At 31.9% G+C, this 71,960-nt stretch overlaps 1 protein-coding gene across 2 annotated transcripts; it reads right to left on the reverse strand.

Annotated features, from left to right (window-relative positions):
* Positions 1-10,508: 10,508 nt before the first annotated feature.
* Positions 10,509-58,720, reverse strand: MS3_00002031 (uncharacterized protein; the record flags this gene model as incomplete). 2 transcript variants are annotated; one of them, XM_035732845.2, is made up of 3 exons in its annotated part: positions 58,118-58,720; positions 16,616-18,113; positions 10,509-11,245 (listed from the first exon to the last, which is right to left on the reverse strand). In XM_035732845.2, the coding sequence occupies exons 1-3, from the start codon at positions 58,499-58,501 to the stop codon at positions 10,509-10,511; spliced, it is 2,619 nt and encodes an 872-aa protein (XP_035585710.1). In that variant the 5' UTR covers positions 58,502-58,720. The 2 variants fall into 2 exon arrangements, with proteins under 2 accessions (XP_035585710.1, XP_051075043.1); XM_051209586.1 differs by lacking the exons at positions 10,509-11,245; positions 16,616-18,113 and adding an exon at positions 56,516-56,644.
* Between the last annotated feature and the right edge of the window lie 13,240 nt (positions 58,721-71,960).

Consider the following 71,960-nt stretch of genomic DNA (forward strand, 5'->3'; position numbering starts at 1 on the left):
GGTTAAGGAAAGTATATAAGAGTTCATATAATTTGTTCCCCGTTCCCCCGATAATTTCGAAAAAAAGGTTCGCTCACTTTCAAGTCAACTATTTGTCCGAATAATTCATAAATGATGAGTAGTTAAGGACGTTGAAACAGCTCAGGTTAGTACCTTTTATGCTAGTATAGAGAACTTGAGTACTGACACAACAATCAGTGGTTTTAATAAAATAGATTATATTTTGTTAATGCTAAAGATGTTTGCTTAATTTTTACAGTAATCTAATATGTTTCGCAGTTGGTAACCTGTCCTTTTACACTACAAATTAATCCTACTGAACAGAATTATTAATGTTTCTCTGAATCTCTTTTCTTAAAGACTGTTCGCATTGTTTCAAGCCTCATCACTATAAATATAGTTGTTCCAGGTTAATACGTTTTGGACTTCTTACGGATTTTAATCCCAACATTACAGTTAATACGGTCACTGGTAAGAGTCAATGAGCATCGGATGTTCGATATTTGTTCTGCTACTTGTAGTCACCAGGAGCTCATCACAATTTTATCTAACAACAGTCAATACATCTTTTTTTGAATTACTTGATAAATAACTGTCTAAAATAGAAAGATAAAATTATAGTTTTTACGATCAGTGATCTGCTTTGAGATGATAATAAAACTATTTGTTAACTATGGGGTATTGAATGACATGAATTTTTTCGCATTTACAGTGGGTTTTCTGCCAATATTCAATGTTTTTGTCGAAAAACCATCCGAGAAATTTTTATTATCACCAATGTAAGTCAATTATGAAGTTATTAAAAAAACTCAGAAGAAAGCCCTCAAGAAGTACGTGATAAAGACTCGATGAAACAGAATACACTTCTATTTTTACTTACAATACCAGTAACAACGGTGAAAATAAAGCTTTGCGTCATTTATGATAGTAGTAATCGTGAAAAATGGAAATATTCTTAATTCAGTGGGATGATTTATGAAAGTACAATTGTTTTTTGTTTAGAAACGAAACACTACGGTATTATTCCTATTCTCTCCAGTAAAACTGACAGTTTCCTGGCGAAAATTCATTCAACATATAACGATATAAATGAATATATAATATAATGTAATCCATAGAAAAATGTATTAGAATACAAAATTAGGATTAAGAAAACAACAGTAGTAAACGTAACAACTGTTTTCTTCTCTTTTGAATGCAAATAAATAAATCACCTAGAACAAAGAAAACAGAGGAAATGTTGGAGCTTTTGTTTATTTAACACAAATATCCAAATAATCATCTAATCAATGAGTCAACAAGAAAAAAATCACTTCCTAATTTACACTGTCAATGTTATAGGTAACAATATTCAATTTTAAGGTTGTAGTTTCTAATTAAGGGATGATTTACTCGTGTATCTTTATGTCACAGCTTAAACTGACAAATTCCTTATTTATGAGGGATGAATTATCAATATAGAGACCTGATATGAGCTACCAGTCTCTGATCTGCCAAATCAGTCACAAAGATTAACCGTTACATTTCAATTCTATACTGTTGAATAGCTATCTAGAAACATTGAAATTATCAAAATAAATCACATTATGTTAACGGTCGTAATTCGAAATGATTTGAACTATTTGACAGTCCTTATTAACAAAATGAGAGAATTATTATCCTGTGCAAAAAACGACGTTATCTATACGTCTCCTACAGACACTTTCAACTTGGAATCAACTTCTGTTAGATCAAATACCTAGACTTTGAACACAGACATATGCTTCACCCAAGCTTATGGTCAAATTATTAAGCACGATGCTGTTTACTAGCAGGTTGTTTACGAATATATATTTCGTTTTAAAAATATAAATACATATAATTGGTGATTTTCTCATATTATCAACCAGAAAATAGCAAGCATCACCCAGATAAAAACCAGTATTTAACCATCAAATTTGCCCGTTATTTTCCTTTCTTATATTTTAATAAAAACTATTCAGCTTATACTAACTTATAACATGAAACAGTTTGTCTTCGGTTTTTTATCATTTCACTATAATTATTACACAATATCTCTTTTTGTTCCGGGAGAAAATGCTATCCGTTTCTTATTGTTTGAAAATCAAATTCATTTTATAGAGTGATTTGTACAGATCAGAAGATTTTTTATAGATGGTACGGTACCTGGAGATTTTTTCTAACTGTATTTATAAGGTTATTGTAAAATATGTGTTACTAGGAGGAACACACACAAACCAATATATATATTCATATATACACTGTAATTTTAAAAAAATATAGGATATTTGTCACTCTATCTTTTCATTTAGTTGCTCTTCATCACTGTCACTATTATTATTAGTAGTAGTAATAGTAGTTTTATCATTTCTATGTTTTGTTCAATGTAGACATTGAATTATTATCAAATTTCCTTTTCATTTTGTCATACCTTTTATAAATTTAATCAGATTCGTTGAAATCACAAAAGTATTGTAGACTTTATGATTAATGATACACTAATCATAACAACAAGGATCAACATGAATTTAATTTATTCATCTATTTCATACATGCACACAAGCACACATTTATTTATACATTTCATAATATTGTAATTCCTTAAGTCTAATTGTTTGATTTTATCTATATACATCATTATTTATCTTATAGTTAGTTCAATATTGTATTTTAACTGATTCATCAAATATATTTTGTATAGAAGGAAAACAAACTTAAATGTTTTTTATTGATATAATGCTATTGACAATGAAGAATGAATAGTATGATATTGGTTTATTTAGATTAATTTGTGACTGTACTTAGTTTGGACTTGCATCCACTCATATACCACCTGATTATTACGGTGGAAATTTCTACAATGCAGGAGTAGAGTAACATAAATCTATATTCTTGTAAAAAGAGAGTTCTTTTTTTAAGTTGCAAATGTATCTCGACTGATGAACATCAACTAAGATACAAAACTTCAGTTTCAGCCTGTTGTTCAACAGCCTAAAACCATTAAAATGGGTTAAACAAACAACGAATAGCTATAATAAATACTGAGACAAAGGTATTAATATCTTTATATGCGTTGAAGTAAAGTGAGAAGAGATATTTTTGTTTTATTCAAAATAAAAATATACCCTCATAATTTCTTTTTTTTTTCGTGTTCTATATTGTCTACTCCACATTATTTCACTATATGTACTCGATCCAGTGTACTACTGATTAGGTCAAAGGACATGATAATCTAATTGGAAAAATTTTCTACTTGGTACAAAAATGGAAACACTCCAATTTCTCAACATTCGCATTAAACATAAATGGATAGTCAACAAAAACCTTTAGGGAATAATTATAAAAAGAAGCTCAAGATTAAACAATAATTGATAAACATGAGTACAAAAATCAATTTTCCGATGAATATTTAAAATTAACTACAAATTGCAATCCCGTGAAATAGTACCTGAGACAATCGCACATTGTAAATAGGATGAGAATAAACGGAGAAAGGTACCTTAAAACTAACCATCCATGGTATGTATTGCATTGTCGAAACTACAAATTCTGTATAAGCTTATCAAGATACTTAGTGACTAGATTACACTAAACATAACTTGCAGTATCAGTACTATAATTCACTAGCGACATTTCGTAGTTAAACATAACGAGAAAACCAACGATCAGAACCACAATGACATGATAGAAAAAGATACTAGTGACTATATCAACAAACCTTCCATTGTATAAAGTTAGTTTAAGTATGAATCCATCTATATCACGGCCATTATTTATCATTACTATCAAGTGGTTTTAGCAATAGACTTGTTGAAGTGATTTTACAAGACATGCGACAGTTTCATGTTTATGCAAACATATGATTTTTTCACTTAAATCTTTAACAGATAAACGTTAAACCATCATTAAAAATCTCAAACCACTGGTTGACTATTTCTTTGGAGTATGAAACCATTTAATCGTGTGTATCCACCACTCCACACTCAGGAATCGAACCCACAACATTTGGTCTCGCACGTGAACGCTTGATCTCTAGACTGATGGATTTCTTATCAAGACGACAACAGTCAAGAAAATTTTGAAACACAAGGATCATAATCGATTCACCTACTGAAAGGCAGACGATGGAAGTGAAATTCAATGTATTACTTAGTCTTTTCACCATACTTCCTCATAATTGTTGCTTTAAGTATCAAGATAAATTAGTCGATCTTGTTACAATTCTATTATCAACAACAACTACACCCACAGATAGGATGTTAGAATATGGTTTAGTTTTCACAGAAATTTAATTAAACGAAAAAATCATATTTTATTAATTATACTTCGACAAAGCGAAAGTTTATTCTCTAATCTACACGAAATGCTGATTAAAGGTGGAGCGGTAGGCAGTAAAAAAAAGAGTGAGGGCATTGGTTAATCCCAGGTAAAACTGTTTTTTTCATTTCAGTATTTTTAAATTGTTTTTCTGAGCTTTCATATTCTCATATATGATAATTTAATTCGGTTTTATATTTATTCTGCCGATAGGCACGAAGATTCTAGATTCATTACTGAAAGCGAACACTAGAACTTTCTATTTCTTCTTCATTTTCTTTAATTATTCTAATGTATGTTTGAAAAAAGATTTACTTTTACAATACACAAAGAATGATCAGATAAAACTTAAGAATGATCGGAAAATTTTTTTTCAAAATAAACTCTTATTATCTAAAAGATGATTTATAAGAATACTTTAAAATATAAGATAGTGTGCCTAGATACTTAACAGTTAGGTGACAAAGTGTTATTTTTTTACTTGCTCATATTAATATTCTTAAAATAAACGATAATCCAATTGGATATTACAGTATTCTAACAGATTAGAATGTTTTTGATGGAGTTTTGTTCTCTGAGCTGGATGGTTTGGTCGTGGAGCTTCCATCGTTCTTCTGAACGACATCATCGGCACAAACTTCAAGACAAAACTCCATCAAAATCATCCACCTAAGCTACAAATCTTCTTCACCATCTCAAGATTAGAATGTCTTACCAATTTTTGTGTATTTTCTTTAACTGCATCATGTAGTTCATAAAACTAGAAATTTCTAGAAATAATTTTTCTAATTTAGAAATTGTAATATTTAATCAAATATAATAAACAATACTTATATAAATATTTAACAAATAATCAATCCCATATTTGTCTATTTCTTAGTACTAATTATATTCCATTAACTAGATTTTCAATGTGGTCACTATGTTAAAGATTAAGATCATGATGACTGTAACCAATTGGTTGATACTTTGATTCACAGAATACGATCATTGCTCAGAAACTAATATGATACTATTATATTGCCGATTAAACCAAATATTTAAGTTACATATCAACTCAGCTGAGGCCTGATTAACTGGATAGAAGTAATGTAAAAGTGATTCTCAACACATTATGTTAATGAGTACTAACCAGAAAGTAATCGCTGTCCGAGACTATCTGATTACATTCTACAATAACCTAATCGGTAATTTCGTCTAATTAATAACTAAAATTGTTTCATTTTAATTAAATATTGAGTTCTCGTTTGATTTATCAACTTTTACATTTGCGTTAATAACCGTTTGAATAAATCAGCTTGAATCAGTTAGGTTTCATAAAATCCTTACTTCATTATGATAGATAATTTCTGTTAACATAATAGAGTTATTTCTGTAATATTATATATGACAATATCCTTTTATATTTAAACAAGTCTAGCTTCGATTGACTCATGATTTCAACTATTGAAACTACTAAAATCTCCACAAAGCCCCTTATGATAATAATCATCTGCTCACTAGTGACTGACTTCAAGAGATACTCCTGGAGTTCTAGTGAGAAGCCGTTACGAGTGGAGTTCAACCAGGTCGGTTGTGAGATATCAACTCATTGGAGACAATGGTGTACGGTGGCGCGAATTCGTGGATTGGTTGAAGTTAGACATTAACACCGTTGGATGCCGGCTTAGTGATCTAGTGGTTAAGTGATCGCGCGCGAAACCAGTAGGTTCTGGGTTCGAATTCTGTATAAATTGTACCGTTCTAACTTATATTTCACAAGTCCCTGAATTACTTTGTCTAAATGAAAAAATCAATTTAACAAGGTTGTTTAATGATAAATGAATTAACTGTCAAGAGTAAATGTATCAACCATAGCAAATATAATGATTCTAAAGATTTACATTCAAACATTACAGTAATCCAATCGCTTAAATATTATAAATACAGAAATATAAAAGATTAGAGAAATTAATGTAAAATCAATGTTCATATGATATAAAACATGGTTTCATACAAATACATCAGTTATATATGACTATTTTCCATACAATTTTTTTCTTTACAAACGACTACCTAGAAATAATACATAATGTCCTACTTATAAATATAAAATATGTAAAATTCATGTAGTCCGGGGTAGTATTTTCTAGGTATGGTCTGATGATTCACACTTTTTTTCTAAAAAAAATAATAATAAATTAAGTCTTCAAAATAAATTCGCTAAGTACTAAGACAAACTGTCGGCAATTATTTAGTTATGGAATATGATACTGTCACCGTTTGTTTTTCAATGTGTTGATATAAACAAAGTAAATACTTGTATGTTTACATTTGAATAATAAAAAATAAATTTGTAAACGTTCTGGCGGTCTTTTTCGTTACTAACGCATATTTACTGAAATATATATTTTGCTATAACTTTGGTAACTTTAAATAAAGAGTAGTTCCTAAAGCAAAGTATAATAAGATGTTTTGGATTTTAATATGGGGCATTTCCACTTGTGAAAAGTACGAAAACGTGTTACAGTAAATGACAACGATATTTTCTATTTCTAGAACACGTGTTTTAACTGTTCACTCTCGTGGATCAGATTTATATATGATGCCGGTTTATAAAAATATGGATTATCAGAAGCTAAGCATTTAGTGAAGGATACACTTGAATAAATCTATGTTGTCATTTGCGGAAGTTATGGGGTATCATAAAGGTAGTACATAAAGAAGGCATCCAAGCGTGCCCTGACATATAAATAGGCACTCATATAGTCAGTTGACAGTTGAGACGTCCATGTTAAGGTAATACAAAATATTTTCCCATCGATGTCTTTGGTGATTAATATCATTAAAAATCTATTTATAAGCGATTTTAATCCGTTGGTGATCGATTGACTTAAAAATATGAAAGTACGATTGTTTAAACAGTACGATGTCACAGTCATTTGAGGTTAGTGAAGTCTCACTCGATAAAGCCGATTGACTTATCTGGATTAAAATCCGCTTTCCGAGGTTCACAAACCCACCTCGTAGACGTGATTTCGTGGGAAAATCGTTGGAATCCCTGCGTATTGGCGTGCAGGCGTCGAACCAGGGGCAAGTATAATCTACATGGATACTGGAAACATAGTTTTTCACCTATGCATCACTTTATATACACATAGGCATACTCACCCACCTGGGATGGTAAATGGTCACTGTTCCCTTCAAATGTACTTACTACCGCTGACTATCTTTTACGCATTGCATGCATATCACTGGTAAAAACTTTCGTTCATGCAATTCATGGCATGAACATATGTATAAGCACTCTGACAGGGAGTATTGATAGTCACCTCTAGCCCGTATTTCCTACCATATCTTTGGCCTGAAAGGTTAGGCCACTGATTTTTTTAGACATAAGGTAGACATTTTTTCAGCTTATGTTTCTTATGCTAACCCACGCGCATACCCTTTACATATCCATACACATATAAACCATACTATTAACCGGTACACTGTATATGCACTTATTGTCTTTACGAAGTTCATAAACCTTCAAGTGACAAAATGAGATTAACTATAAATAATCAGTAGCTATCAGTTGAATACTACAATCAATTTTTTCAACATTTTAAATGCCTTACAGCCAAGATAGGATGGTTGATGTATTACAAAGAGATTCTAAATTAATCATGATCAGTGACTAATTTAGCTCATATAAATTTTCATTATGGAAAAAGTGCCACTCATTTTTTATATTCTAATTGAAAGAAATAACTATGAGTACTCTATAGATTCCACAGATGTAGTGTTTTTTTTCGTAATTTCACTTTAGGTCTTGCTTACGTTACTTTTTTCATATAAAATTCTGTCTCAGCATTAAATAGAGTTTACTGGAGAATTCCAATGCTATTTTTATACTCACCTTTCCATCTCAGTTATATAATCCCACTTACTAGATATTTATGACTTGAATAAATATTTCATAATACATACTCAAGCAGATATATGGTGAAATCGTCCAAAAATCAAAGTATCTGTACAATGATTCTGGAGTACTAATTCTATTTAAACAAAGGAGAATTCACTTATAGAAACAAAACAATGAATTAGTTAGGATCATTTAATCTATGTAATGCAATTCGCTAAAATATGCTTACTAATCACAAGATTGTTATCTTCATACTGTTCATATCTACTGAATAATCGCTAAATAACTGCTTTACTATAGAACTTAAGTTTAAGACATCAGTTTGTAGAACCAACTAGAGTATTTCAGAAGTTAAAAAATTTGTTTTAACGTATTAGATTCACAACCGAAAGATTCACTAATGACTATTGTTATACTGACAAAAATAGTAGTCATTTTATTGAGAATATTTCATCACTACTAAATATCTTAACTTTCATTAGTAATGAAGACAACTATTCAAAATTATCAGTAATTACTAATATGTTAATAGTTGAATTCATGAGTCAATCTAAGCTAAACCACTATTAAAAATATGGAAGCATCGGACTGCCGTTTCGTCCCAGCATGAAACTCCTCAGCAGTGCGCGTCCACAATCCCGCATACAGGACTCGAACTCAGGAGCTTCGGTCTCCTGTGCAAACGCCCAACCTCCAGACACTAAGCCGGCATCCAAAGGTGTTAATGCATAACTTCAATTGAATCATGATCATGCACAATCTCCACAAACCACCATTCTGATAATAATTACTGATATGACTGAACATTAAAATTCATCAATTCAATTTTTCATTAATTATTTTCTTGTAAGAACGAAATCCTGATCAATACCATTAATAAATAACGGCCAAGAAAAGTGAATAAAACAAGAAAAATTAAAGCCAATTATTGTTTATCTAAATTAAGTCATTCATATACGTACTCAAATGTTGTTATTATTTTGGATATATATATATGTATATATAGATAGATAGATATTTGAAAAATTGAAAATGTAGCCAGTGCTAAATGTATAAACACATAAGTCTGCACATACACAAACACTCGTATGTGAACAAACTTTCACTGTTCTTCATAAGTAAACCTAACAAACGCAAAATAGTTTATTCTAACCACACAAAAAAAACTCGCTAATTCGTTTCATAAAAGATACTTTAAATAAACAAATCAATGAAACAAGTAAACAAAATGATCATAACTAAAACTGAACAATCAAACAAGGATAATTTTAAAAGAAAAAGTGATTTTCTAATATTTCCTTGTTTTTTGCTTCCTCTTTTTTAACTAATGAAAAGTGATCTTAAATTGAATTTTCTAGTTATTTATGACATTGACTATATTCATCAATGTACAGGTTAGTTTTCTTCTCAATTTTACGTATATTCAATAAGTAATTGAATAGGACAATGTGTGAATAAAATGATGAAATAATAGTTCAGAAATTGATTTATCTTTCACCTTCAACAAAAAGAAGCATAGCAAAAAAGAAAACACTAAACATTCATAAATGCAAAAGAGTTCATTAAATGAATACTCTAAATGTATTCAAAGTACATATATTTAATATATTGTTAATCTAAATAAACGTTTAGAAATGAAATATTCCTGTATAGGATAATACATGTATATATATATATCAATATAAATCATTTACTCATGTACATAATTATAAAGAGACATATAAAGAGGAAACAAATTGTAAGAACACCATTTAACTCAATAAATATTTTATAAACACGAACTGTACAATCGTATGAAGTTCATTTAGTATTAATAATATCTAGCGTTAGTATTATATATGCATATAGAAAGAGAATATCGCATAGATTCAAAGAACCGAAAAAAAAAACTAAAAATTTATCCAAATATCTTACTTATCCATCAAAATCATCGCTAATACAACTGTTTTAAGAAAAAAGAAACCGAATCATGATAAACATTATCAATTGGTTGGAGAAGAACAAAAGAACAGAATTTTTTCTTATAGGGTTTAAACCTACTACTGAATAGGATTCCTTTGTTTGTTTGTTTATTTTTTGCAACAATTTAAAAGTGTTCAATATTTAAGTATGAAAATGATAACCAATATTGTGTACAAAAAAAAATGACTGCCTTTTATTTCGGATGTAATGAAAAGCACATTTGTTTTACAAAACAAACAAAATACACTTTTAAATAAAAGATTATCACTGGAAAACAACCGAAGTCCTAATAATCAGTTGGGTTTTTTTTTAAAAAAACACACATCTAAAAGTGTTCCATTTACAACATACGTTCTGATGTAAGTGTAGTAAATATATGATCAATTTTCGGTGGTGATAATATTCCATTAGGAGTTGTAGCATCATTTGAATTATGCAAAGATCTATTATTGATTGTCATAGAATTACTTTCATTTGCATATGAATTTTGATGATAGTTAACTCCAGAATGTAAAGAATCTGAGAACTGGGGACGTGAAACTAACGGTCTTGTTCCACTGCCACCATTACTATTATTATAATTAGGTGTAATATATTTGCGCATTCTAGATGCAGTTCCTGTATTACTAACTTCTGTTGAATAACCATTGACATATTCATCATCCAGACTACCGATCATTTCACCATTTTGTAAATTAAACTTGTTAAGTGATAAAGTAGTATTATGCCATTCTGCCTGACTGGATGGATATAAAGAAGATGTAGTTGTAATACTGTCATTGATACAAGAAGAATTAATAAATGACTGTGACGGTGGTACTACAATTGATGGAGATAGTTGATTGAATAATTGTCGTCCAAAACTATTTGGACTAGTTATCAAACGATTTTGATGAAAAGTCTGTGATTGCTGACGAGATGAATTTCCCAAATAACCAGAATCAGAATTTACAATTACATCGTTACTATTATTATTGGTATTGTTATTAAAATCATAAAATCCTGATGGTGGTGTGATATTTACAAAATCCCCTTCAGAATCACGATTTAAATGATGCATTGCTATGTTGTGAGGATCTGAATATATATTTAAAAAAGGTTATGACATAATATGAAAGTATACTTAATAGTAAATAAACAGGAATGATTTAACGATGAAATCATTACTCTATAAAACCACTGAGCTACAAGTTTGAACCCTGCTCTGTCTGTGTTTGTTTGAATAGAGATACTGGATCATCAGCTTCTGGCTGAAACTCGTGACTCAAAGATAGATAGACAAACGTATGTTCCTGGTTATCGAGTCACATTGTCGATAATATATACTTATAATATTGTCAAAAATCTCAGCTGTATGACGACCACATGTTTTACTTGTTAAACAAATTAGACAATAATAAATACCAGAGAATTTATGAGCTTATTTGTACGTTGTGTTGATGTCACTATCTGGTTAAAATGGTTTATTCATGAACTCTTTTATTTGCCTTACTAACATAAAATGAAGATCCAAACAAAATGTCGAGAAGAGAACCTGATATGTAATATGACTTACAGCTATGGATTATTTTGCTTCTGATGGGGCTATTTTTATTGAAACAATCAAAAAACCATCTTTCATAATCATTATAATATTATAATTATCTGACTTTATCTAGCAAACAACTTACCAAGTCTTCAGTATCAACTAGATTTTACCTATCAAAGTCGGCGTTCGATCTACTATGAACTCGTCGTTGTGAATTGTTCAGAATGATTAATGCTGAATCAGATATCTGTTCAGCTCTCCCTAACTCTAAATGGTTTTCGAAATGAGATCAGTATATCATGAAAGGCATTCTTTAACTGAATAAATTTTTCTAAAATATAACTTACCTACCTCCATTTAACCAATTCAACTGTATGCACTACATAAATAGTCATTAATAAAACTATTTAAAGTATTCCTAGTCAATTCAAACTAACAAGTATGATTTCGTATTTGTTTCATAATTTTTAGATATTACAAAACGAAATTAAAGTTTCACAAATCACTAGAAATCATTTAATACTTCTTTTATTCGTCTTTTAAAGTAAGGGCTTGATAGAATAATACTGATAAGTGCATATATATGTTTAAGAGTTTTCATTTTTCGGCCAATGAAGATAATGTAAGTAGACTGTTTTCTGTAATCTCGTGAAGTTAAAGTGGAACGCTAATAGTAGTAAGAAATTTAATTACATTTAATCGATTGTTTCAACAGTTGAGATCATGAGTCCATTGAAGCAAAACCACCATGGAAAACCTGAAAGAACTGGATGGACGTTTCGTCCCATTGTGGAACTCCTCAGCAGTGCGCATCCACGACTCCGCCTCGCGAGATTCGAACCCAGGTCCTATCAGTTTCGCGCCAGGTGCTTAACCAACTAGACCACTGAGCTGGCCGGCGTCCAACGATGTTAATGTCTAACTTCAACCAATCCACGAAATTGAGTGACACATTCGCCATTGTCTTCAGTGAGTTACTATCTCACAACTGACCCAGTTGACGTCCACTGGTCACTGCTTGTCACTAGAACTCCAGGATATACCTCTTGAAGCCTGTCATTAGTGAGCATATGTTGATTGGTATCAGATGGGGTTTTTGTGGAGATTGTAGTAACTTCAATAGTTGAGATCGTGAGTCAATTGGAGTTAAACCACGATGGAAAATCTGGAAGCACTGAACGGCCGTTTTGTCCTATTGTGAAACAATGGTGGATGTGTCGCTCAATTTCGTGGATAAGTTGAAGTTAGACATTAGCACCGTTGGATGCCGGCCAGCTCAGTGGTCTAGTTGGTTAAGCACCTGGCACGAGACCGATATGTCCTGGGTTCGAATCTCGCGAGGCGGAGTCGTGGGTGTGCACTGCTGAGGAGTTCCACAATGGGACGAAACGGCTATCGAGTGCTTCCAGGTTTCCTATGGTGGTCTAGCTTCAACTGACTCATCTCAACTGTTGAAATTACTACCGTCTCCACAAAAACCCCTTCTGATATTAATCGAATGTTGTTTAATGTATTTTAATTTGCATTTTTGAATAGTATATGATAAAGATTAGGGTCAAGTTAATTTGAGATAATTCAAAATGTCATGATATATGTATAAATAATCAATAAATTATTACTGAGGCAGAAGAATCTAAACTGATCCAACAACATCAAACATCAAGGTTTCCATAAATTAATAAACCCGTTTCCATAGTTTTGAACTCTCAAATGAAAAATATAACTAAGAATAATGAGTTCATAATAATAATACTATTCATTAATTCTCCTTATTCATTCAAAATAAGTACTATTCGTGCAAGAAGTAAGTGATAAAGTTTCTTTCTTATTATAAAAGACTGTTCAGAGAAAAACAATTCCACTGATCACTTTTTTTAAGTTTTAACAGTTCTTTATTTTAATGTCTCTAATTATTCAACTGGACGTTCTTTAGCATGAAGATTTTAATGTTCATTGGCTTAGGATGTAACAGTGGTTTTATTGTTAACCTAACAATGTCTTACAATATTCCACTGCTTATAAATCAGGTTTTTCTACGGTTTGTAATGAAGTTTAATTACAGATATTGCATAAACACCATTGACCAGTGGTTTGACTCTATATCTAGTTATGTAATTAAATAAGCCCACTCTTGAAACCAGTAGCGTGGGAAATATTAAGACTAAAATTAGTGGATTTATATTCAGTTTCAAAAGGAACTCCCTTTATATAGTACCAGCCTAAATTCACGAAAAATAGTTGACAACTAGATTTTAAAGACATCGTGATCATATTTATTAACCTAGATAAGCCGGAAAGCTTCCCCAATTAATTGCAATTTAATTAGGTTATCTCAGTTATGAGATTGTTTTCGTTACTAAATGAATTCAGATGAAGAACACACAAAAACCAAAGAGTACTGAAGAAGTGTTTCATTACAGTTTACAGCTACTGATAAATTTCCACTCACAATCCTACATAGATTGAAATCAACATCTCTCAGGTCACGAGGTGGGTGCATTACCTTCGTACCACCGAGTTATAATTTATTGGTCTACACTTCTAACTTCTTCAGATTAGTGATATGGAAAAGCAACAAACTATTCTTGATCTGAGGTCAATCCACAGCGAAAAATAACATGATACCTGTGATGTACGGCCAGTTAATGAAAGTCGGAAAAGTGAAACCTATGGTTACAAACCGGTAGTTAGTGTCTTGATAACATGTTTATCAAAAACGTTCACAGTTACACGGTTCGATTTGTTAAGATACCAATAGTTTTCGTTGTTTAGAAGCCATAAACTTAAAAGAGATGAATGTTTAATACTATCTGGGTTTTAATAGTTTCCATTAATCAATGACTTACTAACATAGTTTATACTGATGACTAGTTCTAATCATAAATGTCGGGGTTTTTTGTTTCAAACTATTCTAATTTCATTCTTGGAAATAAACTTTTTAACTTCATTTTTTCCAGTAAGCTCTTTTCAATTTAAAAATATTGACAGTTTTTTCAAAACGTATATAATATATACATATATATATATATATATATATATATATATATACATTAAGTTAGGATATTAGGTTTCCGTAAGCTATAAGGAAGAAATTTCGGATCTAGGCTTTATTCTGCCTGACACTAATCAATAAGACATATTTACAGTTTCGTGGAAACTAATGATTCTCGGATGATTCGAATTTGTGTCACCCAGCAGTCGAGTCAGATGTATCACCGTTAAGTCATTCGGATAATAGTTGAATTCCTGTAAGACCGATATATTCACAGTTGATTGGTCGATAAAAAATAACTAGTGTCACATTTGTTTAATATATAATGTACTAGTCAAATATGATACTTTACATCCCTAATCAATATAGCTGAAGTCAACTTTGAAGTTCTAGTTTAGAATGGAGTGCTGGTACTCAAAGCAATAAATCACAACGAGTGTATTCATGTAACAAATATTCATTCCACCCGCTTTATTAAAAAAACACAATTGCATATGTATATATTCATGGTACCCCTTATTCGATTTTCTTCAAGATTCTTGATAAACAACATCACTAGCATTTAAGTGGTTTCATATATTGATAAGAAAAACTGAATACAACTCAGTGACCAGACAGATATATTCGTGGATTGGCTGAAGTTAGACATTAATACCATTGGATGCCGGACGGCTCAGTGGTCTAGATGTTAAGTGTTCGCGCGCAAGATCGGAGGTCCTGGGTTCGAATACCACGAGCGGGATCGTGGATACGCACCGGTGAGGAATTACATAATAGGATGAAACGCCGTCCAGTGCTTCCAGGTTTTCCATGGTGGTCTAGCTTCAATTGACTCATTAATTCAACTATTAAAATATATATTTGTACAAACGTGCAGTCCATCGACAGCTTTTAATTCTAATCGTCATCTTTTTATGTAATAAATATGTTTGATAGTTAAAGCTATATCATGTAATCTAATTATTAATGGGAAGAAAATTTTTTATGACTAAAAACCTTATCACTTTCACTATCTATGGATAAATGAACACGAGACTATACTTGAACGCTTAAACCGGGAATAATAAATAAATCATTATTGCTTATCGCTACAGGTTAACAATGTAACTAATATGATCTTTGTCTTAGATAATATACATAGTGAACTAATCATAAGCTAATAGGCATATGTACATACGATCACACGAACACATGTGTACAATAATCTACATAAGCCACAACAACAAAATATCTCCATTTTCAAATGGACGACAGAATTAAATTGATTCATGCAACTTTTATCCAGAAAGTAAAGTGTCTACAATGGGAATTTGTAAGTTCCTATGTTAAATATGTTTATTTTTTTTTATATTTATAGATATGGGAAAATAATTAGATGTGAAAAAGTCTATATTATAAGCATATATCTATTTACTCCCTCTAAATGTTATATGTTCCCTCAGTTATGATGTGTGTCAATACTTAGTAAGTGAAGTAGTTTAGTAAGTTAATTACGAAAGTTACAAATGCTCTAACAAAAGAGTTTGATAACAGCTTTGTATTTACATTCGGTAACTGAAAACTTCTGGGTTGATATAATATTACTGAGTGCCCATTTGATGTCGATAAATTTACAATAATTCATAACTAAAACACGCAGTCTAAGAAGCCTCAAAAAGGATAACTTTTGCAATGGATAAAAGTGGAGTTGTAAGTGTAGTAGAAAACAACTGTGAAACATGGAGCATGAGTATTAATGGGACCAATCCAAAGCTATAGTATATCTAGAATGAATGAATACACTTAAAGTAGGTCCTCTTCAAGTTATATTAATCTTTAGACAGAATATATGAAACCGCACAACATAACAAGTGCAAATATGATTATATATATATATATATATATATATATATATATATATATATATATCAGATAAATTTAAAAGTACCTGAACTAAAACCATTGAAATTCGTACAATGATCCGATTGTAAACTGGATAAAATTTTAATTGCTTGATTGCCTAAATAATTCATATCACATCTGCTTTCAACATCATCCATATTTATTGGACTATTGGAATTAACGAAACCATTTTGAATATTGTTTTGATTATTATTATTGGCGTTAGTAACATTATTATTGTTACTGTTATTGAAATATGTTCCATCGTTAGCTTTTCGATTATTCACATGTGTCGGTGAATGTGAATAGCCTGGACTGATACCACTGCCTCTACCACTATCTGAATAATTATATCCATTTGGACAAGTTTGAAGATAGACAGTTGTTGCTGATTCAGTTCCATGTTGACCTGCATTAGTATTACTTACAACCATAGCAGGTATAATATTTGAAATTGTTGCTTCGGAAAAACTAACCACCGGTCCAGGACGATAAACAAAATTACCTTGTTCTATTCCTGTAGTATTATTATTAGCACCTACGGTACCAGTAACACCTGAAACACTAGAACCTTCACTTGTACTTCGTCTTAAAGCGTCCTGTGTTGAGCGTTTTGGTCGAAGACGAGGATTTCGAAATTTTCCATTTGTTTGATTCCAAGTTCCACTACTTCCATCTACTGTGTTAGTTAGTTGTAAACCTCCAGACATCTCAAGCATGCAGTTAGGTGTATTACATCCAGCACTTAATAAGGTCGCTTTATCAACCCCAGAACTTAAAGCCACATAAAGTGGGGAACCAATCTTGTTGCCATTTGAACCCCATCCACCTGAATTCAATGTTCCACCTGTATATAATGTATTCCCATACCCACTTCCGCTTTTGACAGAACCATTTCCATGTGGTGACATTGTATTTATAAATGGCTGGTGCGTCTGTAGCCCTAAAGGGCCACATACCGCTGCCTCTGCGGCCATTTGACGAACAACCTCCGGTGGACAACGACATCCAAAACGACATGTACCTTGGCAACGCCTTCGACTATACAGCCTACGGATGCGACATATATACAACCATGTTACAATAAGTACGATTATGAGTATCAGACATAGACAAGCCAAAGAAACGGTTGCAAGAAACCAATCTTTCGGTTCAGTTCCAGATAAAAGTGCATCCCAAAATGCAGAACCACTACGTTCATTATTTCTATTGCCAAATAAATTGTTAGTAGCACGACTCTGTGAATTAGATGATGATAAGATAGATAGATTATCTGAATTGTTTAAAACTGTTGATATTGTTGTTATTGTCGTCAATGGCGTGGTTGTTGTAATAGGTTCTGTGGTAGTTGTCATGATTGGTGCTGGACATTTAATTGATTGAACGCACAGTACATATTTTGTTTCAAATCCAGCTTCAATCATTAAACCAGGTTCATTTTCTCTAGAGGCTAAATACAAAATTGTAGTTCTAAAAGTGAATCTTGAAAATTTATCTGCTAAAGGGAATTCAATTGTTCCATTTAACCGTCTGCTTTTCACTAACTGTATAATAAATAAATAAATAAAAAACAGTAAAATAGAGTTTAAATTAATAAAGTCAACAAATATTATAAAAAGTGCATATCACTTACTTGATTTGACCACTTTTTACAGTAAACTGATAATAGAGGAATAGTATATAATAAAGAGGAGTAATGATGAATTGTAGCATTTTGTTTCGGCACTATACAAATCCTATGAACTAAACACTTATTTACCAATAGAATTTAAGATCATCATACTCTAGAGAAAATATGTTTGTTTGAAAGTCAATAGATCTGTTTATGAATCCGATCAAATGAATGTAACCAATAATGACAATTATTATCATTTATTTAATAATTCTTCATGTATGTTTTATAAAAATATACTAGATAGTCCTAAATATCGTTAAGTGTTTGAATTCAAATAATAATAAGTGTATATTGTGATTAAAGGAAACTATGATCAAGTCAAAATGTAACATAATTAGCATAAATCTAAGTTGTAATTTAGGTAGGATTAATCAAAATGGTTTATGCTGCAGAGATATCAGTTCCAGTTCTAGCCCTGTATGCCCAAGCAACATGTGGAATCTCTTATTCTTTCATGGTCTTAACATACCCTTCAAGTCTATTTTTTGTAAATACTAGTTGTTTTTGTCTCGATTATTTATCAAGTTTAATTATTGACTCCTTGGATTTCTCCAAAGATAAATGAGATTATTTTTTTAAAATATCCTTTATTTCTGTCTTTCATTTCCTCCATCCATCTGAAAGTTTACAGCGGTTTATTGTATTTTTTGTATATAGACCATACATATATTTGAAATTTAGCATGTGACGTAATGTTTATGTTTATATGATGCGGTAAGATATGAATACTAATGAAGAAAGATAAACAGTAGGACTGGAGGAGATATATTAATTCAGATTAAATGTTATATACAGCATCAAATAAACGTTTTTGGTTTTTAGTAGTTTGTGTTTACATAAATAACTCTCTAAACATGACAAATATATAAAAAGGGAATGATGAGGTTAGGATATTTTAAAGTTTATTTCATTAAGTAATTTTATATATACTATCTTCAGTATGGGTTTGTGGAGATGGTTGAATTTCATTGGGATTATGAATCGATCAATGCTAGATCACCATTGAGAACCTGGAAGCACTAGACAGCCGTGGTGAAAGTTATCATGGGCCCATTAGTGACTAGCTTCGATAGGTAGTTCACAGAGTTTCAGCAGGAAGCCGTGGCTAGTGAAGTTCAACCGTGTCAAGCGTGAGGCAGTTATCCACCAAGGACAATGCAAGATAGTCGTGTAATATCGTGGATTGATTGAAGTTAGATGTTAACACTGTCGAATCACGGCTCAATGATCTAGAGGTTAGTCGTTCGCGCGAGACTGAAGCTCTTGGGTCCAATTCCAGCGTGAGAGATCTCGGGTGAGCACCGTTGAGGGGTCTAATATTGATCGTTTCATAATTTCGCTTAAATATATGCTATCATTAAATTACTACATGGATGTACTTCAATATTAAAATGCTCCAACATTTCTATTAAAACCCATACTCGTTAGTTATTGTATCAAATTATCAAAGTTTCAGTGAATAGAAAACAAGTATGTAGAGTAATAGATAGTTCAAAAATGTGTCTTAAGTAAAATTACCCTGTTGTGCTTTCTAACTGCAAGATTATCTAAACAGTTAAAGTTAATAAAAGATGGATAGTGCCTAAATGTGGAATCCAGAACGCACTTTTACTCCTATGTGGGACTTGCATCTCAGAGTTGATGTTCACTCTGGGACTCGAACCCAATACTGTTCGCTTCAAACGCCACAGCATTGTCTAGTTAGCTACTGAGTGTTGATAGCCACTGGTATATATATATATATATATATATATATATATATATATATATATATATATATACTGTTCTTGTAATAGTTTGTCCCACCCATTTCTTTTCGTTTTATTATGGTTCACGTAAAAACCGTAAATTAAAATATATGAGTGGGATTTATTTTATGTCCCATTAATTATCATAGTGAAATGTTATTTCTCACATGCAATTCCATAACCCTTATAGGTATAAATAATATAAAACAATGAGAATTTAAACGCAGTCGATTCTGCTGAAAAAGGTATCAGCAAATCAAGAGCGATGATGTTTGCAGATTACATATGTTGATTGTATTTCAATGCTTTCCCATAGACGTATACACTAAATTCAAATTCCTTTACAATTATGTTTTCCATACAACCTGTTACTCACTAATGAACAGTTAACACTGCAATTGCTAAATACATTAATATTTGATGAAATTTCGTTCTTGTCAGATTTATAAAATTGTGTATAGCCAATGAAAAAGCAAACAAACAATGAATTTGTTTTAATCTGCGACCATTGCTGTTCTCGTAAGCTACTAGTATTTGACCACAGATATCTTAGATACATTGCTCGCATCTACTGGGATCATCGGGTAAGTAATAGTGAGGTTAGACGCAAGGTATTAGGAAGTGATGGCAAATCAGTTGATGAGGTTGTAAATCTTCATCGATTGAGATGGTTGAGCCACGTATGAAGCATGCCAAACCACCGACTACCACGACGCGCAGTGCTGACTAGTGTTGGAGACGGATGGAAGAATGTTAGGGGCGGCCAAACCAAAACATGACATCAATCCATAAAGTCACTAATTTTCGGTCTGAGTCATTTTGGTAGATGCAGACCACTTGGTTGGTGTCCGTGTGACTATCTTAACCAATGGTTGAAGACTCTGAGTGAAATGGCTGAGAATCGATCACAATGGTGTAGGTGTATACACTCTTTGTCTTCCCTTAAATCGTGAGATTAAAATTACTCTATACCTTTCTTTCTAATTCTTTGTTCCTGAACTATATCCTTATACACAATCTTTTATATATTATTACCATTGAAGTAACTACTTCTATGAATTTGGTGTTCATTTTGCTGTGCTGATGTGGTATGGCAACATGAACCGATACATATATGTGCCTGGTCCCACGTTATAGCTGATTGACTAATTGATTTCTGTACTCCTATTGGTTGAATGTTGTGTTTTACTCAGTGTGATGTTTTGTATTTTCTTGGTGCTGGTTAAGTTCTATCGAAGTGGACACAAGCTTAAGTTACTTGACATTTCATATACTATGTTTCGATGCTAAGCTTCTTGAGGATCGCCTCCAATCATTCAAGAATATTGTTCTCAGTTGGTTTGAATTAAAAATCATTTAAAAATTTGAAGTTTGGTTTATTTGTTCTATGAAATAAAAATACTAATGATTAAACAGTCTTTTCTGTCATTTGCAAATCTTTTCGGTTTCAGATCTGATTAAACAGGACAATATTCAAAGGCCATATGCTCATGAAACAAATTATTTAGTGAGAAAATTTAATAATACTCGTCGTTAGAATGATGTAATTAAAGGATGAGAGAAGCTAAATAAGCAAAAGCTAATAAATCTTAAAGTAGAAAAGTATCTGCTAGCAGTAATACAAACTAAATCGTCGTAGCATTAGGGTTTAAAATGTAAGGGGTACTTAAGACCTATTCGAATATAACTATTGAGACTTTCATGTAACCAAACGAGAGACAATAATGATTGGGAATCACAGTATATAATATTTCACCATCTGTCTAATATTTTATAATACAAAACAATTAATATGAGCATATGTCAAATTTATCTAAATACTTTACGTGTTTAATGTAATGACTGAGTTGCATGATCAATTATCTAAGATTCCATATATAGATATTATCATTCATATTTATACAAGTTATTCTGCTAAATCCGTAAGAAAAGACAAATAATGAGTCGCAGAATATTTTTCTTAACTTAATATCTTATTAACACAGCAGTCTGTATATCTACATTAATGAATGACACTCACAATTGACTGTTCACTGAGCAGGGATATATGTCATGTACGTAAAGTCCATCTTACTGCTGATCGAATTCTATTGATCATGGTAATGTCTCTGACTGTGAAGCTGGACGACACGGAATCAGATCCTCCAGGTAACATCAGATACCTCAAGATTACAAGTACACTTTGTTGACGAGCACCAAGTAACACGAAACCTAGGTCTAGAGTTTCCTGTCAACTACTTCTAACCACCACCTTACATCTCGAATGATACTCATAGATAAATCAGTAATCTATTCAAGTACTACAGTAATGTTAGTACAGAATTCAGATTTCAATGTTGTTCAATACTCTGAGCTAGATGGTCTAATTGTGGAGTTTCCATTTTTCTTCTGGACAACATTAACAGCTCTCACTTCAGTTAGAAGTTATCTTTTTAGTTATATCACTAGCCCTAAAACAGTCTACTCTAGATGGAAAAATATATTTTATTAAAGGAATACCAAGTGGAATGAATTTTTCTTATGGTTAGATGATAAGTTTTGAACAGTATTCACCTGTAGAAATATCCTGTAGACAAGCACATTGATTTCTTATAGTTAGGTATATAATAAATATCAGACTGATAATTTCCAAAAATTATGTTTATTATATGATACTCAAAATACTAGAAATTTCAATGGTATAAGTTAGATGATGTTATATTTATAGTTTAGCTTTCAAGTTTATCTTCATTAGACCCGTTTTTAACATACAATCATATTTATGCACATATATAAAATACGGCGAACTAAAAAATGGGAAAAATAATACAAATGTATACCATTTAATATTCCCTAGTGAGTTGGAATTCATTAATACCCAAAATAGTAACTAAGATTTAGAACATCAAGACTAGTTATGATGAAATTTTGTCAAAGATGTTTTACAATTGATGTATAATATTTATGAACTTTCAGTAACTAGTATATAAATTCAGGTCATAACTGTTGACCTCCAATTACCAGAAACTGTCATGACCTCCAAAAATGTAAACAATGAATGATTTAAATTCACTTGATATTGTTTTACTTGAATCTTCCTATTGATGTTTTAGGACTGAAATTGATCAGTCTCTTATTGGCATATGTGCATACTGTGCGTATCAGGACTCAGTAGCTAAGTGGATAACGCGATGCCACTTGAAGCGAAAAGTACTAGGTTCGAGTCCCTGAGTGAACATCAACTCTAAGATACAGGTACATCCGGCTGACGAGTCCCGAATAGGACGAAACGCGCGTCCAGGATTCCACTGCTAGCCACTATCCATCTTTGCTTATAATGAATTATTTAAAGTTATTCAGATACAATATAAATATAATTTTCTAATTTGCTTATTATCCTACAGTTCAATTATCCATTACAAAACACCTAGGATTACAATTTGATCAGTCTTTTGGTATCCACTTTTAATTTAACATCTATAAAATGCTCAAACTTTTATTTCATTATTATTTAAACGAAACAACTATGGTCGTCTTAAGATGTGAATCTTACATACACCTAGGCATTAGTTTCTCATTCATCAAAAAAGCGAATAAATACTAATAATAATACGAACACTAACAGTATCATTATCACAATTTCTATTACTACCATTACACTGACTAGTAAGCGATGTATTATAAGTATAAGAGAAAACGCAGGTTATGAAATATCAGTCTCGAAGAAGGTAAAGGGAGAGGTATTGGAACCGATTGGAAGAATTAGTTTCCAAATATTTTATGACAGGTTACAGCTTGAAAAAAAGATTTTATGAAACTTCTAACATATATATATGTATTTCTACATCTTTCCTAAATAATTGTTTATGACCATATTTATGACTGTAGAAATTACATTTGTGTGCATGTTTTTTTTCTCTCGCTGTAAACTATTTCCAGCAATGCATATATTTGTATTAATTAGGAAATAAATACATTTTTGGCGGTAATCATGTCCATCAATAGATTGCATAATTGTTTTATGGTTCTGTGTATAGTTTACTAAAGTAAATTTCTAAATCTCAGTTGACTACACAGTAATCTCATAACTGAATTGAATAGAATCTACTGATTCAAAATAGAATTTACACACTAATTTAACTCATTCATCTGTAAGAACTCGACAACAGATAATTGTTTCATATGATTAAATCACTATCCAATAAACTTAGTGTATAGATGCATCGCAGTGAAGCATTAAACGAAGTAGATTGCAAATACTGAACTTGTGAGTTCCCTTAATGCTTGGAATAAGGTTTTATCATTTACATTACAAAGCTACTTTAACAACTTAAATCCGTACTTGTAAAATTTACATATATTTTATATACCAGAATAAATTAATAAACCAAAAACTCAGTCTCTTATTTCCCACCCCTCAACTAAAAACTAAATGACATAACAATGAATTCTCACTCAATACTTACTATCAATCTATCTTATCCATGATCTATTAACTAAACAGTAGTACAATTAATTAACATTAAACAAGCAAATCATATAAACTGTAGTGAACAATTTATACCTGGTATGATTATTAAATAATGTAATATGTTGAAAGGTTGAAAAACAAACATTTAAAAGTACATTTTTTTGAGATCAAAATAGTGACAATTATTTACAAAATCACTGTTTATCACATTAATTATGAATAAACTAAATGTGTCTGATTTAGAAAAGAAAAAAGAACTTGACATTATTTACAGTTATTATGCTTTTTTTATAAAGAAGTTAATAAGTTAACGAAGTAAATAGCCATATTATTTATAAGAACTGACAAGGTTTTTTTTCTCGAATAATATTGAATATTTAAATGTAGACTAATCCCTCAATAGTGATTATGTATAAATGTTATCTATAAATTAATTGGAAATTGAATTATTTTTAAAAAAATAATCAAATCGAACTGAGTAAATCCCTAATTTCAATAGTTGAGATCATGAGTCGATTGAAGCTAGATCACTATGGAAAACCTGGAAGAACTGGATGGCCGTTTCGTCCTATTGTGAAACTCCTCAGCATTACGCAACCAAGGATATATCAGTCTCGCACGCGGAAGCTTAACATCTAGACCACTGAGCTGACTGGCATCCAACGGTGTTAATGTCTAACTTCAACCAATCCACGAAATGGAGCGACACATCCACCATTGTCATCAGTGAGTTTCTACCTCACAACCGACCCGGGTGAACTCCACTGGTCACTGCTTCTCACTTAACTCATGATCTCAACTATTGAAACTAAGACAATCTCCACAAAACCCTTACTGATACAAATCCCTAATTCTCAATGACTACTTCAACTGAATTCAATTCACGATGTAAATTACTTTCAAAAAAAATAATAGATTAAAGTTACATGATCACTCCTATGTAACTTCGAAATGGATTTCTTAAAATTAATCTATGAAGCAAGGTATATAGGGTCAGTCAAGTTGTAAACGATACAATAACTCACTAATCAAAAGTAGCCCACTAAACTGGTAATTCATAGTGATCCACAAAATTGCAAATTTGATTCCATATAGAATCTTTGGTATATAACTAAAAGTCTTCTAAGTGGGACGAAATAATTGTTCTATGTTTCTTGTTTTTCAGTGGTTCACATCAGTCAATGATGAAAATTACTTTTGTAAATTAAAATAACTTAAGTTTACAAAAAACCATAACAGTTAAAAATTCTAAAATATTTAGACAAACATTTTGTGATTTAAATATTCACCAATGATACGTGTTATTAGTAGTAAGTACTACATGATTTTTCTTTTAAATTACTGTGAAGCACCAACAATCATCTTGTAGTTTGCTTTACACGTATATAACATTAATAATTATTATTATATTCTCATGGCTTTCATTTCCATATTCTATAATATGTCTATTTCATTTCATACATTTAATTTACTTGTCTTCGTATACATTTAAATATGAATATGTATGCATAGATTGTGCATAGCAAAACCATCCTGTTCTAATATTCTGTTCATGAGTATGACTGGTTTTTTGGTGAACAGGAGATTTACATGCAATAACAACAAAGAAATCACTGAATGTAAATGTTAGGTCTAACATTTCAAGGTCAAAAAGGGAGTACTGTAAAACTTTAACAAACAACTATGTAAACTATTTTAAAACTATATACAATTAATTAGATTTTGAAGCACTATAATTTCTAGTGATGATAATGATAAGAATAACAATAATAATAACACAAATAATAAATACATGGAAGAAGAACAAGTCAGACTGTTGAAGAAATGAAACATATATGGTGTGACTAGTTTAAACAAATAAGTTTAACACAATTACTCACTTAAAGACTAAAACAGTATAGATCCCGTCCTTTTTTAAGAAAGAAATGTATTAGTAAATTGTACAGTATAAAGCTAGCTACGATACCAGTAACTAAAATATTGGATATCAATCAAATATTTTAGAATGTTAATAGTTGAGATCATGAGTCAATTGAGGCTAGACCACCATGGAAAACCGGGAGGCACTAAACGGCCACCTCGCGAGATTCGAACCCAGGTCCTATCGGTCTCGCGCGCTAGCGCTTGTCCTCTAGACCACTGAGCTGGCCGACATCCAGCGATGTTAATGTCTAACTTCAACTAATCCACGAAATCGAGCGATACACTCACAGTCAATTGACTCATGACTTCAAGTACTAAAATTACCATAATATCCATAAAAAACCCCTGCCGACATGAATCAACATACGCTCACTAGTGAATAGCTTCAAGAGGTATTTTCTGAAGTTCTAGTAAGAAGCAGTAACCAGTGGAGTTCAACAGGGTCAGTTGTGAGATAGTAACTCACTGATGACACTGGTGAATGTGTTGCTCAATTTCGTGGATTGGTCGAAGTTAGACATAAACACCGTCGCATGACGGTCGGATCAGTGGTTTAGAGGTTAAGCTTTCGCATGCGAGACTGATAGGTCGTGGGTTCGAATCCCTCAAGGTGGGATCGTGGATGCGTAATGCTGAGGAGTTTCACAGTATGACGAAACGGCCATCCAGTTCTTTCAGGTTTTCCATGGTGGTCTAGCTTCAATCGACTCATGATCTTAACTATTAAAATTACTATAATATCCACAAAACGCCTTCTGATATTTTAGAATAGTTAAGAATTCATATCCTAACATTTCAAGTTGCATTACCATCATTTTTAAAAAGTTGAACAGTGAAATTACACTAGAGTGTTGTGGAAATTGCTGAGTTTAGTGTTAAAGATCATGGGCTGACTATGGCTAGACAATCACTGAAAACCAGGAAAATCTTAACTTTTAACTCATACAAGTATCGATATAGATCCACAACCCTACTAAAGGTCAAACCAAGGATCTCTACCCCCTATGTTAAACACTTAACGATCAAAACAGTGATTTGGCATCTATTTATATTCTTAACTTCAGTCATTTCGCTATATTGTGGGGCCGCCATTTATGGTCACTGTCTCACCCCTGATATAGTTGTAACCCATTGGACACAACTCACAAGAGATCGGGAAATTAACTTTTGAAGTCAGTAATCAGTAAGTACATAAAGGTTTTTATTAGCAGGTGTGGTGTGAATTATCGAACTAGAAGTCTTAACCTGTCAGGATCGTTTATATACTTGATGGCCTTTCCAAGCTTCCGCAACTTGTGACATAGGTGAAATGTTCACCTTCCAACCAAAGAGCGTATATACTGCATAGCAATCTACTCAGTTCTACTTTTCGGTAGTGAAACATGGTCTAAGAAATTAGAAGGCACTTGTAGACTACAAGTTTTTGATCATAGGTGTCTTCAAAAACATTGTTTGCGCAGCATGGAACGATGAAATGGGTAGTGTTGAGGTTAGATATGGGATACTACACAAAGGTGGCAAATCAGTTGACGAAGTTGTAAATCTTCATCAACTAAGGTAGTTGGAACACATAGTGTGTATATCTAACCACCTTCTGCCTCAAAGAGAAATGCTTGCTGGTGCAGAAGTATTAAGATAGAGGTCGCCAAACCAAAACGTGGCGACAGTTCATAAAGACATTAGGTATTGGTCTGAGACATGTTGGAAGTCCGGGAGATAACCGTAATCAGTGATTGGCAACCTCCAGCGACGTTCACGATGGCGCAGATCCATTCACCATAAATCTTCCTTTCGATTTCGAATCTCAGTATTCTTTCATACATCCTCCCTGCTCTGTTTTTGGACCGTATTCTCAATATTTAGTCCTTATTATTATTGTTGTATTGTTTAGATTGCTTTGAGATTTTCGCCTCATCGTGCTAATATGGTGGGGTAAATTGAGCCAATGCATGTTTATTTTAATGGTGTCCGTCTGTCAGTTGAAGGTGACTCATAGAATATGCCGGACCTATATTTTGTCATAACATAGCTTTTTGCACTAATCGATCACTAAGTGATAAATAATATCATAATCCCTAACTCAAAATGCTGATCAGGTTATATAGGTCAGATTGAAATGTCAGTCAGTCAGCTACAACGTATGACCAGGCACATATATCCATCGGTCCAAGTTGCCATACCTCATTAACACAACAAGATGGACACCGGATTCATAAAAGTAGTTAATTCAGAGGTGGTAATATATAAAAGGAAGATTGCAATAAGGATATAGTACAGGAAGAAAGAGTTAGTTCGTAGAAAGAAAGATATGAAGCAATTTTAATCTCTTAGTTTGAGGGAAGACAGAGAGTGTATGCACCGAAGCCATTGTGATCGATTCTGAGCCATGTCACTCAGAGTCTCCAACCATTGGTTACGATAGTCACGCGGACCCCAACCAAGTAGTCTGCATCTACCAACATGGCTCAGACTAGAAGTTAGTCACTTCAAGCACTGATGCCACGTTTTGGTTTGGCCGCCCCTAACTTTCTTCCAATCGTCCCGAACACCGGTTAGCATTGCACGACGTGGTAATCGGTATTCAGGCATACGTAACACGTGACCCAACCATCTCAGTTGGTGAAGATTCATAACCTCATCAACTGATTTACCATCATTCCCTAATACCCTGTGTCTAACCCCACTATTACTTACCCGGTGTTCCCAGCAGACGCCAGCAATATTTCTAAGGCATCTGTGGTCAAATATTAGTAGCTTACGAGTATCTTCTACTCTTAGTGGCCATGTTTCGCAGCCATAAAGTAGAACAGAACGGACTGCCGCGCAGTATACTCGTCCTTTTATTGATAGACAGATATCTCGCCTTCGCCATAGGTGACGTAATTTGGCAAAAGCCAAACGAGCTTTTCGAATCCGTGCTGAGATTTCGTCAGACACCAACCCATTAGGGCTGATCAGACTTCCAAGATAAGTGAAGTTGTCAAAGCGTTCGACTACTTCACTCCCTATCCTTAGTTCAGGTGTTCACGCAGACCAGTCCTGAAGCAGCAGCTTGCATTTAGAGGGAGAGAAGCGCATTCCAAACATCCTGGCATTGTTGCTCAGTGCTACCAAAAGACTGCATTTTATCAGCGTCTTCACCAAACAGGACTATATCATCTGCGTATTCTGAGTCGATAAGTGGACCTCCTGGATGGAGATCAATACCCGAGAACTGAGTCGACGAGAATGTTATTTCCATCAGTAGATCTATGATGAAGTTTAACAAAAATGGGGAAAGTGGACAGCCTTGACGGACACCACTTGAGGTTGCAAAAGTAGATGACAGTTCGCCATAAGCTCTGACTCGACTGGTAGTGTTCGAGTAAAGAACCTTCACAAGGCTTATGTACTTCTGGGGTACGCCTTTCAATGACAGACACTGCCACAGAATCTCTTGGTCTACCGAGTCAAATGCTGCTTTTAAGTCGAGAAAGACCACCATTGTCGGACGCCAATAAGTATGCTTATGTTCTAGAACCTGACGGATGGTGAATATGTGGTCGATGCAGCCACGACCAGGTCTGAAGCCAGCTTGGTTCTCTCGTGTTTGCAGTTCATGAGTCTTAGTTAGGCCTCTGATAATTATCGAAGCTAGTATTTTAGATACTATATTTTAGATTGAAATGTGGCCACTGGGCTATGAGGAATATCATCAGAATCCATTTTGTTTTAATGGTATTTGGTTGGAGGTGAGTTTTTGGAAACCCTAAACACAGACTATGTGCTAATTGGTACTCTTTTTTTAGTTCATTCAGTTAATATCAGCGTGACCATCACTATATGTAATAATCAATAAGTGTCTCACTCCTGACTATTTTAAATTTTGTAGGTTACGATTTCTCAACAGAACTTTGATAACCTATTTTAAAGAGAGTCTTTGGATTTAATGTTATAAGCGGGTTATCTTTACAGGTAAACTAGTAGGCCACGAATTATATCCCATGTATAAAATCATGATTCATCCAATTGATCCTTCCGTGACCAAATTTTCAATGGTTCTCCGATTGATACCTGTCTGTAAAAAATTAGACGAATTTTTATGAACCATAAAATAGTTTTGTAGGTTCTACGACTTGATAATATTAAGATATTAGTGTCTAACAGATTGTGACGGTTTCATAAACCAATCTACTGATTAAACTATAAATGACCAAATAATGTATAGAATTACTCTATTACTTTAAAAATTTTAATCATATTAATTTGTGTTTATCTGTAGGTCTCGTAAACAAACTAATCCAACCTATTTAGTCATTCTTCTCTGAATCAAATTATACAATGTTAGATGATATACTCTTATTATTACTATTGTTTTAAACGTGATTCATCAAAAGTTTGTCGTGTTTTTTTTACAAGCTAGAAATCTTCATTCATCTCAAACTACTACTCATTTTGCTAGTAAAAGATCCATTTCCTATTTTTCAATTTAGATTAATTAAGTAAATAAACGATAAAATTATCTGCTCAACCACATACATACACAGATACATTCTTGTACCTCTAAGTCATCAAAAACAAAACAACAACTTACTGAAAATTTAATGTACCATGAATAGTAAAAGTAATAATCATAATAATAAATTTATTTAACTGTTATAAACAACCTTATTAATCATGCATAAAATAAATAATTACAAAAGATGCATTAAATACTCTTAGTCTCTCGATAATAATTATAATGATAATAATAATAATAATTTAATTACTGTCTAAAATGTTTTTTTTAGAAAAAAAAAAGTGAATTTTTTCCTTAAATTTGATTTACATCATGGATCTATTCAAATAAACTTGACATTAAGATTTAAAATATTAGTCAACATCATTCATTTAATCAAATATTCTCAACCAATTGAATTTGTTTGAAATACTCTGGTACGGCATAGGGTGGGGAAAGACCGCTCTCTCCTTCCCTCTCTCTCGAAGTGCTCTCACATGGTCACACGTCTACAGTCACTGCCAGGGAAGTCCTACCCACTGCCTTCTCGCAGCATTACTGTTGTTTACGAAATTGAGAGGACGATGTAAACAAAATTCATAATAAATATTCTAATGGTTTTCCGCTCGCGAGACCGAAGGTCCTGAGTTCGAGTCCCCCATGAAGGAGGACGAAAAGCGAATGTCAGGCGTGTTACTCGGGATGGTGGATACGGAGGATCCACCTGGGAGAGTTGGAGAACCCTGGGCTCCAGGATCCCGAAGGAACAAATGGCGTACAAACCTGTTGCTCATTGGCTATGAGACTGCACCTCCTAAGGCTGCTCCACTGCCTTGTGGATCAGACCTTTAGGTCGAAGGTTCGGATCGTGGCCTCCTAAGAAAACCACCTGCTTCGGTTTGGGCACCCGGGCAGTATCACAACCCACACATAAATCAAATGACTTGTGTAGCGCATATCTGTTTGATGCCCGCTTGTATTAATGTTTATGTGTTCAAATAAATAAATAAATTAATTAATTATTGAAAACTTTGTATAAATCAACAGATCATAGGTACTATGATTGTATGTCCAATCAAGTTTAATAAGGTGACTAATACAAGTGTGTTATGGTGTTTAACGACTGGTTTACTAACTATACGAGATGAGAAAATCTAAGGACTTTAACTTTTTCGAATTCTTAATGATTTTTATAAACCTTAATCACAAATTTTGAAAAGAGTTGCGACAGTGAAAATAATAGGCTATAAAGTGGTATTATTATTATTCAGTTGTATGGGTACCATTATTTATGCATATTCACACAATTGTTTTTATGTTTCAGGTCAACGTCACAGTATTGGGGTGGTAAAAAATGATTCAGTTTCATCCTTCAAATGAGTCACATATGTATAAAGTGAATGTACAAAAACAAAGCTTATCTATCCAAAATAATGAAATTCTTATTTAGGTAGTTTTAAAAACTCTTTTAATCTGTTCAAGTTCTCATCATGGGCTGAAGAGTTTTCAAGAAACAGAAAGCTAGAGAGCCGATTCTTACTAAGTTAAAATGGTTTAACAGTATATTCCCATTCCCTCAACAAACCCGCATTTATGAGAAAGAGTATATATATATATATATATATATATATATATATATATATATATATATGTAAGGTACAGTGCTTTTATGACCAAACGGAAGATTTATTACCTAGGCATTAAACGACTTTTAAGTATAATCAACACGACCACAGGGATTAAATAGTGATTAACGCGAATAAGATTAGTTAACACATCTAGTTAAATATCCCAGTATATTTTTCGTGCATATTTTACAGTCAATTAGTAGTAATAAAAAAAACTTTCGTAAAAAATACATAACAGTTAGTGAAAAGCGCAATTAAAGTGGATTACTTCCCTAGAGATTATTATGCACACACAATTCCTTAATACAGTAGATGCTCTATGTGAATCTACTGTATAAAGTTATGAGGATATTTTCATAATATCGAAATCATACTTATCATAGTCTTGATAATTTTTGTTCCTTCATGTGATATGAACAAAATGTTTGCTTAATTGTTGCAGTCCTTTTAAATACTAACTAAGCCCATTGTTTAATATAGATATCACTGACAAATTACTGTCTCTTGTTTAGAATGAAAGAAAAAACGTGTAAAATAAACTTAGAGTCTAAGTCTGTGCACTACTTAATTATGATTATCAATCTCAGTCCTATTATCTTGTCCAACTTTTCATTATTTAGTGCTGCATATTTTTAATATGAAAAGTTTATTTGATTAAAATATTTTAACTCTTACAATTGGTGATTATTATCGTTTTCCTTAGAATCATTCTCAAAACCTCATTCAATCCATTTCTAAAGCCCAACAATATTTTTATTTTTAGTCATGAAATTAATTTAACTCAAATATCATTTACATGTTTGTATACATGTTTGCCCCTAAATGTCATGGTACGGCCGAGAGTGGAGAGAGTCTGCTCTCCCTTTCGAAATGTTCTCACATGGCCACACGTACATAGCCTCTACCAGGGAAGTCCTACCCACTGCCTTCTCGCAGCATTACTGTTGTTTACGAAATTGAAAGGACGATGTAAACAAAATTCATAATAAATATTCTAATGGTTTTCCGCTCGCGAGACCGAAGGTCCTGAGTTCGAGTCCCCCATGAAGGATCGTCGATGCCCACTGCTGAGAAGTCTCATACTAGAACGAAACGATCATCTATTGCTTCCAGGTTTTCAGCAGTGGTCTAACTTAAATTGGTTCATGATTTTAATAAAGTATTCTAATGATTTAAACTTTTAACAACAATTTGCTTGATGCAATCAGATTTCGTTATTAACATTTACATCAGAATTACAGTAGGGAAGTGTGCACATATATCTAGGTTTGGTACAGAGTTTAACTTAATCGCATAACGACATTGAGTTTTGGTTTTGACAACAGCACTCAAGGTAACAGAAAATAATGGATGATAAAGACAAAATTTAGAAAGTTAGCTCAGCAATGTATTAGGTCTTACAGTTTTTTATTCCATGAACCAAATACATTGCGTTCTTTCATATTGATTATTTTCGCTAAATCAATTTTTTCACCACCAAATTTGTTGATTACATGGTAATTTTTCATTGGGAGACTATATGATAAACACATTAGAACATGGAGGTAATATTAGTGAGACTCTAACTGAAGCCACAGAGTTACCAGAATACAACTGGTAGACAATATTTTTATCATTATACTTTTTTTATGGGAAAAGAAAAACAGCAGTAAACAATAACTGGAAACAGTTTGACCACTGAAACTAATGTTTAATACATGCAAATTAGTTAACTTTCCTTGTAACTACTTATGGTACCCTAGATCTATATACATTAATACGATATATATTCACTGTATGATCAGGGTAACATTGAAGCCAACAACTCTGAAAAAAATTGTTAGATTAAACTAATTAACATTATTACTAACAACAACAATCGTATCACATGAAATTTAAGTCAGAATTCATAAAATTTTTAGTTAGACTAACAGTATTGATATTCACTGTCTGGTTAAAAAAGTGTCACAATATAAAATCACATGTATAATGTATATTTACTAACTAATAAACTGTTATCAAGATGAATAGGATGGCATTTACACTAACTAACTAACTGACTGACTGACCAAGTCAATAAATTTAACATACAATGATACAAACTAAACAAACCTATCAAATTTAAATTATTTAGTTTGCATTATCTTTTTATGGTACTTTGTCAAGTGTTCACCTTTTCTATAAATTAATAAATCAACTTCTTGTTTTTCCAATGCATGAAGTAACAAATGACAAGTGAAATGTATATTACCGTTCAGTGTAATAAAATTATCACATGAAGTGTATAGTGTAAGAAAATAACAGATGGAAAACAGATGAAAGTAGAGTGAGTACGTATAAAAATCAGAAATGGAGTTGTTTCATATACATTAATCTTTTAGTAGATAGTTAAATATGTACAAATGATAATTATCATCCAGAAAATCATACCATTACAGATAATTTCACCATACTAAACTAATTGCTCGGCTAAGTACCTAAGGTCTGATTTTTGCATATATTTGGTGAAATTAAACACTTATATACTTCTACATACTCAACTAAAACTATAATCAAAACCAGTGATGTTATTAAAATATGACTTAATTACCTAAATATGTAATAAATCAAATCTTAATGAAGTGGCTATGTGGGAGTGCTATCTAATGTGAAAGTGTGCAAAACAACAAATATCATTTACTGAACTAATACAAATGTAATATTCCTTAAAAATGTATGGTTTACTAATTAACATATTCTACAGGAAATTTTCAATATACAATCTCATAACTCATTAGTATTTATGAATATTTTAACTGTATAATGATGGATTTATTTATTAGTCACTAAATAGTAACTAACACGAAATTTTACTCTGATAACCAATAAGATATATTACACGATTTTAGAGTTCACTTTACTTAGTGTATACAAGTTATTAACGCTAATCAAAAAAGAATTGATCATAGACTCAACATAAATAATCATGCTTCAATGACATCAGAATTTTGTGTCATTTAACATCCTCCTAACCACCACCACCACCAAAAAACTTTCAATCTCAACTATTTTCACCGTGAATATTTCCTATTAAATATAATCGTAAATACAAATCACTTTTCTCTATTTAAAAAAATGACATCGATAGAGAATGAACCCTTTAAACATTTATCATTAATTTTGACATCTATTAAATAGACTTAAGATATTTTGAGATGATAATCTGATATCGAGTTTTATTTCTAAGTAAAGTGATCATATGACTAACTAACATATTTCTTATTAAAATTGTTCTTTCTTTTATATCTGGGATGAGTAACTGATTATCAACTGACTTTTGTATAAGTATTTATTCCTGTTTATTTCTTTTATTCTAATTTGTTTATGTTAATGAATCATTTCAGTTTAATTTTATATTGATGTATATACCACTTAAATTATAATTCGCTACAAGATCAATCGAAACCTAATTGTTAGTAGTATATAGAATACGTTTAGAATACCCTAATCTAATCCTGTATAGATTTGTTTTTATGTTAGAAGCGATATATACCGATTCAAGATTAAAATCAATTTCCTATTAAATAAAAGGCGATTTTTTTAAATGGAAATCAGTGACTCGCGATGCTACGAATTTGAGCACGGACTATATGCTATTGATATGAAAAGCCTCATTCTGAAGTGGTTGTGAAATACTTCATACTGAGTAGTTAGTAGAAAATGGTTCATTACACTTAAATAAGGAATAGTGTAATTTTTTATTGTAATAGCCTCTATGGTTTTGTGTCCACTCGTTGATTTTATTGGTGCTTTAGAGAGTAGTAAAAGTTGACAGAAGAAATAAGAATCGAAAGACTGATATACGGATTGACAATCACTAGATTCCTTGTGTACTATGTACGTCTCAAAATGACCTAGATTCGATTATCTGTTGGAACATTCTCCAAGTATTGTAAAAATAAATAGAAAGATTAAAACTTTTCAATAAAATATAATACATTAATTCATGTGCATTTCGTGAAAGATTGACACAATATAAAACAAAAGAATAGCTAACTCGAATAGAATAACGAAAAATATCATGGCCTTAATGCCAATGACTTATTATTTTGTATATTGATGGGAATTTTTATTTTGAAAATATACAAAAGAATATTTTAAACACCGTTAGTAAATTAAATATGATCGTTTTCAGCGAAATACTACATTTCGACCGCTGTTGGCTCTTGACGTGGTGGTCGAGCCTGCTTATCGTGATGAACCAATCGGGCTATATTGACTGGAACAATCGTCCCTCAAAGTTCTACCATGCCAGGCAAGTTGGTTGAAGAGCGGTAAGATTAAAAGCAGCAAACCTAAGATATGAGGGTGAAGCCGTACTGTTGACTGTACAGAGGTGTGACGGCAGTAAGGCGTTTCCCTCAGACAACCAGTATAACGGCGGTGTCGCCTTCCCACAAAGGAAGGGTGGGGTTAAAAAGATCGACCTTAAAAATGCATACCGCGTATTATCCCACGGATACTCGTCTCCGATAGTAAGGTCTCAATAAGTACAGAGCTAACACGAAAATTACTCACAAAAAGGTGTGTGACCGGCCTCAAGGAGTTGTCCCTTGGGCACTGCGGTCATACTTTCAGGTCACTAAGACTGATTCTAACCCAATTTCCTTTCCAGGTATCTCTAGAGGAATTTTTCCACGGTATGGGCAACCGGGAAGGGATAACAGCCCCCATACCTCTAACAGCACTAAACACTGAAATACTACGTACACTAGCTCAACATTTAATTTGAAGATACCTTTTAGCTCATAAGTTGATTGTGAATCCTCAACTGGGGCCAAACTTTAATCTAGCGTTCTCTGGTTCTTTGTTTATTCTTCCAGTTAATGTCAATTCTATTTGGAAATCACCATAAAACTTTCTAAATTGTTAGTCGTTCCTTATGATTATGCGCTTGTAGAAAATTAATATTTAACAATGAAAGACACTTTAGGAAAAAGGAAAAATTATTATGCGTATATTAAAAACTGACTGTCTTTTTAAAAAGGTAATAATAATATCACTGATACTGCTAGTACTACTACTACTACTAATAGTATGTTACTAATGATGATGATGAACTTATTCCACTGTCCCTTTGTCCCAATGTTTATCTTCCCACTTATCGTAATGTTATAGGAGTCATGTAGAATGTATGAACAGTTGTTATTTTTCTTTTTGTTTTAGTCATTTCTATCTCTGTTCATTTGATTATCTGATGATGATTTAGCGTAAAGGTGAACAACAATACTGTTAGTAGACACTTTTCTTTTTTCTTTTTTTTACAACAAAACCACATTTCTTTCATCCAAACATGTATAGAGTAGAAGTGTAGACAAAGACAAACAATAAATCGATGTTGTACACTGAAATAAACAATAATAGTTATTAATTTAGTCATTTATCAGAAAACACAATATTTATGAAAATGATTTGTATGACAAGGTTATGTTAGTCGAATGATTACCTTTTCTTTAAAAAAAAACAATGACAATGAACAGTTGTTTTGTTTAACTTTCAATAAATCATTTGAATTTATTGATAAGCTAGGTAAGTTTATCTTGGTTGAGAAGTAATGCAGCAAATAAGGAATAAAATCCAAAAATCACTTGACGATTCAAATTTGAAAAAAAAAAGATTTTAATGGAGTTTTAATCTCTGAGCTGGATGGTTTGGTCGTGGAGCTTTCATCGTTCTTCTGAGCGACATCATCAGCACAAACTTCTACTTGAGAACAAAACTCCATTAAAGCAATCTTAATTCTGTGGATGACATAAACTCAGATTACTGATCAGTGTCACTAACTGAAATTTAAAACCAAACGTGGTAATGTCATCATCTCTTTTTGTAAAGCGAAACACCTAGTTATATCTTTCATTAACAATGTAGTCTAGTTAATTATTTATTGGCTGAATTTAAAATGAAATTTGACTAACACTCGGTCTTTCTGATATAAGCATTGATAGACTTCATCACAACCCAGATTTTTACTAAAGTAAAAAATAAATAGTGAATTCCTTAAAACATATTTTGTTACAATAACTGGAAACTATTAAATTATGTTTCAATGATTATCTGAATAACAAGCTAGTCTTTATTACCACTTGTGGACTACTGAAAGGTAAGCACTAAACGTAATTCTAATACGTTGAGATGTAGTTTATCGATTGATTGGAGAAATTACCAAAACTTTGTTTCATAACTCATTGTAACTGTGATCTCGATGAAATCCCTAACTCTCAATGATTTATATAATTAACATTACAATATGATGTCAATCTCAGGAGGAATAAACTAGAATTAAAATTTCAGATCAAATTTTTAGAGGATCCGGAATATACATCTTTATAATACATAGATTTGAATATTAAATATCTAGTCATGTAATTTTTTAAAACTTTACTGAAACTATTTGTTCCAATATACATATATATATATATATATATATATATATATATATATATATATATATATATGAATGCGGTCAACCATCTTAGGATTAGTTTTGACAAGATATACAATGTTTGTTTTGTTTTTGTTTTTTGATGACAGTTGTTCAATAAATGTTAAACATAATAAACAATTCCTATTCTATTGTATATATATACAATAATAATTATGTTAGACAATGGTTTGTTTATTTTGATGACGTTCAAAGGAAAAGTATATATACATATATCTATATAGACTTACTGTTTTAAGGGAATGAAAACAATTTATTCACTGAAAATCCTGACAATCATATAAATTAACTCTGTAAATAAATAATCATTGAAGTTAAGGCATAAATTGTCATACGTTTTTTCAAATTCAAGGTTATAACCCTTACAAATTTTAATATTTTTCATTTATGAGTGATTATCGTGATGTAAGAATACTTCTTTTGTGAATTTTTAATGTTTAGATTGATGAGTTTCGAATATTCACCTTGGTTAAGGTTTGAAATTTCATCTAAAATGTAGTTGAATGTAAAAAGAAGTTTAATTAAGTATTCTTAATTAACCTCTAGATCACTGAACTGGCCGGCATCCAACGGTGTTAATGTCTAACTTCAACTAATCCACGAAATTGAGTGACATATTCATCATTGTCCTCAGTGAGTTACTATCTCACAACTGACGCGGTAAAACCCCACTGGTCACTACTTCTCATTAGGACTCCAGGATCTCAACTATTAAAATTACTATAGTGTCCACAAAATCCCCCTTCTGACATGAATCAATATATGCTCACTAGTGAATAGCTTCAAGAGGTATTTTCTGAAGTTCTAGTAAGAAGCAGTAACCAGTGGAGTTCAACAGGGTCAGTTGTGAGATAGTAACTCACTGATGACACTGGTGAATGTGTTGCTCAATTTCGTGGATTGGTCGAAGTTAGACATAAACACCGTTGGATGCCGGCCAGCTCAGTGTTTCAGAGGTTAAGCTTTCGCATGCGAGACTGATAGGTCGTGGGTTCGAATCCCTCAAGGTGGGATCGTGGATGCGTAATGCTGAGGAGTTTCACAATAGGACGAAACAGCCATCCAGTTCTTCCAGGTTTTCCACGGTGATCTAGCCCCGATTGACTCATGATCTCAACCATTAGAATACTTTTTGTGAATTACTAATGTTTAGATTAATGAATTTTTAATTTTCACTTTGACCAAGGCTTGAAATTTCATCTAAAATGTAGTTGAATGTCAAAATAGTTTAATTAAGTGTTCCCAATTGAATTCTATTATTAATTTCGAAATTAGTCATCAAAAATTTTAATCTATCAGTTTTATCCTCAAGTTGTTCTAATGTAGAAATGCAGAGAACATGGGCACTGTAACTTCATAAATAGGATATAGATTTTTAAAATTCATAATTTAATTCAATAGAATTGTAGCCCTTACGAAATAAGTAAGTTTTGTTTTCTAGTACGAGAGTGTGTTGTTATTGAGGTTCTTGGTAAGAATTCACAAAATAACCGATAATTAATTAACAAATACAATGTTACTGAAAATAATATTACGCTTAAAATATTGAACTTTGATTTTGTTATTCCCCTTTTGTCACAATAATTCAGTTATTAGGCATAATAATAGAGCAATAGCTTGATGATTAAAGCACACTACCTTAACCAACTAATGACACCTAGATATGACATTCCGACAAATTCTGTTTGGTCAGCGGAATGGTATCATTAATAATTAATTAGTAATTAATTAGAATTAAATTAAAATAAAATGAATTTCACAATACATTTGGATTATGTGAGTTTTCAGAATGTATTCCCACTAAAATATAACTTTGCTTCAATCAACTGGTTTAATGCATATAAATAAATCACTCTATGAAAAGTAATAGCAGTTACAATCGAGTTGAATCCTAATTGAAATAATGAACCGATCAATGTTAGACCACCATTGAAAACCTGGAAGGCCTTTCCGTCCTAGTATGGAATTCCCCAGCAGTGTACATCCACGATCTCGCACGCAGAGTTAAGATCCAGGACCTTCGATCCGACTCGCGAAAGCTCAGCCTCCAGACCACCGAGCCGGCGCCCAACCGTGTTAATGTCCCGATTGAAACATATTAATACCCACAACCATATACTGATAATTATCATAGTGACTAGCTTCAAGATGTAATTCTCAGAGTTCTAGTGAGAACTGTGACCAGTGGAGTTCAATCGTGTCGAGTATGAGGCAGTTGCCCACCGAAAATAATGAAAGATGGTCGCGCGATTTTGTGGATTAGTTGAAGTTAGACATTGATACCGTTGGATGCCTTCTTAGTGGTCTAGGGATTAAGCGCTTGAGCGTCAAACCGATAGTTTTGGGTTCGAATCCCACGTATGGGGTTGTGGAACTACACCATTGGGAGTTCCGTGCTAGAACAAAACGTCGATCTGATGCTTCGATGTTTTCAATGATGGTCTAACGTTGATCGGTTCATAATTTCAATTAAAACTCATCTCTGTAACCCTAAACTAACGTGTTGAATTCGTTCAACTATTTCTCATATTTCTATATTTATCCTTCTTACTGTTCAGCAGCAATACAGTTGATATTTATTCACATACGACGACCTTCAGGTTTGCTATTTAATTCTAAACAAATCCATAAACTATATTAACTTCAGAAACCATGATTGTTTACTTATTTAAAAGATGATCTTTTGTTGTAACCAAGGTTACACAGTATAAAAAGAACACACCAATTAATTTAATTAGAATCACTCCAACCATCTGACGATAGAAGTAATAAGATGCAAAACACAATGACTGTCTAGACTACACTTTATCGAATTTGCCAGGCAATAAGAATCAAACTGACCATCTCGTATAAGTTATTTCTGAACGCTAGTTTATGGATATACATTTTATGCTTTTTAGGTAATTAAATTGCAATAAGTGATTTAAATATTGCCGGCTGGTATATATATGCCCACATTTAGGTGAATTGTTGCTATAAGGTGTCGTGCAGATTGTCAAATTTGAAGTTTCACAACATAGATTGACTGTGGCTAAAGAACAACTAAAAACCGAGAATCACTGACCAACCATTTCATCCTAGTATGGAACTACTCAGAAGCTTGAATCAAACGTTCAATTATAGAAATCAAACTAAGAGGAAACACCTTTCCAATTCTCCTTAGTATTCTAACTATAGTTATTAAGTGATGTGAAACCTTAATAAGTATTACATTATAAAATATTAGAAAGGGAATAAATTTAGCTAGGGTAATTAATTAATATAGGTCATTTAACAAGTGTGTATTACGTACTAGACTGAGTCAAACATTCTGTATATAGGCTAGTAATACTTGTCCGATGCTCAAAACAAAGTGTACAGAGCAGGATTCGAACCCATAACTCAGCTGACTTCCCTGACTATGAAACTGCAACTCCAAACTTACTGAGTTAGTATCAGCACCTAACAGAGAGAATATTGGTAGGCTAACAAAGTACTTAAAATAATCATACATTATTTACGGAATAACAGAAAACCATATTTATGACTGACATGTACATAACTTTGTATGTGTGCGTTGATGCAGACAATTAAATAGTCAGTGAACGAATAATGACTGTGGAAAGCAAAGTGAAGTCTCGATGTGTCTATTAACTACGACAGACTAAATTATATACCGTTCGGTGAAATACATACTTTTTTAAGGTTTAACTATGATGACAGAAAATCTGGTGAACCGAAATGAAGTTTGGAAAAGATCAGTGGATGAATGAAAAAAGCTAAAACTACATAAACATGGTCAAAGAAACTAAGCGACTAACTACAATAAGAGTGCATGCCATAACAGGTTCTCACGAGATGAATTATCGTATAACCTTAACAGGTATTTTAAAAGAAATACGTTTGAAAATGTCATTGTAGTGAAACAACACCCAATTAGTGTATTCCGACTAACATAAACAGATTAAGATTAATGGATGGAAACAGTCTCGTTAAGCCGAAAAAAAGTTAAATTCATGAGTTTGTACAATTTAATAAATAGTGAAAGTTGCACACGCTTATTAAATTAAATTTCTTATTTTCCTTTACAAAATCTAGTTTCTAGCATACCCACTAATAGTTATTATCCGTCAATCACCCTTAGTCTAGTTTTTAAGTTTTCATGTCTGTTAGCTGGTAATGCTTCTTGTAAACATTACAATTAGAGAGCACTTTCAACAAAACAAGGCTTAAACTGTTTTGCACTAATGTAAGTTATCATATTTAACTTATTTAATTGAATGTAAACATATGACTACATATTATATTACTAAACATTTCGCATCTCACTACGATAACTTAACATCCAATAGTTTTACAACGAGCTAGAACACTTAAATAACCCATCGAATATGTGGAAAATAGTTTTATCCATGGTTACCAAATTATCAAATCTAAAGAACTTAAAGTTTTTAAACATTTATAACTTCATTAGCTTTGTGAACATGATAATCACTACTACCACCAAAAACTGGCATAAATGACTTGTATAGAATAATATTAAAGAATGGTAATATCTAGTGATTCATTGGCACCATGAACCGATCCCAGTTAGACCATCATTGAAAACCGATAAGAATTGGACACATGTTTCGTCCCAGTATGGAACTCTCCAGCGATGTGAATCCACAAACCTGCCGGCAGGATTCGAACTTAGGACCTTCGTTCTTGCTCACAAACGCTCAACCTCTAGACCATTAGAGCCGGCATCCAAAGGTGTGAATGAAATGAAAATGATTTGTAGCCATTGATTATGTTCAACTCAGCTGATGTAAGAAGTAGATAACTAGTTCAGATATTCATGTTTTAATCTTGCAATCAAGCCACGCTTCTCATCCTCAAATAAAAACCCGACAACATGTTCTTATTTTAGCTGTGATTACGTGTTGATGAAGTCAAAATAATCATGGTAATGTCCAAATAACCACACTTGACATTTTGTTACGATATGTCATCCATATGTAAATCATACCGAACTACCACCAACTAAACTGGTACATAAACTACGCAATATTCGTTGGTAATGGTGATATACAAACTAATATGCAAATTCATCTACAAAATCTTAGTGAAACAAAACAATGGACCGAAAGATGACGTATTAATTATATTCACGTAAACAATACTGACTTATTAGATTCCTATGTGAAACGATCTACTTTATTATTAATGGCTTTATTCAATATTATATTTCGGTACAATATAGAATTCTCAGCACAGGGTATTTCAACAAATTACTTACTGAACAACGAACAAAAAGGCAGTAGCAAATACAAAAAGAAATAAAAAAAAGGTTTTAAAAAATATATATATATAAAAAATTTAAAAAACGAACCAAAAAATAACTGTACAAACTTTTTTAAAATTAAAGACATGTTAAGAATGTAAGTTATTGACTAGGTTAACTCTAACAACCTGTTCGTCACAGAGTATATTTGCTAGATAAGGTATTATAGAACTTTTATACTTTTCCTTGCGTGCATGGGTTTTAATGTAATTACGTCTCGTTCTACCAGAAGATATACAAGGAGAAAGATAAGAGTGAAGGGGATGGTTAATATCTGATAAAATAACAACTGACAGGAGTTTGCATGACTTTAGATGTCTATCCACAACCATATTAATTATGACCTCGAAAGATTCACCACACATCTTGCTAACTGCCTTCAGCACTCTCCGCAATACAGCAAAGTCTTTTCTCAAAAGCCCGGGAAAGAATAATGGAGAACAGTAAAGAATAATAGGTAATATGCAAGAATTGACAAATTGTAAGAGTAAATGACGAGTAATCCCAAGAGCATGCAATCTCTTCATGTAGTAAGTCAGACGGAAAACCTTCTTTGATAACAATAAAACGTGGGAAGACCAAGAGAGATCAGAGGAAAAGTGACACCAAGATAACTGACCTTCGACACTGTGTTTATCAAAGAGTCTCCAATGGCACAAGCGTTATGGGATCTCAAGATGGTATTTAGATGCCGTTCATGTCTCATGCGAAACTTAACAGTTTGATATTTAGACGGATTAAGTATGAGACCATTACCAACAGACCAACAATCGATACGAGACAAAAACTCATTCATTTCTATGGGATGTAAAGAGGAAGAGATAGGCATACATACGGTGAGATCATCCGCATATCTCATAAAAGTGTTTTCTGTGGAAGATGGCAGATCATGCGGAAAAAAAAGAAAAGAAGAGTTGAAAAAACAGCTCCTTGTGGTACACCTTCATGAGACAGTAGAGATTCTGAACACTTTCCTCCAAATACAGTGTACTGTTCCCTTCCAGAGAGGTAGGAACATAGCCAGTTGGTTATCCAGCTGTCAGTGTTGACACTGATTAACTCGTTAATTAAATGTTGTCTCGATATAGAATCAAAAGCTGAAGTATAGTCCGGAAAGGCGCATCGAACAAACTTCTTACCCTTTTCTGAGTTGAACACTATATTGTGATGCAGAATAGCAACAACATCTAAGGAGCTTCTTTTGCATCTGTCAGCAAACTGATACGGGTCAATATGCTCTTTTATTGCAGGCTGAAGTGGAAGTATCAATAACTTTTCCATTGTTTTGAGGAAGGGTGAAGTTATTGCAATAGGTCTAAATTTCACATTCTTATCACCAAATACTTTCTTGGGTACAGGGATTATCTTCATCTTTCTCCACATTTTCGGTATGAGGTTAGATGAGAAGGATCTGTTAAAGATAGTTGTGAATGGATAACAGGACGTCGGCACATTTTTTAAAAAGCAGGTTTGGGATACCATCAGGTCCCAAACATCGAGATGAATTAAGTGACTGGAGACATCTTCGGAGATCAGTTTCAGTGAAACTGGGAACACGGCTATTATTTAAACTTGTGGATGAAGGGAGCATCACATCAGATGACTGAAGTACAGAAGACTTATTTAAGTCACAAACATTCAGCTGATTATCGCTTCTAAACTTTCTGTCACCTGTAAGTTCTTTAAAGAGTTTCCACATACTTGGAGAGTTTTTGCAAGATAAGAGTTATAGAGTAAACATACGGTTGAGACGTCTAATCTCTAGGTTTATCAGACCATTTAGCTTACGAACTTCATTTGAGTTTTTCTCCTCGTACATTCTTTCTTTCATCCTCCGTAGTCGTTTTAGTTGTGAAGATGTAAGTCGATCAAAACCTACAAAAATGGTTTCAGTGGGACAGCAAATATCAAAACAGAATTTAAGGTAACAAGTGATAACATCAGTAGTGATTTCGAGTGAGTCATCTGTAAATAATTCCCAATTAGTCATATGAAACATGTTCTTCAGATTTCGGATATTTTCTTCTGAGTAATTCCTATATTTGACTTTCTTGGTTTGATGTTTTGATGCTTTCCATATCCTTTAGGTAGAACACGAATTATACAGTGATCCGAGCTAGACAATGCAGCACGTTTACGAGTCGCATATATACCCATATCATTAATGAAGACGAAGTCTAAATGAGCATTCAAACGAGTAGGAAAATCTACTACATTTTGGTGAGCTAGTGACGTAAAGAAGCTACAGTCACATGAATTGAAATCACCACATACAACTGAAAGTGAATCACTGAAGGCAGTAACAGCGAACTCAGTGAATTCATCAGCGAAAACAGATAGCGCAGATGATGTGCAGTCTGGAGTCACGTAGATATTGGTAACATAAACATATTTGTATTTATTCAGATGTTTTGGACGACATCTTTGAGTTAGACAGTCGATAAAGTCATTTGAAAACTTGAAACACGCTAACGAAGATCGACACTAATTCACGTTTACAAACGTAGCTACACCTCCACCACACCTCTTTTCATTGTTTGATCGATCCTGACGACAAATTTTGAAATCAGGTAGTGCTACTAGGCAGTCTTCCTGTAAATCATTTAACCAAGATTCTTGAATTGTGATGACACCACAATTACGACACATTTCGACTTAGTAGGAATTGCAGATAGTCCACCTTGTTGATTAGTGATCGGCAGTTAGAATTTAGCAGCTCGGGAATCGACATACGATTAATGTTCATTCTCTTTAACGCATACTGACAACCATCACGATGTCTTTTATAGTACATTTTTGTAACTTGTGCGGCGAAAGGTCACAGGCTTTTCATAAAAGCGCCTGAATAGGTTATGCGATTAATGGACATAATGAGACGTTAAAATAAATAAAAAATAGATAACTTGTTGAAATAATTAGATGGCAGAAACAGGTAGCCCAGATATTCAGGCAGGCCGCCTTTTTTACTGTCTTGATTAGTGTTACATTTTGTAATTGTTCAAGGTCATTTGGCACATGAATACAAAAAAATTTCGCGAACAGTTATAAACAAAAGATGTTGTTCACATTTGCAAATTTAATTCATGGAAATACTTGTGAACAACACAATATTATCTTCAAAGGTCTCTGTTTTTCGTACAACAAATTCATAGTGTTCTCTAGTTAGTAAATCTTGGGACAATTATATTTTATGCAATATTGAAGAATTTCCCACGACTAAATAATATATATCGGGATGATTAAAGTGAAACGTTTAGTCAGTTTGGAATCGATTTCTTGGAATTCGAAACGTCTTTACGAAAAGCTTAGTCGTACAGAAAGCTAGAAGTGAAAGAAACGAGTAGAAAGTTAGAAATTGTTCCAAGAGACGTCGGTCATTTTGAAAGGTCACAAGAGTAAAAAATAACCAGCGTTCTTCAATTCAAAAACGTAACTTGAAAAACAATTAATACATCTCACTACTATCTGACATGCAACCTAAGTTATATGCGATTTATGCTAATGGGCAACAGAAAGAAAATATTCCTACATATGATAGGATGACTTAGACGCCCATAATGTTGCAGATTTAAAAAATATGAATGAAATTGATGTTCTGTGCTCTTGAATTTGAAAGGTTTGATGAGAGACGTTGGTATGAGGTAGGCAATTAACTTGGTGTTCATCAGTTTTCTATATAAACCAAAAGATATACAATATTTTAAAATTATCAGAAGCAGTTTTGTGGAGAATTTAAGTAATTTCAATAGTTGAAATCATGAGTCAATTAAAGCTAGACCACCATGGAAAACCTGGAAGCACTGGACAACCGTTTCGTCCTAGTATGGGACTCCTCAGCAGTGCGCATCCACGATCCCGCCTCACGAGATTCGAACCCAGGACCTTCCAGGTTTTCCATGGTGGTCTAGCTTCAATTGACTCATGATTTCAACCATTGAAATATTTTAAAACGAATAATTACACCCGTATAATAGTTAATAATTCCTAATCAAAATGTAATTATTTTGTTTTCTTCATACCTGGCTAAATATTAAATGTGTAACAATTTCAAATAACCTTTGTCAGCCATCATAACACACTAGTGATTAATATTTAATGAATCGTCTCATATCCATTGTTTAATAAGTATTTGTCACCCCTTAGCTTTATTTACCTAACAGAAATATGAAGTGTTAGCAATACATTTCAACTTCGGCTACTCACAATCCTTTGGCGGAAACAGACACATACACATACATGCATTCAAATATCCGTAAACATCGAAAACTTTATGAAGGGAAACTAGACTCGTTAAACTTTATTGCTGTATCATTTGCCCAATTTTTATTTATAGATAGATGAGTTAAATTCAATTGTGTTTCGTTATTAAACAAGATTTTCACACTTGACTACGTTTTTAACGAATACTTTATCACAATAAATTAACTTTATATACATTATCATAGTTTGTTTCAACCACCTTTTTATGAGTAGTTAAAAGGGATTTCATTTGTCGAATGTAAAAAAAGTGGTCTACTTGACAAAGGAATTAGATATAAATGACAGAAAATACAGAACTTTCTGTGGTTCGACAGATGTTTATAAATGTATATGAGTTGACATGCTTATTGGAAATGAATGGCTAAATACTTAAACATGATAAATTTATAGAATAATAGGGTATAAATTATGCGTATTGTACAATGAAGTCGACATATATCACACATAGTTGCCTGATCTAAAATTAAAAAAAAGACGATGAATTGACATAAGTTGAGAACAGCCGACAATCTGATACCCTTATTCTGGCATAAATTGACTTTGCTAATTCAAAAAATACACGGACATACGAAATTATAACTAATGATTATGTACAAATTTGTATATTATTCATTAACTCATACTTATTATGCACAGAAAAAACCTGTTGGTATTTATCTTGTCATACTGGTTGTAACTTGAGTATCTAAATAAATGATTCACACTTATATTATTATTTTTGGTGAAATCACATTTTAAAAAATATACTTATTCTTCAAATATTATTTCAGAAAGATTAACGAAACTGGAAACATGTTTACAAGGGTTAATTAGAGCTTATTCAATGAGTCATGAAGCATAAACAACCTAAACAAAACTATCTATCTTTTGTTTGTTTCTAATGAGACTTTAATGAATGACGATATGATAATATTTTATTGTTCCTTACTTATTTGTTCTCTTTCCTGTACTTTTTGTAGCTCATCTTAAATATTTCATGTCGCTTTTTTAATTTATTTGCATGGGAACCTGGACAGTTCACTTTACCTATTAAAGCCACAGTATTTTGTAAATTCCATATTAATGGTTCCTACCGTCCTTCACAAACTCTGAAAGTATTCATATGAAGTTGAGATTAAACTCACTAACTGTTTACATCCTATTGTATCAACCTAATGAGCCATATTCTTTATATGAAGGCTATTTGTATTACTTGGTTATTCTAACCTAGTCAGGTAAAGAGAAGTTCCAATTAATTATATACCAGTTAAAATTTGAATTTCTAAACCAATAATTTGCAACTACAGAATAGATATTCAACAATTTCATAACACATTATCTAAGTCGAAGGGTAGTACACTTTGAATTTTTCTTTCATAACTTTAACATACAGTAAATCATGCACATTAGTTGGAAAAAGGAAGATAATGAAGTAAATTCATTATTGAATTAATGATGGAAAACACCCAGTTGATGTATCATGTTTAATGAGCTGACCAACTAAAAACTTCCTAATTACTTTAATATCTTTTGTATAAACTAGGTTTACATAACGTCCGGTAATTATAATTATTTTACTTAATTTGATTTTCTTTAAAAACTACAACTAAAAATTTATTTCCTGTTGTATGACCTTATTGGAATATAAATATAATGTTAAATTGACAACCTCTTGACCTAAATATACAGACAATGTATGAGAAATAGTTCACAACCTATTTAAACAATACAGACATATAAATCGCCAATGATATATGATCATGTATTAAATTTAGCCTGGAGAGTAAGAGAATAGAATAATTAAAGAAAAAGAAAAGCTAAATAACTACTAAACGTGTATAATATAAATACTCTATGAAGTAACTAAGAAATTTAAGTTTACAAACTTATATCGTTAGCACCTATTTCCAGTTATTTGCTCTTCTCCCTTATTGATTATTTTTTTTATTATTGTTCAGATATCAATTGTGACATTATAAACATACATGTATATAACTTTAATCATTTAACAGGAGATTAGGTAGTTATGTTAGTTAAGTAGATGTTAAACATTATTTTTCACAGATTGAAATCATGAGTCAGTTGAAGTAAGACCACCATGGAAAACGTGGGAGCACTGGACGACCGTTTCGTCCTAGTATGGGACTCCTCAGCAGTGCGCATCCACGATCCCGCACCCCGCGAGATTCGAGCCCAGGACTTATCAGTCTCGCGTCAGGAGCTTAACCAACTAGACCACTGAGCCGGAATCCGATAGTGCACTGCTGAGGAGTCCCATACTAGGACGAAACGGTCGTCCAGTGCTTCCAGGTTTTCCATGGTGGTCTAGCTCCAATTGACTCATGATTTCAATCTGTGAAATTTCCAAAAATCTCCACAAACCCCTTTTGATAAACATTATTTTTATCATTCTAATGGAAAATTGATTACTTAATTCATCTTTTTAATTGAATATTTTTCATTTATTGTTTGTATAATTTTTAACTTGCTTACCACTGTGAAATCTAATTTCGTTCGATAGCGGGGATTGTATTTCAAAGTGACTGATTACTTAATTTGTTTTAGTGAATTAAGATTAATAAACAACTGATAAGTCTTTGGAATATTGTTTCAGTACCTTTGCCAGATTTCAACTTTGTTTATAATGGTTGCTATTTGAATGAACAGCATACATTAATTAGTATTTTATTATATAGACTAGTCATTTTTACTCACCTTTCATAACCTATTATTGCTCAATATTGTATGCAAGATGGACAGTTTGAAATGCATCATAGTTATGCAGTGATGATACATAGTGATGGTTAAACGAACGCACATTTTAAAATTAGTTTGGGAGGATATAGTTGAGGAACGAATGTAACGAAATGTAGACAAGTTTACTTTTAATGTTTACTTTAGCCTGTTATAATACTAAATAAGTTAACTAGAAATAAAATCGGTTTGACAGTTTGGTATAGAATCTTAGCAAGACTCACATACTTGTACATGAAAAGTTACTGTTCAGCAAAATGAGGAAGCTGGGATTTCCTTCAAAATAAATTATAGTATTCTATCAATGGATCGATCTTATTGGATTATTTAGTTTGGGGGTGATTTCTCAAAAATCCTAACTCCTATCAAGAGTTAATTTAATTTTACTGAAAGCATTATTACCTCTCAGATGAGCTGAAACAGTGGGCAGTTAACACTTAGGAAGTCAATCTAACTTATTGAAGTCTTCCACATAAATTTGTGGTCATATGTTGATTTAAAAGACATGCAGTTATCAACGTGTAGATGTTCTAACTTAGTTATACATAGATTAAAATTTTCAAGTACAGCAGAGAAACCGAAGCACTTGGATTTATAACTTCATGTTAAGCTAGGGGCTGCACACATACTTATTGTAGGGATGGGGTGGAATCAATGACCTTACACTTGTAAGCCGTGCCCCTAGGCCTATATATATATATAGACTTTGGGGCGATGAATCACTGAAAATTCTCATCCATCATGAACAGTGCTCCATTTGAATCCTAGTCGCTCGTTTACCTTCATGTTAACGACAAACATTCATTCTATAAATAATATGTTCACCCGCTAAGCTATACACAATACATTTTATGAAAAATATCAAACTGATGTGACCTTAAAACCTCTAAGTAAACAAGGGTAAGAAAAATGTGAAATTAACCTGCCACCAATTTTATTTCGGTTTAAGGAGTAAAAATAACCTTGAATTAGTTAGACAGAAAACAGTAGGGTTGGAACATAAAGTTTATAAAGAATTAGATTCACTGTAAAATGCAGTCTGACCAAGTAACTTGTGCAAGTGATCAATCATAATAAAATTTTTGTCCTCCCTGGCGATCATTTATATTAACAGGAAAGCAAAAGCAAACCAGTTCAGATTTATATTTTTGCATAAGTCACATGTGAAACACTAATTTCAGGATGTCACATGCTAATAAAATTGTTAGATTAATAAACTGTTTCTTTAGTCTATGACATGAAACAGGAGTATGTATCACTTGAAAACCCAGAGAAGTTTGAAATGAAAGCACAAAAGAAGCTTGACTTATGGTGAATTGATATTTACCATAATGTTAGAAAGGAATGTCAACTATAAGTGTACTGGTTTGGTATGCCAGCCTAGAGTTTCTCTCGTACTAATCCTTTCAATTAAACAGTTAACTATTACAAAGCGTTCTATGATGCTTTGGCCTTGTAAGATAAGATAAGTATTTATGGATTCAATAATCACTTTAGTTATATATTTGGTGCGTTTCCATAAATGAGTACACACTCTAGTAATTAAATCTATAGTATGTGCACAAATTATTTCCTTTTCATAGTAAATTGAAACCTTCGAATAAATAAAGGGAATATGGCCACCCAAACACTACACACCAAGAGGTATCATGAATGAGGAACCCTCTTAGACAGTTATAATCAATGTAGAAGCCAAGCTAAGGTTACTACATTTCCAATCATAATAAGAGGATAACAATTCACCAAGATATATTCCAAATTCACCAAAAAAAATAATATCAATGACTTCATCAAACTAAACATGTAAAATACACTTCAGAAATGAATAATGTCAAAAATAAGTAGTATGAGATAATACTCCATTCAAAGATTTGAGTGAAAGCAAAAAGTTAATGGATCTATGACGCTGTTACAAAACTTTGAAATGTTGAATTCATTTCAGCTGGCTACCACCGTATGGTAAATGCCGTTAAATAGTATATTCGTGTCTAGAATTCTAATATAAATTAATGTAACGTACAATTGATGTCAAATTAACGATATTACTAATATAAATCAATGATTAATTTTATATCGTACACCTTTTTGTGCTATTACACTAATTTTAGTGTTATATAACTCATTACTCAAATAATTGAAATCACGAAAACTTGATACCACGAAGTTAAGTGATATTAAATAAATAACCCACAGAGAAGATTTAGATAAAAATAAGAATGAACTTATTGATTCACTTCATAAGAATCGTCCCATCGATGTTTAGGACTGCGATCGATCAGTCACTTTTCAGCATAAACGGGTTCCCTCGATAATCCCATCAAATCTCAAGCGATTAAAGCAGAGATGGATAGTGGCTAGCAATGGAATCCACGTGTTTTGTCCTGTTTGGGACTTGTAAACTGGATGTGCCACCATCACATAGTTGATGTCTACTCCGGAACTTGAACAGTGTATCGTTCGCCTCAAACGTCATTGCGTCATTCATTTAGCTACTGAGTCCAGATAGCCATCGGTTTGTGCAGTGGGGTGAATTTTACTCCATATATATATATTGGTTGTTTGAATCTTCAAGCGAGACTGAAGGTTTACCCTGGATTTCATTGCTAGTGACGATGCATATCTGCTTAAGACGACTGATTTACTTTTTTAGATTATCTGGAATGCTGTTGAATGCAAAAAACTACAACTAGAGCAATAAAGCTGTCAGCTTATTAACATTGTCCTATTGATCGAATAAATGTACATTATTCTAACTAACCTATATTTACTATATCGCCTAGAGTTTTCAACCATTATTTTGTGGAACTTCAAGGACCATCAATAGGAGTTGTGCATTAGTATTCGATTAAATCGACAGGCAACAACTTCTTACATTGAAATCATATCTTGATCTAATCAACCTAAAGGTAACTCACATTACATCAACAAAGATCATATATATAAGTTAGCAAATATTTCCATTTATAACTTACACTAAAATTGTTTTAGCTATTGAGAATTCGAGATCTGATCAACTGAGTTTCTTTTGCTTTTTGAGCAAATTTCCACTCAGTTTACTTTCAGTAGTGGTGTGCTTTAATTTCTAGAGATTAGTGTACCAGGTAGCATAATCGTTAACTTTATGTTGTACATTGTTACTTTTTTTTGTACATAAACTGTTTCATGTTTTATTCTCTAGTAAAATGACTTTTTAATTCTTTATTTATCTATGGTATGTTATATCATATTATAGATAAGTCAAATTAGAAGAAAAACAAGATGATCTAGTTTAAGATTATAAATAATAGTTATAATGGTAAAATCAGATTGTAGCTTTCCATCTCATTCATCATTTTTCATCATCATCAACATCAACAATGGTAACACCATAAAAGGAATAATTAATATGATCATTGTAATTATTTCAATAATTAGGTTGTTGTTTTATTAATCGTGGTGTGTGTTCTTAATAATAAAGGGGAATAAGTCTAATTAAAGGACGAAAATAAAACTTTTGTTTAAATTCATTCATACTAAATAGTAATAGTAGCAATAATAATAATCACAATAACAATAAACAAGAAATTGTATTCCATATAGTTGTTAGTGATGTTATGTTGGAAAGATGGAAGACTGATGTACATAGGGAAGAAGTTATAATCTCTCTAATCACTGACAACTTTAGTGTACATGCTAATTTTCGTCAATAAATGGAGCAGACTTATTAAGACCACTTTGATAACATGTATTCAATCCAATCTAAATGACTACAATGTTTTAAAACAATTAGTCCCTTTGATAAATTTCGATAATGCAATGAGAAGACGTAGTTTATCAGAATTATGTGAATGAACATTGAGTACAAACGTCATTTAAGTGTGTGTGCTTTAATCTATCACATGAAAATAAAAGAAGGATTAACTCTGAAAGGCAGTTAAGTTGGATTAGAAAATAGGGAACTGAATAGTAGGAACTCCTAGTATACTCGGCTAAAAAATGTCGCTATCAGCAGGCGAACAAACAACTTAGTATCAGTTGCAAGTATATCAGTCCAATCTCTCATACAGATAATTCATATAATCAGTTTTGGAAATTAATACGAAAATAATATATGGATCCAATTCATCTCAAATTTATCTTTTCAGTATTATTTTCAAAATTATAATTCACTTGTCGAACTCTTGTTTTAATTTTGCCCACATTGGCTTGTCTTTAAAGCTGTTAACTCGGTACATGAAGTCTATCTTGTGAAGATAATTATACTTATAAACTTAACTAATAACTTTATGAATACAATAGAAAGATAAATGATGATCTGGTAGTTTCAAATATACTTATTACATTAACAAGAACCTACCAATAAAGCTATGGCTGAATGGTTATGGCTGTCGACTCACTCACTGACTTCTCACCACAGGAGTGTTGTTTACGAAACTGGGGGGATGAAAAGCGAATGTCCAGCGTTTTAATCGGGCTGGTGGATATAGAAGATCCACCTATAGGATTTAGAATACCCTAATTCCAAACTGGTGATGAACATGGGCTCTAGGATCCTGAAGGAACAAATGGCGTATAAACCTGTTGCTCACTGGTTATGGGACTGCATCTCCTAAGGCTGCCCCACTGCCTTTTGGGTTAGACCTCCAGGTCGAAGGCTTAGGGTGTGGCCCCCTAAGAAAACCACCTGCTTGGGGTTTGGGCGCCCATTTAGTATCCCGACCCTTACATAAGTCGAATGACGAAATGTGGTTCAAATATATTCGGTACCATTTTGTACCAATGATTATGTGTTTAAATAAATAAATGTCAACCTTAATTCATTGAGTCATTGATTCAAATCTCCTTTGGGATGACTTGATTTAAGCAGTCAGATAACAACATCAACTCGCAGACAATAAAGTTATAGCTCAAAGTGAAGTATCATAATCTATACCGGGTTACAGAATTTTTTTCTAAATTTAAATGCTTCTATTCATATAACTCGGCTAGATATCATGAAGATTCATGTAAAAATAATATATCAAACTAATAAATAGTCTAATTTCAACAGTGAATGCTAACAATGAAACCATCAAAAACCGATAATAATAATAATAATAATAAAAGAAGAAATAACATCTATTCCCTTTTTTCTCAAACAATCTTTGTCAATGGAACTAACAAATTAGTTCTGTTAATCTAAAATAATACTATTATTGTATAAATTGATTGAATCGTATAAAGAGTACAATAACTAATATTGATAATTTGTGTCAATACAAAAAAGAAAACTCAATGTTTTAACACTTTGAATGGTTTGTTGTTATGGTTTCAGTATCACATAAATTATTCAATTCACAAATAATAATAACATAATTATGCGTTTTGTAATTGTAAATATTTCCTTTCAACACATTGTCAATTTTTCTCTGAAAGAAGTGCGACAAAATGAGTTTATCTAAAAAAAATAGGGTAACTAATTGTTCTGATGGTATAACTTGTTATAACAGTAAGATTACCATAGTACATTTCTAGTTATTCATAAGTAATTAAACAATGGATGAATCACAATACTATGTAAGTGATTGAATGATGCTTGGAGAGTGAACCCGTAGAAAAAATTCCTGCCTCGGTTTGGGGACTCAGATACTAGACAAACCTAAACACAAGTATTATTTTGTGTGATGCATATTATTTCTGGTCCCTGGTTGTACCAACTGTTGTGTGAATTAAATAAATAAAACTAATAATATTTACATCATTGTAGATACTTGAATCATAGTTTTAGTTTGCTCAAAAGTTATTCAGTGCTATTCGTGATATATTTCTTATACTATAAAGACACCCTATCACAACTTTTAGATTCAAGGAATTTGGGACAAGTGCATAAATGTGCCTACTATATAGATGAAGATAACTGGGTTTTCTAATTGATCCATTTCTACCAATAAATAAACCTACAAGCATTCGTGATAATTTGAATGTTAGACGAAATTATTTTTCGGTTCCTTTTTTATTTTGAAGACAGAGCTTTTAAATAAGCATATTTAGAGATTTGATTAATTTATGATTAAATATCACCGTAAAATAATGGTTTAGAAGGGGTTTTTGTGGATATTATAGTAATATTAATAGTTGGGATCATGAGTCAATTGAAGCTAGACCACCATGGAAGGTTGAAGTTAGACATTAACACCGTTGGATGCTGGTCAGCTCAGCGGTCTAGAGGTTAAGCGTTTGCTCACGAGACTGGTAGCTCTTGGATTCGAATCCCGCGAGTGAGATTGTGGATGCGCACTGCTGAGGAATCCCATACTAGAACGAAACGGCTGTCCAGTACTTCCAGGTTTTTCACTATGGTCTAGCTCCAATTGACTCATGATCTCAACTATTAAAATTAATATCTTAGACTGAATCTAAAGGGGATGTTCAGTTGTTTTTCGATTAACAAAAACATTCTTCAGATGATATATGTATCAATAACACGAAATAAATTACATATTTATTATTTAAATGAATAAAAATTTACATTCTGGGATGAAATACTATTATTAATGATACTGTAATCCTATCCAATTAGTTTATTATTTATAAGACAAGATGATGCATATTCTGCAATAGCTTGACAATATTGAATATCTTGGGGTCTTGTTCAGCTCTGATGATTACTGCTAAATACAGCAAGGAATATAACATTGAGCGATTAATAAGGATGAGCAACATATTTTAAATGCAAACTTAAAGCTAATACAAATAGTTAGCCTCATTTGTTTGACGAGAAAACATGAACCTGGCCTTGATATTACCTAAAACTCACTAATACCGTGTCGAAAATGGTAAGAAAGCACTTAACAGAAAATAGGCAGCAGAAAATCCTCAAATGCTTTAAGTGATTAGTCTTATTACATATTAAAATATATAGTGTACTTACCGTGTGATAAAATTCCGTAATATCACCAAAAGCTGCTTGTCTCGAATTATGATGACGTCGGCATTCTTCAGCAGCATTCAGTTGAGTCATATGCAAAACGCGATATATACGTGCACAAACACCACATATACCTGAAGCTCCGTTAACAGATGTAAGATTGTTTGTTAATTCCATGTAAATAGGAGCACGAGGTTCATTATCTGGTGTTATACCACCAGGTGAATAAAATGACGGCGCGCTTTCCCAATCTGAATAAAGCAAACGTCTTCCTGTAGATGATGGTTTAAAATTCACCGGCTGATACGACTGGCCATGAATGCCGTTAAGGACAACATATATAACTACTATGATAAACATACTAAGGTTTTTCAATGAAATATTCATTTTTGCGATGAATATCAACTTAATCCATAAAAGTAGGCAAGGTGTAAGTACATATTTACAACCATGACTAAATCCAAGTCGAAGGAATGTTTTTTTTCGAAAGATAACGATATTTCGAAGGTCTCAACAGTCAACTGAACCTAATCAAGTATAAAAAAGTTTACGTGACATCCGCCAATTAAAATTCCTAATATCTTTTTTATTATCTTATTAATTATTAAGCGAGTACATGTACGACAAATTTCCTAGCTAAATCATGATTGGCTAAAATTTGACTGGTCAAATTTTGTCTACCAATAAGCTAACAGATTATTAGAATGATAGCTAAATGTCATCCTACATTTTGTTTACATTAAAAACGAGTATTTCAATAGACAAATTTAAGATTTTTAAGATAGATTACCTCCAGTATATTGAGAAGTACAAAAGCCTTGTTCATTTTTTGTTTGATATATGTGAAAGAATAAGTTTATTTCTAATACCAACAAATAATAATAGCTGAAAGATTAAAAACGATAACACAGAATAACATAAATTGGCGACCAAATTTATAGACCATGTCTGAAGATAATCGCTCAGGAAATGTAAACAGAAGTTTCCATTGATTTTCAATCGTTTATCTCCTAACCCACTAGTCCTGACAATTCAAAGTAGTCTTCGTCATGGACCAATATCAGCTGAGGGATCATTGCAACCTAAGGAGCACTGGTAACCTGTTTTTTTAGTTTAAGACTTCTCAGAAATATCCATCCATGACCAGGTATTGGATCAGACAGAGGGATCTAGGGTGACATGTGCACCATGATAAATTCTGACTATTGAATTTAACTCCATTTATCCATACGTTCAAATTTAGTCGTTTCGAAAGGTAATGGAATACGAAATACATACTAATAAATTACTTAACACACGCAAATTTGAAAAACATAGAACTGAAATTATCTTAGCAATTCCAAAACATTCGAACACAAATTAACTATTCTGAAGTTAGAATAACAATTAGATAAGGTTACAAAATGGAAAGGAGAATAATATAACTAACCACTTTCGTACTAATTTTTTGGGTGAATGATCACCATAATTTAATAACACAGGCATAGCCAATTAGTGGCTGAATTTTAAGTATGTCAACTATTGTACAGAATTTAATGTCATCGAGATAATCCATATTCATAATGTGTATATTAAATTACTGAGAATATACTAATAAACCACATAAAAACACTACCTTTACATCCTCGTTTACACACAGCAAAGTATGTTATAAATGTAAAAAAATATATTTGAATAATCTCAGTAATCGAAATTCAGATTGCAATCAATCACATTTATTTCCCTGAAGAAGTTCAGACCAAATTGCTTAGCGAAAAGCTGGATTTATTTAAATTTCAATTGTTAAAACTATTCAGATATAATTTTTACGGAATTCATGCATTTAGTTCATTCTTACGAATTTGAATCAAGCTATTGAACGATTTAGAGCTATTGCATCCATCAATCTCAAATTCTTTGGGAGGTCTTCTCTATACTTAATCATCAATTTCTACCAAACTACTCACTTAAACTATCTTTGTGATGTGCGCTACCTATGTGGACATATATAAGTAGTTTATTGCAGGGATAGAAAGTGGAAGATTTAAATGAAGAGAATAGTGAAGAAACGGAGAGCAATCGGAATAATAACAAAATTAGAAGAATAATGGAGTATGTAAAGGACAAATGAAAGATGTGCATGTGATATCTTTAATGTATGATTTTCACATTTCACAGACACTGTTTACCGTATCTGAGTTCTCGTTCACTCCACAATGAATGCTCATATAAGTGTATATTTTATTATAAATATGATTGGAAGTGACTTAATCAGCTTGGTTGATCATATTTAAATAATGAAGTGGGTATAAATTAATGTAAACTAGAACTAGTCCGTCTTAAAGAGGTAAAACTCCGCTTTATTTTTTATTTTTTCCTGTTATTTATCAATTCGTTTGTTGAGAATAAGTCTGTTTATATATATACTAAAACAAATTCCCATTATTCTTTGCTTGCTGATCATAAGGTTTAAACGTTTATAACTGATAAATTGTACAATTCATGCATGTTTCCTATAAAAAGTCATTACCATAATCATTTGTTATTCTCATCATGAAGATCAGAGTTATCCTCGTATTGCATTGTACAGTATACAGTTGACTAGAGAACCATGTAATTATTTATATTCGATGATTTTGACGTTTGATTATATTTCCTTGAAAAAGCTTGAACCAGACTGCTAGGAGAAAAGTTGGATTTACTTCTAATTCATTAGCTGAGATTTTACAAATACATTATTCCTCCTTAATGTCTCACATCAACTCGGCGCCCAAATATTGTGAAACTATACGATCAAATTTAAACGAAAGTCCTTATTATTGTAAGAATAATGTTTAGAAAAGTCTTATTGATCCAGTCATAGAATGAGACTATGAAATTCCTATTTTTGTAATATGTTTTGGTGGCTACCCTAGGTTTTTATAGTTCCTAAATCGTTATCATTATCCTTTATTTAGTTAGAGTACATCATTTAATGAACTTATTTTTATAAATGCTATAATTGTCAACTGTTAGTAGGTTGTTCTCTCTATATGGGATATGTATACAATCTAAAGATCCACTTCTGATTAAAGTTAATCCTGAAGATATTGTTTCGAAAGATAACGAAACCTTTACAACTTGATAAACTAGCCCGAAAAAACACACAATACCATCAAAGTTGATTTATACAGGCAATATGTTTCCACAAACATTCAATTAACCAAATTTTCAATCAATGCGTTTGCATGACTTCCAAAATAGTAATCATTTTATCTAGATTATGGAATGAGGTATATGACATACATATTTCATTGAATAAGAAATGATATACTACTGAATTAGGATACATAAAATAAAATGACCAAATGTTCAATCAGCTCTAATCTATCAGGTGGGATATTGTCATCATTTTTGGTTATGCTAAACTATTTATTTCGGTCAGTAGCATATCTAGAGATTTACTTTAAATAGTCGAATACTTAACCTGACTTACTTACTTACTGGCTTCCGAAGGAACTCGGCTTTCACCATGAAGCGTCATAATTCTTCTAAATGAAGACCTTCTGACTTTCAAGGTAGAGTTTAAATGGTTTGAATTATTTTCTCTGGTAAGCGTTTTTTTAGCGAGTTAGTTTTCTATGGGATGAGGACGCTAACCCCATGACCAACCCTCCTCCTTTACCCGGGCTTGGGATCGACAGTAACTCTGGAAGAGCTACAGGTGGAGTTCAATTACTTAAACAATGTAACACAAATCAATAAATGTCTTGTTATTCAACAACAACAAAATATTATTTTCAATATATAGTGATACATCATTGGTAACAACTAAAAAGTCACTTCGTAACCATAATTTTTATAATATACATTGACTAAGAATAAATTCTCTGATGAAATATATCATAGAACATTTTAACATATATGCTTAACAGTCTAGTCCTCTATTAGATACAAAAAGTTAAAAACAAAACAATCAGTTTATATAAACTGGTTTTAATTACAACAGTTGTCAAATCTGAACTCAAAATTTACAAACTTTCTCATATACATTGTATATGTTTATTAGAAGTGGATTCAGCAGAATGAGAAACACTTAAATCGATTCGATTCATGATCAATATCCATAGTTTATATTTGGTTGGGTTGTTACTTTATTGTAGTGAATCATTGTGTGCAGTCTGAATACATTTTACAATTGGAACGAATTAGAAAAATCATATCTGAAATTTCTTCAAGCTTTAATTGAACTAGGAATAATTAAGTAATTCTGATGCATAAAACTGTCGTATCAATATTCTCAGACTAGACTATATGCGGTAGAGTAATATGCTGTAAGAAAAAAATCGTTTACAACAGTTTCAATCCAACTTACTTTTCGAGTATGTATTTCATTTCAAAATTCTGCTCTCAAAATTTGGTCTGCTACTTAGTTTTTTATACAACAGAATTCAGTATCATTAGTGAAGAACTTTCTAATGATAATAGATTTTAAAAATAAACATAAAATCAGGATCTAGTTTTTATGATTTCAGTCACGTTTCATTGAATTTCTAAAAATCTTCAGAATTTGATAATTCACGTATCAATATTACTTTGATTCAATGTGAAGGATAACATATTCATACCTCCCTGTTTATAACTGAGATTTTACTAATGGTAGTTGCAACTTATTGACGTTATAAAAAAGGTATGCATTTAGTGTTCATTAAACAGTTTGTAAAATGGAAATGATAAAATTAATATATCGATTATAATATAATTAACTAACTGAATTTTTGCTCGAAACGTTCTGAGTGGCAACATAAATTAAAACATCCCATAGACTTTTGATTCTAGTTTGTTACATCAAAACATCAGAATACAGATACACCTTATTTGTATGATTAATGTAGTAGACAACAATACAAGTGGAGTCAATAGAATGTATCTGAATACAAAATCTCTTAGTAAAATCTGAGAACCATACAGTAAATACTTCGCAAAATATCAACCAATCGTCTTAGACTTCATTGTTCCTGCATTTCTATACCAATTGCTTTCTGTCCCCGTTTTTTCCTCTTCGCTCTTCTCGACCTTCTGCTGTAGAATATTATATTCCTGACTAGCGCTATATACTACTTATGTTGATACAAGTAGCACACACCATGTTCTAAATGGCTTGTTCTGAATTACAATGAAAATAATGCGGTAGGTTTATATATCGTAGTCTATATTATGATAGACGGAAAAGACAAAAGTTTATATAAAATAGTTACTTACTACACCCAATATAATCAGAAAATCGTAGTTCATAAATGATGTAATATGATGAAGTATGATAGGTAATTGGTTGAATAAGTTTGTAAAAGGATATGAGCAGTTTTTGGTGAAATTTATGGGATTTATGTTTCATGTAACAATACAAAGGAACTTTGTTGTGTCAAGAAGCCTCCAGCCAAGAAAAAAAAACATTTTTCCAGATGTTGGAATTTAAACCAGATTGTTATGTTTGCAATTTTTATGATTACTCTTGCATAAATATTGTAGTACATAATTTGTTTATGTATTCAAAAGGTGCCCCAGTCTGTTGGTGCACTGATGAAACGTAACCTATGGACGGGAAGCCACGAACTCAGATTTTGTTCTAGATAGGAATCGCAATAAATAATGTTTGTGCTCTTAAAAAATGTAGTATTCTCTGTGAGATTCGAAATCACCTCATCCAGTATTAAGGTCAGATATATTCTTAACGAATAATAACCGGGTGGTTCGAGTTATAATGGACCTCTTATGAGAGTGAGATATTTGCATAAACTGGTCACCAAGTAGTAACTAATGTTGTGTCACCTCCTTGAGATTGATTATGCTGATGAAGTTTCAATGTGACAACCATGCTAGGTGATTGGACCCCAACTTCTCCCTAATTATTATTAATTAACTAACATCAAACACAATGTACTATAATGTCGTTATTTACTTTAATATCTGTATTTCATCTTGATACAGATAATTTTATCAGCTTTGAAGAATAGACATTACTACCAAGTGACTGTTAAGTACTGACAAAATATGTTAGCCATACTGGGTTTCTTGTAACTATTGACGTCAGTTAGCAGTGGTATGATATTCATGATTCTAATTAATTAAGAATAAAACTTCAATGACTCAACAGTTGGATAAATATTTTGTTTTTAGTTTAAATTTAATCACATGGTAAGGTTAATGAGGACACTGTTTTATTTGTCAATATTTACATGTATATCTATATGTAACTATCACTTTTTGCATCACCATGGTAATTAATAAAATATCACGCTTTAATTTACTTATCAAAGTTATCTAAATCATGTTCGTTTCTTTCAGAAAAATTTTTTTGTGTAAAACACCTAATTGCATGAATCATTTTTTAGTGTTCCTGAACGTGATTTAACCACCATTGACTAGTATCGAATGAGAACAGGTTTTTTTGTTTTTTATTTTTTGTTATTTTTTGGCATTCTCCAAAATAATTTCTAAACTAAAAATTCAAAGACTATGGTACATATTCACTGAATTGGCCATTTGAACAAAAAATTTTTATTATTCATTAAGATCGTCTATGAAGTTATCCTGCATCTTATTTGAACTATAATTCATTTAGGTTTTTCTTTTATCAAGAACTATAAATCCAGTTGAGAATTGTTGAAAACTAGAAAATATTACAAGTAGTTATTACTCTGTAATCCATGATTCATCCATAAAACTATATCATGTATCAGTATGAGGTTGTGGAAATTATTAAGTTTTTGATTGAGGTCATGAACCGATTGATGTTAGACCAATATTGAAAACTTGAAAGCACTGAACGGCCGTTTCATCCTATTATGGGACTCCTTAGCAGCGAGCATCCACGATCCCGTTAGCGGGATTCTAGCCCAGGGCCCTCGGCCAAGCGCGCGAACGCTTAACCTCTAGACCACTGAGAATAGATAATTTGTTTTTCTGTGAATAACAATGAATAAATTACATGTTTTTTACTGTTCGTTGTGGAAATTATATGTAGCAATCTTTCTGCAAAATAGGTAATGGTTTGAATCAAACACTTTGAGTTTTTTTATAAGTTTGAAGATAATAATGCTAAAACTTGTGAAGCATCCTGTTCATCGAAATATGATCACTCACTATTTTTTGGTGGTCCGACAAAAAGCAGATCTTATACAATGTGATATACCTTCGATGATATAAAGACGGAGAAGTAAGAGACAGAAGATTAACAATTCGAGCATGAGTTAAGCTTTATTTTACATGCAGCTAAATTTAGAGAGATAATGAAAATATTTTACCATCATTACTAATACAATTAAAATACTGAGAAGGTAACAGAAACTTTTAGCGCTGCCTAGTAAAAATGTGCTTCAATAAGTGAAATCAAGCACACAGTGACAAGTACGCGCTAACAATCAGATCTATAAGTAGAACAGAGATAAACAATAAAATTCTAACAAGATGTATGAAACTAGACTATGTAAATACAGTGAGATTCTCTTGAACCACCATATAGACAGTGTCATCTCGTTTGAATAGTTTGACAAAACACCGTTTAATAAATCACAATAGCTCTGCTAAGGTTGCATAAACTTCAAGTAGTTAGACATCTGCAATGTCTAGACCACTTTTGAGAGATAATTTATAAGACAATCCAAGACGCGACAGGAGGAGGAAAACTTAAACTGAAACTCATTTATTCAATAAAATAAAGGAATATCAACTAAATGAGCTAAGAAGAGGAAATAATATTGGTCCATGAGACGAGTTTTACAAATAACAGAACGTGCACAAATTAAATGGGCTTAACTAGCAAACGTATGGAAAATATTTAACATGGATAGTTTTTGGTGGAGTTACAAATCTTCTCCACCATCTCAACATGGATAGTCTTTTAGTATACTAACTAACACTCATCAGTAAATCCATTTTCTAAATAAGTTTCAATGGAAAACTGATATAAATGCTACTTATATAAGTTCTTGATAAACTAATTAGTGCATCAAATTTAACCACTTATCGATTATGCGCTTTTATACATACTTTTTTAGCTAAACGACCACATATTTGCTTTTAATTCTCAAAGTTCCACATTCTTTTATACTTGCCATATTTACGTCTGGATCCCAAAATAAATTTGTTCGTCATTAATTAATTTTGTAGTTCTTCAACTAATTCCAGGCTTATAACTAAACAATATTCTAGTTTATCCGTTTGTAGAACATTTCGATCTCACAGTCACCTTTCACTATGAACTCACACCGTTGCATTGTTAGAGAATAGCAGACAGATAAAAAACAATATAACAATACATCCAAATCTTCAATAATCCATTAAATGGTATCATTTCATAATGAAAACTAGCTTTAAAACGAATAACTTTCATAGTTTCCCTTATCTTGAGTATAATTTATTTCAATAAGTGATAGTGATATTATTTTCATTTTTTGAAAATAAAGGATTATTCTTAGAATCATGATGATTTTAACAAAACAATTCATTCTAAGCATAAAATACTCATATAGAACAATCATAACAAACACCAAAGGATTATATAAATCGTATTTCATTTCATAATGTTTGTTATATTGTTTTTGTCTGTTGATGATAACTACAAAGAAAACTCTACCAAGAATGATAAACCGAATAGAAAAAATGATGGAAAAAAAGGAAATTATTTTAATGGTAACTACTTCTTTTCTTATATATTGGTACTTAATGTGATTATAGGATGATGTATTGAAATGTCCTGAAATTTAAAGTTTGTTGTACTCTTCAAACTAATCTCTTTTATATACATATAAGTATATAATCCGCTTAGTTTTATACATACTTTAAAAATAATTATCTGAATTGTCCTTCATTGGTTATCCCAATATAAAGTGATACTATTTGTAAATAACAAAAAAAAGTAATTAAGACTAATTTTATTTATTGTTCATTAAAACTTGTTCAATTTGTTGGTTAACTGAAAGAAATCATAACTCTGTAAGAAGGGATTTTGTGGATATTGTAGTAATTTCAATGGTTGAGATCATGTGTCAATTGAAGCTAACCCACAGCTGAGGAATCCTACAATAGGACGAGACGGCAATCCAGTGCTTTCAGGTTTTCATTGGTAGTCTAACTGCAATTGACTCAAGATCCCAACTATTGAAATTGCTACAATATCCAAATTCTCCTTTCCGGCATGAATCAACATATCCTCACTAGTGAATAGCTTCAAGAGGTATTTTCTGAAGTTCTAGTGAGAAACAATGAGCAGTGGAGTTCAAACTGGTCAGTTGTGAGATAGTAACTCACTGAAAACAATGGTGAATGTGTTGCTCAATTTCGTGGATTAGTTGAAGTTAGACATTAACACCGTTGGATGCCGGCCAGCTCAGTAGTCTAGAGGTTAAGCTTTCGCGTGCGAGATTGATAGGTCCTGGGTTCGAATCTCGCGAGGTGGGATCGTGGATGCGCACTGGTGAGGAGTTTCATAATAGGACAAAACGGCCATTCAGTGCTTCCAGGTTTTCCATGGTGATCTAGCTCCAATTGACTCATGATCTCAACCATTGAAACTCTTTAAGAGTTTAAACGTTTAGTACATAAGTTGGTTTGAATATTACATTTTTCTTTTAAACTTCTGGTTTGAACCTGAAATGTATAGTGGTTTATTGTTGTCGAATCCCAGGATAACAAGAAATTCTTGTTTATAATATCGAAGTTCCTTCATTTTTGTAATGAAATAATAGAAAAAAATTTCAACTTGTAACATTATTTCAAGATAATGATACTGGATTTTGTCATATCAGCAAGAAGTTGTGATTTGTAACTTTTTTCTAATATTCAGTACTAGTTGATATAATTGCAGTTAGAGTGCACACCAACGACAGGTATTCTGTATGTATACATCTATACCAGAGGGGCAGAGGAAATAAACCTAAGATCACAAAACTATTTAACGAAATAATTTGGACTCGTAATTTAACTTTATCAATTACCTTCATTCATTTATTTTGTTTTGGATTATCTCACCACCCTAATCAATTGAACATAGATATAACTATCAACTAACGATTGTTGGTGGATATTGAGATACACACACAACAATCAAACATTTTACTAATCCTAAATAATTTTCATGATTATAACTTTAAATAATCAAAAATAAATTATAATTAATTTGGTATATTTGATGGACTTGAAAGAAAACAAAACGAATAGAAAAAAAGACTAGAGATTCTTTAACCGGTTAATTCACATTTAATAATTAAACAAACGTACACTAAAACACAGGCCGTATTATATGCAATCTCTAAACTTGTAGATTTGTAGAAATATTTCCCATAAATACATACATATTAACCACTCCATTAAGTTTCTTAGTATTTGTTGACAAATAGTTTATTCTTGTTGTTACGATTTCATCTATAAGGAAATAGGAAGATTAATTAGGAAAATGATGAGGACAAGTTTAGGAATGATAAATAAGAACTTTCGTCTAAATCTGAACGAACAGTTTCACAATATTTGAGCGCCGAGTTAATGTGAGTCATTAAAGAGGAAGAATGTATTTGTAAAATCTCAGCGAAAGGATTTGAAATAAATCCAACGTTTCGCCTAGCAATCTGGTCCAAGCTTTTTCAAGGAAAATATAATCAAACGACAAAATTATCGAATATCAAGTTTAGGAATGGTAAAGTGATAATCTTCGAAAGAAAAAACTAATGTTCACGTAAATTCTAAGTAGCTTCTAGTCACAAGTTGGTGTTTGCTGAATGTTATTAAATTTTCTTTCATTTTTTCTAACCTTTATATGTTAATTCTTTCGTATTGTACATTTTGATTATTCCCTACTTTTATTCCTAATATGTGTATACAAGTAAAATGGCTTGTACAACTTGATTAACACAGTAAATATCCGATTTTTATATAAAATACGACCATAAAACGAAACAACAACTAGGTAGATTTCTTGGCAGTCTATTACTATTCAGAAGTGGATAACATTCATCGCCTCCATACTTTAACAAATTGCTTTGAACGAAATGTCACTTTTCTGTTAAACACAAAATTAGCACCTGACTAGGTTGAGAAAAGCTAAACTTACTATATAATCTGAGATTTTACTGATTTCATAATTTCTGGACGTCCTACGAGAATGTAATTTAGAAAAGTCACCTTTCGATTTAAATTTCTAATTTAGAACTGTCTTAAAATTAAACTCCACAACCAAGAAAAAGAATAAGAATTATTTGAACACAAGTGAATAACTTATAAATGACCATAAATTTGAATGAGAAGTTTTAATTAACCGATTTAAATTGTGCCGGGAAATAGATGTATGTTATCGATTTCAATAGATGATAGTTAAGCTACCTCATAAATTAATTGACTTCGGAAATGTGGACTATTGGATTTTAACTCCATAATCTGAAGTTATTATTGCATTATTAATGCATTTAGTGCAAGAATCGAAAATCCTGTCTTCGTCCCCTATTTAGGTCATTGAAGCTGTAAGGTAGAACTAAATAGTTGTTTAATACATTATGATTTTCAACTCCTCAATAAAGGGAGTCATTCTATTGAGAGAAAAAATTAACAGTTGATTGAGAGACTAACAATAACTCATAGTTCCCAGATAGATACTATTTAGTTCATTATAACAATAGAACACTTACAATTAAATAACAAAAGATCTATTTTATAAGCATAATACAAGCATAAATACAATAATAGAAATTAATTAATATAGAATATAATTGAAATGAACATATAAACCTTTATTAATGACACTTAATAATTCATATTTCTATTATGATAAATTGACATTTCCGGTAATTAAAACAAAACAAATTTTTTTTAACATTCGATTTTGAACATTAAAAAAATTTGTTTTTCTGTGTACATAAACTATTAATTATTTTAAAAATAATTTTCTTCTCTAATTAATATCAGCTGAAGATTTATTCAAAATCTAGGAGCTTTGAATAGCTACTTCTATGTGGTTTGAAATTCTTTAGTAATTTGTATAGATGAATATAAATGACCAGAAACTAAATGGTTAAGTCTATGAAAATTGACTTTATATTATTAGGATCTTGTGATTCATATTTTTAACTTGAGTCAACTAGTAATGTATTGCAAATTTTATTTGATGTTATCGATGTATTACTGACTCATTCTTGTCCTGATTGATTACATAAGTAAAGGCTACCCAGCAGAACTTCGAGATATCCACATTACTATATTCTGTATGTATATGCTTTTATTTGTTATTATTAATCAAGTTTTTGTTTTCTGTTGTCTGAAAATAGTTGATGTGCCTGGCAAGTAATAATGGGGACATTCAGAAAGATAATAATGGTAACAATAATAATAATGGTAATTATATTCCGATGTATTTTTGTCGAATAGAGATTGATCTTCAGTTATTACAAATACACATACTTTCACTATGAATGAGTTATCTATGCATGTGAATTTTCTAAAGCAGCTTTAAAATTTTATTGATTCATTATACTGACTTGCGAAATCAACTAATTTCTAGGTCGTGTAAATTTCATAAGTTCCATTTCAGTATAATGCGTCTTCTGATGGAAAAATTCACAACGTCTAGAGCATAGAGATTAATCACATGACTACTATTTTCTTTACTCTTTAACTGAATTATTTTGTACACATTTGTGTCAGACAATAATTTATGAAATTAATACTCAGATGACAAATTGCAAACAATTGAGACCAAATCAATTCGGTCCACCCTACGATGTTCATTTTTCTTTTAAGTAAAAGTTGTGCACGATAAGCCATGATCTCATGGGGTATTTGAGTAGTATCAGCGACGTTACATTTGAAAAAGATTATGTAAACACTATAACCTTTTATGCCTTTCTAATAGACTCATTTGATACAAGTACCGTAAATGTTAATCTACTAAAGATAATTCAGTTATCTAAATTATTTTCAGATCAGTTCTAATCATGAATTGACTTCATTCTGAAGAACCTTGTCAAATAATCTCACTGATAAATCCGAATGTTGATGGTAAGAATAACATATGATTCTTATCAGGAGTTCTATAAACATATTTTGCACACTCCCTTAGAGGTTTCTGAAATACATACAAAAATTGACACTCGTAAATAAGTAACAAGTAAATAGTCTTATGAAAACGCTACATTTGTTCATGTTTTCAACGTTCTACAACATTTTATTGATTGCCTACTTAGTATTTTGCGTCTTATTAAGCCTAATTACCTCATAGTTGTACAAAACCTTAATAATAATGATACTTTTCATTCACAAATTGATATTAGATAAAAACAAAGTATAGAAAACTTGTAGACAATAGGTGAACTCTTCATTCCACTTTGAAGTTAATGTTAAAACTATGTCATAAGGCAGTTAAAGTTGAATAATACAGAATATTCAATCCTAAACGAATAGTCTCACATCAAGTGATTCACCGTAGCTTAGTGTTTCACGTTAGGTTTAATAATCCAATGTATTGAATAGTTCTTTGTTTTACAAAGCGGTTATTCAACTTTCTCTGTTTTTCTTTAATTTCTCATATAGTGTTAGTGTTGAAAAATAATCTCTAGTTTGGTAATATGTTTCTTATAGTTCAGATTACCCCGAAAACACCATTCGTATTATCACTAAATATATTGTTCATCGAATGTTACAATACATCAATAATTTATTATACTAAGTAATAAAATTATTCCAAGTATTCATTGACTTTATGTGGTATATCATATGCCATAACGCTCAGATGGTAAAAAAAACTTTTTTAGAAATTACTTGATTTTGTAAGTGCGTACATGTCGGACGTGAAACTAACATGATCGCTGGCAATGGTTGTTCGTCAAGTAATACTGAGAATTGACTG

Source organism: Schistosoma haematobium, chromosome 1, assembly GCF_000699445.3.
Source record: "Schistosoma haematobium chromosome 1, whole genome shotgun sequence".
Classification (NCBI taxonomy): Eukaryota; Metazoa; Platyhelminthes; class Trematoda; order Strigeidida; family Schistosomatidae; genus Schistosoma; species Schistosoma haematobium.